We start from the raw sequence: 72,089 nt of genomic DNA, 5'->3' as shown, positions 1-72,089 counted from the left end.
AAGTTATTTAGTAGTTAACAGAACCCAAATAAACTCAGTTTTATTAAGTTCATTCTTAGCAAAAATAAGCTTTTAGCGCTGCTGCTGCATGCTGCTGCGAATTGCTATAAGCCACATGGAAACAGGCTGTCATCTAAAGAGCTGAGTGCAAAACGCAGGGCTAAAACAGAGGAACTGACACACCACAACATGTCATGTACTGTAAACCAGTAAATTCCGTTGCACAAGCCACATTCTGTATCACTTGTGAATTCATATTCAAATACGCAGTCAGATAGCTTACCCAAATGTTAGTTTCAAGTTTTTCATGTAACGATCTGTTGAGGGCTTAAATGACAGTGAAACTGACACTCATACAGTACGCACACTGTGCTATGCATCTCACATACCGTTTACCGATAGCTCAGGTTGCCTTCTAGTCCATTTTCACAGACGAACATATTCAATATTAGTTGTGGCTGCGTTACAGCGTGTGAAGAAATACTTTGTTGCAACGTTATGAAATACCCCGAAATGTATCACCTATTGACATCAAACCAGTATGGATTTGGAGAGCACCACTCCTGTCAGACACAGTTGGCCCTTTCCTCGCACGATGTAGGGGCTCTCAAATTGATTGTCTGTTTATAGAGTTTTAAAAAGTCTTTTGATATCCTACCTCACAATCGGCTTCCAACCATATTTATGTCCTAAGGGAAATCGTGGAGCAACGCTGTCAACATGGTAATAAGGAGGGCTACTTCCGTCTTTTTCCGCCAGAAAGTGAACCAGGTACAGCCAGATTGTTCTTGAGGTAAATTTAAAGACTAATTTATCATGTGTACACGTTTAATTTCAATCATAACATTCATTAACCAAAACGAAGTAATAGTATAATTGAAACATTATTGCTAAATAAGAATCCAGAATGAAGAAAGAATTGTAGAAGTTAATCTGTTAACGTAAATCCTCCCAATAATTATTCTTGGTGGGTGAGACTCGATATAGCAATCATTAAGACTATCACCAGGTTAAACGCAATGCTGAAATAAAGGTACAATATGTAGTACGGTGACTACGTCCTCGGACACCTCTGATGTCAACACAAATTTTCCGTAATACACGATAATTATTACTATGAAACTGCTTGCTGCATAAATATGTAACATTTTGGTTTTGCATGTTGGTATCCTGATTTCTAGGGTTTATTTATCGATTTTCAATTTCTATTAGTATGTAACTGTTGTTACTTGAGTTCATATTTCTTCATCTTGACGTTCTGAGATAATGGGTGGAGCTATGAACGCTAGAAGATGCAGTGTCATGTGGAGAAATCAGAAGGTTTCCGACATATTGTTCTGCCGGCATTCAGGAGGGGGGCTGCAGCGGCGGAGGATGCGAAAATCATTTCGCCGTGTATGGGCATAATACCGTTAAACAGAGCCCAGTAAAAAACGGTTTTCTCGTTTTAAGGAGGACCGCTTCGACATTAGTGGCTCTCTGCGTTCAGAGTTTGATGATATCGTCTGAATGCATTAACCTGTTATGATCCGCGTCATTGTACTCGATAACTGCCAAATGTGATGAGCTGCAGTCATTCCACCATCGTGCGACATTTGCATGCAATAGAGAAAGTTCAAAACATCGGGTGTATGGGTACCGCAAGCTCTAAGCAAAACTCACGAAAATCAGCGGAAGACCATACGTGCATGTCAGCTTGCTCGTCTTCTTTTTGCTCGCGAATAACACCGACTAATCCTCTCCTGTATCGTTATTTGTGTCGAGAACTGGTGTTTTTATATTAACATGAGGAAAATAATGGAATGGTTGAACTCACACGAAACAGTAAGTCCCCCTAGAAAGACATGTGGGCATCCACCAAAGATAATCTCATTCATCTGGTGGAACAGTGACGATGTGCTATACTACGAATTGTTTTCCCAAGGTGTAATAACCACTGCTGACATTCATTGTCAACAACTGAGTCTTCTTACAGGCGCAATCCAGGAGCAACGACAAGAAACACTGAGTGAAGTCATTATACTCCAACATAACGCCCGCCCAGTTCTACTACATACTGTACAGGAGCTGGGTTGGGATCTCATTCAGCACTCATCTTATTCACCTGATCTTGCATCCTCAGATTTCCATCTTTTCCGCTCTCTATCAAACAGCCATTAAGGGAATTCCTTTCCGGATGAAAATCTGCTCCGTAAATGTCTTGACGAGTTCTTCGCCTTAAAAACTCGTGATTTCTAAAATCCCGGAATCGAAAAGTCACCTTAGCGTTGGCAGCCTGCTGTAAATATCAGAAGGAGAATATATTACTGATGACTTAAGTCTGTGCTATGTGTATTTGTTCTCAAGTTGTGAAAAAACGCTACAAACTTTCGCACAATCTAATATATTAACATCTGGCTTTGTTCTTAGACTTACTGGAGGTACCGTGAGAAAAGGATGCGTTCAAAATAGTTTTGTGATGGTCAGACTAACACGAGATTTCCACTACATTTGGCATTACTACTGATAATCCTTGCTTGGAGTTCACGTCATCACAGCGTGCCAAGCAGGTGCAAACACCGTGCTAAGGGGATACCAGCAGAACGTTAGGAAGGTAGTGGCGTTCGCAGAGGGACTAAAGAGATATATAGGCTGGAGAGGCAACGGTGTATGTTTTGCACTCATAGTCGGGATGTGTGCATAACTGGCGAAAATTAATAATTTTATGAAGACTGTTGAGAGTGCCAGACAGTCGCAGATATGAAGAGTGAACAATAGCCCAATTCCAGAATGAGATTTTCACTCTGCAGCGGAGTGTGCGCTGATATGAAACTTCCTGGCAGATTAAAACTGTATGCCGGACCGCGCCTCGAACTCGGGACATTTGCCTTTCGTGGGCAAGTGCTCTACCAACTGAGCTACCCAAGCACGACTCACGCCCCATCCTCACAGCTTTACTTCCGCCAGTACCTCGCCTCCTACCTTCCAAACTTTACAGAAGCTCTCCTGCGAATCATGCAGAGCACTTGCCCGCGAAAGGCCATGGTCCTGAATTCGAGTCTCGGTCCGGCACACATTTTTAATCTGCCAGGAAGTTTCAACAGACAAATTACTGTGTACGTTTTGATGTTCACCGAAGTGTCCAGCATTACTGATATAGATGGTGTACTCGGTACTAGCTGCGGTACCTAGAATCTAAGTGAATGATACTAATTCTAACTTAAAAACGAATACAGTTCTTGGCTCCTTGTTTAGCATAATAACCTACACACGAATATATCGGCAGAAATTTTTATTCTGAATAATGAGTGTGACCCAGTCAACCAGGGTTCACCGGCGAGATACGTATATCGTTAAACGTGCTTCACGGCGGCAAACCCAGGTTGACATTATTGATGTGCTCCTGGAACCATCACTCGAGGTGCAGATGGCATGCCAATAGCTCTTTAACTGTATGAGAGATGGGATTCCTGATTCAAGAATCAAAGCTCCATGTCTCAAAATCTTGTATTACTGTTAAGCAGTCAGACTGTAAGAAAATATCGCAGTCGGACTATGAATGGTTAAATGACAATGAAGTTACTGTAAACTATAAAAATACAGTGCAGACTAAAATCAAGTAATATTACAGTTAGTTTAAGCTTTGTTTTCGACACCAGATTGAAATAAATAAATTTATTACTATTACACGTGGTTTGGAATGCCAGCTTCACATTCCGTAACTGCAATCGAACTATAGGCTTCGATTAATGTTAGTTTTCGGTTATGGTACCTATGGAAAATTAACATGTAACTTGATGAGAATGTTATAAGAAATTTTATTTTTCACTTCCACCATGTAATGTAGGATACATCAACGAATAACGTACAAACATATAGTTTGTATTACATTTGCAGATAATTCTCACGGAAAACATACGACAAAGTTTATGGCTTTCTTATGTGACATTCATACGATTTATTGACATTGTAGCGGTTTCCGCATACAGGAGCACTCATGAATACCACCAAGATAATCTTGGCATTTCACCGATTCTCACTGAAGGAAGATTGGTTTATCCGTTTCGTGGGGCGTAATTTTCAAGACAATTTTGAATGCCTAAATTTAGGAAAACACTGAGAACATCTTCGATATTTAAATCTTTAACAACGAGTAAATACACTCCTGGAAATTGAAATAAGAACACCCTGAATTCATTGTCCCAGGAAGCGGAAACTTTATTGACACATTCCTGGGGTCAGATACATCACATGATCACACTGACAGAACCACAGGCACATAGACACAGGCAACAGAGCATGCACAATGTCGGCACTAGTACAGTGTATATCCACCTTTCGCAGCAATGCAGGCTGCTATTCTCCCATGGAGACGATCGTAGAGATGCTGGATGTAGTCCTGTGGAACGGCTTGCCATGCCATTTCCACCTGGCGCCTCAGTTAGACCAGGGTTCGTGCTGGACGTGCAGACCGCGTGAGACGACGCTTCATCCAGTCCAGAACATGCTCAATGGGGGACAGATCCGGAGATCTTGCTGGCCAGGGTAGTTGCCTTACACCTTCTAGAGCACGTTGGGAGGCACGGGATACATGCGGACGTGCATTGTCCTGTTGGAACAGCAAGTTCCCTTGCCGGTCTAGGAATGGTAGAACGAGGGATTCGATGACGGTTTGGATGTACCGTGCACTATTCAGTGTCCCCTCGACGATCACCAGTGGTGTACGGCCAGTGTAGGAGATCGCTCCCCACACCATGATGCCGGGTGTTGGCCCTGTGTGCCTCGGTCGTATGAAGTCCTGATTGTGGCGCTCACCTGCACGGCGCCAAACACGCATACGACCATCTTTGGCACCAAGGCAGAAGCGACTCTCATCGCTGAAGACGACATGTCTCCATTCGTCCCTCCATTCACGCCTGTCGCGACACCACTGGAGGCGGGCTGCACGATGTTGGGGCGTGAGCGGAAGACGGCCTAACGGTGTGCGGAACCGTAGCCCAGCTTCATAGAGACGGTTGCGAAAGGTCCACGCCGATACCCCAAGAGCAACAGTGTCCCTACTTTGCTGGGAAGTGGCGGTGCGGTCCCCTACGGCACTGCGTAGGATCCTACGGTCTTGGCGTGCATCCGTGCGTCGCTGCGGTCCGGTCCCTGGTCGACGGGCACGTGCACCTTCCGCCGACCACTGGCGACAACATCGATGTACTGTGGAGACCTCACGCCCCACGTGTTGAGCAATTCGGCGGTACGTCCACCCGGCCTCCCGCATGCCCACTATACGCCCTCGCTCAAAGTCCGTCAACTGCACATACGGTTCACGTCCACGCTGTCGCGGCATGCTACCAGTGTTAAAGACTGCGATGGAGCTCCGTATGCCACGGCAAACTGGCTGACACTGACGGCGGCGGTGCACAAATGCTGCGCAGCTAGCGCCATTCGACGGCCAACACCGCGGTTCCTGGTGTGTCCGCTGTGCCGTGCGTGTGATCATTGCTTGTACAGCCCTCTCGCAGTGTCCGGAGCAAGTATGGTGGGTCTGACACACCGGTGTCAATGTGTTCTTTTTTCCATTTCCAGGAGTGTATAAAGAGAACGATTCATATGTTTGGGTGAAGCTTCTTCTGCAAATACCGTAATACATCTGCATCGACATACATACTCCTCAAGCCCCTATACGGTGCATGGCAGGAGCTGTCTTCTACTACTGCTAGTGGTTCCTCTTCCTACAACAATTGTAAGTGGAGTGATGGAAACGTAACTGTGTGTAAGATATCGCGTGAGCCCTGACTTCTCTTATATTGTCTTCTTGGTCCTTACGGGAGATGCATCTTAATGGAAATAGAATCTGTTATCAGTCTGATACAGGTACCGGTTATCTTATGTTTCTTAATAGTATATCGCTAAAGTAATGTCTCCATCTCACGAGGGATTCCCATTTCGGTTACTCTAGAGTGTATCGAAACTACCTGCAACAAATCTCAGAAGCAACCTTTCAAGCCGTGCGGGGTAGCCGGGCTGTCTTAGGCGTCTTGCCTCGGTTCGTACGGCTCTGCCCGTCAGAGGTTCCAGTCGTCCCTCGGCCATGGGTGTGTATGTTGTCCTTAGCGTAAGTTAGTTGAAGTCAGATTAAGTAGTGTGTAGCCATAGGGAACGATGTCCTAAGCAATTTGGTCCCTTATGTAACACTTCTGACAGTAAATGTAACGGCGTTTTCTCTTTTTATGCTGATCAATAGTCAGGATGAGCATTACTGCGAAGGGCATTTGATTCTAAAGCATTATGTCAGGGTGAAAACACTAAATAAATAACTTTTTCTCTCTTAACAAAATGTGGGCAGGGAGGGTACTTCCTCGGGTATGAGGTAGAATGAAACAGCATTTTTACATAAGATAACTTTTATTGAAAGTTTTGTTCAACTGTTTCCTTACTGGATGTTCTGGCTCGGAGATCGGCAGCTGTGTCGTTGGCGAAGCCTTCTTCTGCGAAGGCGGCGGCGTCTGATTACGGGTGGCGGTGTGTATCTCGTGTCGCCGTCTCGCCCAGTTGACTGGAGATGCGCATCGCGAGAGTGCCCGTTTAATTATTGAGAACGAAGTCGTCAATCGGATGGTGATATCTTGGATGTGGCGTCCCAGTGTTTCTCTTCTCTAAGCGGCCGCATGTGTTGTGCGTCGACCAGCGGAGCGGCGCGGCGGGGGAAGGCCAGTGTCCTGGACTCGAACAACGGACTCCAGCTTGCCAGTCTTCGGCTGTCAGATCTTCATCCCAGCTCACAGGTGACTGCTGATGTGTGGCCGTCTCCTTCCAGTGCTCACGAGTCACCCGGGTACGTAAAAATCAGACTTCAAATACCTTTTAACTTCTGTCTTCTGGCGCCGAGGCTGCTGCTTGCTATTCCATTACAGCGGCGGACTTGGTGCGTCTGCGCATGATGTAGTCTCTTCTTGCATGACGGTCTTCAGCACCGAAACTGAACTGAAATCTGCTCTTGCCGGGCCCACTGCGTCTCGCGTATTGATTCACTTCAGTTTACTGGAGGTAAACGACTTCACGGTCATTGCCTCTTCTGTCACGTTGAAAAGCTTCTCGAAGAATCTTCTTAACGTCGATCGTTGGCTCTGGGAATGTACGCGAGGGCCTGTGATCACATGTGACAATTGAGAAACACGTGAGCCGGTCGGGCGATGCCCTGACGGCTGAATCGCCAGGGTCCGCTTATGTGGGACGGGCGATGGCTTCTCCTGACGTGCTGACGTCATGCTCATTGGTTCTTCTGTCACTGCTGCTCTGCCCGCTGTTTGCCAGTGTGTAACTCTTCTAAACTAAACTAAGTATTTCATTAATTTTCTAATTTCTACTTCACTTCACATTGATTTCTCTAATTTATTTACCTATCTTAAGTACCACTTAACACTTAGGAACTTTCCACCATAAAACCTATGAATCACATTGAGGTCTTCCTCAATCTGGCCTAGCGGGTATCCGAAACAATCGAATAGTACTCAAGAATGACCAGCGAAAGTGCCCAGTTCGCATTCTGCACTTTGCTAGAATTCCTCCAATAAACCGAAGTCAACATCTTGTCTTCTCAACAACTGACGTTAAGTGCTAGTTACATATCAGACCGCTTTCCTATGTTGCTGTGTCAAGCAGCATGTTATTAACACTGTATTCTGATATTACAAGATTGCTTTTCCTGCTGGTCTCCATTAAGTTGTATTTTGCCACATTTAAAGAAAGCTACCAGTCATCACACCAAATACAAAGTCTATCGAAATCATGGAAGATCCTCCTACAGACAATTAAAGGAGAGAATTTTCCGTACGCTGCAACATAATCAGAAAACATTCGTATGTTTCTTCTCACTCTCTCCTTCAAATAAAGAGAGCGAGAGAGAGAGAGAGAGGAAGAGAGAGAGAGAGAGAAAGGGAGAGAGAGAGAGAGAGAGAGAGAGAGAGAGAGAGATGATGAACAGTCCTATAACACTTATCTGAGCATTGATCACCAAATGCCGGCCGGAGTGGCCGTGCGGTTCTAGGCGCTACAGACTGGAGCCGAGCGACCGGTACGGTCGCAGGTTCGAATCCTGCCTCGGGCATGGATGTGTGTGATGTCCTTAGGTTAGTTAGATTTCATTAGTTCTAAGTTCTATGCGAATGATGACCTCAGAAGTTAAGTCGCATAGTGCTCAGAGCCATTTGAACCATTGATCACCAAATCTTTGTCGCCGGCAAGTATTCCAACAAAACCAATGACGATTTGTGCATATAAATTTTTCTCTCTCATGAAAATGTATTATATTCGACCTTACAATATGCTCAACAGATCTGCAGTAAACCGCTGTTGAGTATATTGGTCTAAATTTTGCGCGTCTGTTGTTTTACTCTTCTTAGATTCATGAATCACCTTAACTTTTTCCTGTTGCTTGGGACTTTCGGCTGGGCTATAAATTCGCTATAGATGTCGAAGAGTAATCACTATAGTACTTAGCATGTGCGTCTTTTTGTTTTAAGCTCTTTCGGTTGCTTTTCAGTGATAGATGCCCGTTTCTGCTTTCTTCTTACGGGACTATATATGGCTGGACTGTACGACCATCCAGCTGTAGTGATGTTTCACACGTAACAGACAATGGACGAGGAGCCATCTACGATCACACGGTCACTTATCGTAAAGGCACATGCCGCTCTTTGCAAACAGCGTTCTCAACACAGGTCCTTCCGTCACTACACCAGTGTCTGTTATTTAGCGACAAAATTACAATTACAATGTTTACTCGTGGCTAGCTTCATACTAAAGCATCATAGCGTCAACTCAACTAGAAACTTTTTTCCTTCGTAGCTCATAAAATAAAAAGGGCACTGTTGTTTCAGTGCGTCCTTTACATTTATCTGTCGTGACAAGGTTAGTCTAATTCATGGAATTTACGAAATGTTGACGTAATCCACATCGCATTACCCGTTTTTGTGATATAATGCGCTGCTAAATTGCGGCAAAATGCGATTAAATTCGTGTGAATACGCGTTAGGTTCGTTAGCTCGGGTACCGGCTTACTCGCTGTGTAAGCCTCTCATTCAGTTTTTGTGGCGAAGGGAGACTACTCTTGACTGGAAAAGTCTACGAGACTACCACACTCTCAATCACGTCAGAATTACGGTAATATTTCTTGATATTTGTAAATATTTCTCTCGAAATTACGAGTTTATTGCCTGTCACTTTCTTCATTTCGTTGCATAAAACCACGAGGAATTCGTGAGGTGTAGCACCGGTGCCGAGAATATATCTGAGAATAATAATATCGGTAGATTTGATAACTGCTGTAGAGGGTACTGAATGGAAGCAGCGATACATGATATTTGTGGCACAATTTAACAGAAAGCAGGAGCTGGCAGCAACACACAATCTGAGGCACCAATGATGGTGAATGGGTAGGTGTGGTTTTAAATACAACCAACAAATTGAAATGGATGTAAGTTGCCCTACTTAGGGATAGAGAGAGAGCCTCGTACAGGTTAGACTAAAGAGAAGAGTCTCATCAAACTCGACTTCAGACGAAAGACTACAGCAGTAACAATGTCGTCTCTTTGCTTTCACTGTGATTTACACAGACGGTTGATGAGTTTATTCAATTGTCCATTCGTTTGACTGGTCGTTCGCTGTCGTACTGATAAAGCATAAGACTATTTATAAACTGCATTTTCGGGTAATCGCACAACTAACTCCCTACATAAATGTATCACATCTTACATAACACTATGCCTACGTGACATGTGTCCCCTCAAATTGCTACTGGCACTCTTTAATACAAGTAACTCAAGAAATATACCATGAAGAAAAGGGACCTTCAAATTAAACATTTCATAACAGGTTTGTTTGCGTGACCATCATCCGCAACTAGTACAGAAATAATGATTTTGTAAATAATTGCAGCAAGGAAACGTGGTTTTTATTTACAAAGCAAAGAAACATTTTATGCGTAACACGGGATTTATGACGCATTGAGTTCATGAAAATGTTCCTACGTCGATCTTAAGTCGGCTCGGAGTATGTAACAAAAAAAAATTGCTCTGAGCACTATGGGACTTAACATCTATGGTCATCAGTCCCCTAGAACTTAGAACTACTTAAACCTAACTAATCTAAGGACATCACACAACACCCAGCCATCACGAGGCAGAGAAAATCCCCGACCCCGCCGGGAATCGAACCCGGGAACCCGGGCGTGGGAAGCGAGAACGCTACCGCACGACCACGAGATGCCGGCAGTATATAACACTCGCTTGCTGGGACACAAACTAGTATAACACTCTGGGAGGATTTTGAGTTTTGACCGTGCCTGTGTGTAATGGATCAGGGTATCGGACATTAATTTTGAACATCTTGTAATTGATAGAAAAACTTTACAGGCTTTTACTTTGGGGATAGTGAAAGTAGTAAAGTTCACATACTAATGAAAAATCGAACGGTCGCCAGCCCAATTAGACACATTAATTTGAAATATTATGTTCAAGAAAAATGAATATTAGTTGTTGTAGTGACTTCCATTAAGGTTCCATTCGTATAGCGCACTGGATACACACGAATGCAGGACAATCTAAGTTGTTGGTAGCAGTAGTTATCATTAATGCGCAAACAAGTAATCACAGAAAGCAAAATTGTACCTCACTCATAATAATAACAGTTACAATCTCGATCGTTACCTGACTCAGTATGGAGACGTTAGTGTAGGAAGCACTGAATTAAAGTTGGACATGGAAATGTTTCTGACTAAGCTGACATAAAATTACCACAAATAAAATTAAAATAATATCATAATTATACTGTTTATATTCCCATTTATAGAACTCTATCAGATTTCTTTAGTAGCAATAATATTCTAATTATCTTTCTAATACGAGAAAATTTTGGTGCGGACCCATAAACGGATTCTGAATCACTAGTCAAACTCTATGATTATTTCAGTAGTAAGATTCTATCCAACTAAATTTAATTCTTAGCTCCACTTGGAATAGTTTATGTTTCCATCCTCAAAAAAATCGTTCACGATAGTAATAAAGGCTAAATTAAGTTTGAAATAAGTTTAACTTGTGGGCCTTTTTTATCACTTGCGATGCAGGTATTTTAGACAGTAACATTTACACAGTCTGGCACTGAGTTTTAGCACATTTAATTCACAGAAATAAATCACTAATTCGTTAGAAACAGGATACTCGGTTTTCTGAACACTTAAGAGGGGATCGTGCGTAGGTTCATGATCAGGATAAAAGTTATGGTTCTAAACACAAGTTTATAGCGCTTGGATTATTATTGAGAACACACACAAATTAACTGGTCTATGCTCTGATACATATCTGTATGCATTGAAGTTGGTGGAGCAGTGGCGAAGTAGTGGTGGCGAGCGACGTCTCAGATAACTGTGCTCACGGCTCTTAATGTTTGAATGCTCTTTACAATATCTTCTTGGCGACGGATTTTTTGCGTGTTACAGCCATTCCTTGTTCCCGAGAGTACCATGCAACAGCCAAATCCACATCCGAGGCAAAATTCCTTGCAAAACGGCTTCCAAATGCCTCCCTTGGCACCCTCGATGTGTACCGTGAAACGGCTAGCCACTGACTACATACCGTTCCAAAGGAGCCGCACAGTCCGACCGCCAACACCACATTTTACATCGCGCAGAGCCACTTCCGTTGTGAAGGGACTTTCCTGTACCTTTATGTTATACAACATAATCGTCCTAGGCATGAACCAACTTCCAATACACAATGTTTATTTATAGACATACATATATTGTAAAATTTTATTATTTTAAGCATCATTTAGCTTTTTCCATACATATATTGCATACTTTAAATATCCCGCCACAAATCAATGACTTTTACTAACAAAGACTAAACACTTCACAATCACAGACACACAGTTACATAATATAAACCTACTTCTAATCGATATAGGTGCTACATGTATATACACACACATACACACACACAAATAACATTTCTCACTCGAGTAAGTTGTTGTCGATTTAGATTCCATTCGGTCACCGGAAAGCATGTATGCTCTTCCAAATTTACGCGATAAAAATCATTTAATATATATTTCGCGCCCCTGCGGTTGCTATATTCGGAGGCGCGCGGTGTAGCCGTTCTTTCTAAGACGCCTTGTCACGGTTCGCGTCGGCTCCCCCCGTCGGAGGTTCGAGTCCTCCCTCGGGCAAGGGTGTGTGACGTCCTTAGCGTAAGTTAGGTTAAGTACTGTGTTGGCCTAGGGACCGATAATTTCAGCAGTTTGGTCCCTAATCTTACCACGCATTTCCAAAAATTCTTTCTGCTAATCGGAAAGTAAGTTGCGACCGGTCACGAAATGGATACCACTGTGAAAATCGATGAAGCCTTGCACACATGTGTTGGGAAGTTTCTCTAGTACGCCTGTCGATCGCGTCAGGTCGCTCTTTACAGTCACGAACGCACATTGAGCAAGTAAACATCTGCAGAAAATAATGTCTCCCGCGTAGAACGAGGGCCTGGCGAGAATTTTCGCCTGAAGCTATGCAGCCGACATAAACTAACTGTCATGCGTTTCCTTCTTCAAGACAATTCTCAGCCACATTCTGCAGAGCAATGGACAGGGTGACAATTATAGAACAATATGAAAAAACGCTGTTACAAACTACGGCGTGCACACACTTTATTCAACATGTAAACGTTACTACAGATATTCGGATTTAGGTTGTGACATGTTCGATAAATCTGGTATCGTTTGTGATGATGTGGCGCAGACGAATAGCGAAATTCTGCATGAGACGCTGAAGTGTGGGAATATCGATGTTGCCGATGACATTCTGAACTGTTTCAGTTCAGCACTAGTTTTTGGGTTACTGTTGCACATCTTGTTTTTAATATAGTCCCACAAAAAGGAATCAATGTGTTCAGATCCGCAGAATATGGCGGCCAACCGAGGACCCTGTCAGAGGCCTCTGTGTACCCCAGAGCCAGAATGCGGTCCCCAAAGTGCTTGTCCAGGGCATCACTCTGCTGCTTCGATGGGTTCAAGCTCTCTTTTGCATAAACCACATCTAAGAAAAGTCTGGGTAAATTTTGATAAACTTCACGTACCGTTTGGTAGCCACTGTGTCATCACGGAATATCACACCGATTATTCCATGAGTGTACATTGCACACCACACACTCACCTGTTGAGGGTGGAGAGACTTCTCAATCATGAAACGCGGATTTTCAGCCCTCCACATGCACCAGTTTTGCTTATTGACGAACGCTTCCAAATGAAAGTGGGCTTCGTCGCTAAACCGAACCGTATATGCACATATTCATTATCATGAAGCTCCTGCAGCGTTTACGCTGAAAGTGTTTAATCAACCACAATACAGCCTGTGATTGGCTCCCTCTGAGTTTCATCTCTGTTCACATGAACTGTTGGCTATGAAGACCAGATTTTGGCATAGAAAACCAGTGTAGGGAATTGGCGGAAAGCAGTGGTGGCTGTCTTCGGTGACGAGGGTATTGGAAAGTTGGTACAATACTACGACAAAGTCGGAGAGGAGAATATGTAGATAAGTAGCAGGAAGTTACAGCTAAAGCAGTTCTGATTTTCACAGTGGTTTCCATTTCGCTTTCCGAACACCCATTGTATATGAGCGAACGGGGCCGCGCCCAGACTTGTATTCGTTCACTCTGTGGGTCGACCTTCTCTAGTGACCTCAATGTCGACAGACGTTAAATCCTTGTCTGCGCGGCGATCTGGCAGTTTATCAGTCTACGAACTTTTTCGGCAAACATTGGAAGCTCTCTAGCCGAAGGGTCATTTATGCGCCACCTGTGATCTTTGTTCCAACAAATGGTTCAGATGGCTCTGAGCACTATGGCACTTAACTTCTGAGGTCATCAGTCCCCTAGACCTTAGAACTACTTAAGCCTAACTAACCTACGGATATCACACACATCCATGCCCGAGGCAGGATTCGAACCTGCGACTCTAGCAGTCACGCGGTTCCAGACTGTAGCTCATAGAGCCGCTCGGCCACCGCTGCCGGCTTTTTTCCAACAGGTGAGTAAGAGTATGGATACGTTTAAGATTCGATACATCGCAGTGGCATCGATATCTGTATCCTAACAACTTTCGTGTACCAGTTCCGTTATTTATGTCTTTGCTATCTTTTATGACCTGCCTTACATTTTCTCCCCTCTAGCCTCCACAGACATTCTCATCTCCTGCTAAAGTTTACTAGTACCACCCTTCGTATAGCCTGTTTTTGTGTATGAGGAGACGAGCAATTCGTGGCTTGGGCAGAGCAAAAGGAGCAGGTGATCATTTGGCGAGAGAGGTACTGACCAGCAGATGCAAAGTAGCCGACTTGTTCGCTCATCACACAAATAGTCGTGCTCATATAAAGAAACAAAGTGGACTGCGTTCCACAGTGCGTGATATTTCGGGAAAGCGCCGTTTGGTCAGATGAATCACACTTCTTGTTACGCCAGGTCGAATGTCGTATAAGCATACCCCGTCATCCAGCCAAATGGTGTGGCCAATGAAAAAGATGGACGGTGGAGAGTACGTCACAGCACGTGACAGTGCACGTTTTCCGAGTGTCAGCAGCCATCACCAGAAAGGAGTGGTCAAGTATGTTAGACGAGTTTAATAATTCGTGACTGCGCATTTAGATGCATTGAAGGTCACGATAGCATACGACAAAATTAACCTCTTTGGTTGGTACATTTCAATTAAATATTGATTTCCCATGGGCCCTGCACGGAGCCGAGCGTTCCCGAAATGTGGTGGACCTGCCTTCAAGTGTGACGTCACAAGCGTGTTGCAGGTCCCGTATATCTCGTTGGCCCCGGCCGAATGGCTGTTCGAAATGTGCACTGCCCAACGGACGCAACCCGATGGGGCAGTATTATGTTCTGGGGTCATTCACGTGGACTGCCCATGATATCTGCCTTTGTAATGCAAGGCATCAAGACAGTAGTGGCCTATGTGAAAATTATTCCGAACTACCTACCTCCCTCCATACTGGACGTTTTACGGACTGCGGTGTGACCATCAAGCCGGATAGGTGTCCACGTCACAAAACCAAGTTTACTCTGTAGTGGTTTGAGTCCCGTGATAATAAGGTTGGTGTAAAACGGGTAGGAGGGGGAGGGCGGGGGGGGGGGGGGGAAGGGACCAAACTGCAAGGTCATCGGTCTGTGATAACAAATTCACATTCATTTCTTGACCATAAAAGTAGCTGCTCCCAACCCGATGAAATACACATAAGTACGGTATCAAGCGATAATTCAGCGTCATCAAAGTAACGGCCACTAACTTACCGGAATTATGTAGACTTCAGGTGCCATAAACCGCTATAAATTTATCAAGTAGTTGCTGAATTTATATCTTGCAGAATCTCTTCTGTAGTGCGTTTCAAAAGCAGACCAATGCAATGTTAGGCAGTTGGTGCTAATCTTTTGATTCATCAATATATAAGCGTGGGAAACTAAGCACTCTATTGATAGTATGTGATAGCGTCAGGTATAGTTCTACTTTGTATTATTTTTATGTCCCCTTTAGTTTCGTAAAATACACATACATAAAATTTAATGTGAATGGTTGTGGAACACTTAGTGCTATGAAGAGAAGAACTATTTGATTTATTATATTTATAGCCATATAAACCTGTATTCTCACGCCATGTCCCAATTAATAATTGATACGCTCAGTACAGCTATTCTCTATCAGTTATACCATGAAGTGTACCTTGGCAAATTGCATATAAATGGTAACTGTTCCTTCGAATAAATGGAGAAATGACATACGAATTCTGGAAGAAAGTTAATATAACATTGAGTAAATGTTATATGAAGTTCTTTCAAATAAGCATAACATAAACATTGCATTAATAGTGATGAAGAAATATAGCTACTAAGCTGAAGATGATATTTAGTTACAAATTGCGTATCGCGTGGAATATGCCGGTGCTAAAAGTTAGAGAGAACTTTGTTCCACTTTATATAGTTAAATACAGAAAACCCACAGCACAGAAAACATACTGGAAGTGCTCAATGTGTGATTACATTAAAAATTATAAAAACAATGAAGAGAATTTATTTATCATAATAATACAGTGTAACGGTATGTTGGCCGTGGTAACCGAAATAACGTTTATGGAACATCACTTTTGTAGACCTTGTCTCGCACCTTGCGCCATGTTTGATCTCTAACGTTCTCACAAAATAATAACAGAACATTGAATATATCTGTTTGGAATCTGTATGTGTTTTCCTACAGAGATTTAGTATGGTTGTCAAAACGTTGTGATTGATACATGGCGATATTCATGTCGCCGGCCGCGGTGGTCTCGTGGTTAAGGCGCTCAGTCCGGAACCGCGCGACTGCTACGGTCGCAGGTTCGAATCCTGCCTCGGGCATGGATGTGTGTGATGTCCTTAGGTTAGTTAGGTTTAAGTAGTTCTAAGTTCTAGGGGCTGATGACCACAGATGTTAAGTCCCATAGTGCTCATAGCCATTTGAACCATTTCGATATTCATGTCGTGATGAAGCGGAAGAAGCTGGTGTGTAGTGCTGCGGCTCAGAAGTTGTAAATCTGCTTGTCCTAGACAACTGCCAGTGTGCCCCACGATAATTATTATGCTTGCATTGATACATCAGATGATAGTGAACCCATCAAGAACTACATTGCGGTGCATATTATTTGCAGATAAAACGTCATTGCTGAAATTAGTGTGATAACATAGATATAACATACTGATCCAAAATTATTCATCATCACCATCATCATCATTTAAGACTGATTATGCCTTTCACCGTTCAGTCTGGAGCATAGCCCCCCTTATACAGTTCCTCCATGATCCCCTATTCAGTGCTAACATTGGTGCCTCTTCTGATGTTAAACCTATTACTTCAAAATCATTCTTAGCCGAATCCAGGTACCTTCTCCTCGGTCTGCCCCGATTCCTCTTACCCTATACTGCTGAATCCATGAGTCTCTTGGGTAACCTTGCTTCTCCCATGCGTGTAACATGACCCCACCATCTAAGCCTGTTCGCCCTGACTGCTACATCTATAGAGTTCATTCCCAGTTTTTCTTTGATTTCCTCATTGTGGACACCCTCCTGCCATTGTTCCCATCTACTAGTACCTGCAATCATCCTAGCTACTTTCATATCCGTAACCTCAACCTTGTTGATAAGGTAACCTGAATCCACCCAGCTTTCGCTCCCATACAACAAAGTTGGTCGAAAGATTGAACGGTGCACAGATAACGTAGTCTTGGTACTGACTTCCTTCTTGCAGAAGAGAGTAGATCGTAGCTGAGCGCTCACTGCATTAGCTTTGCTACACCTCGCTTCCAGTTCCTTCACTATGTTGCCGTCCTGTGAGAATATGCATCCTAAGTACTTGAAACCGTCCACCTGTTCTAACTTTGTTCCTCCTATTTGGCACTCAATCAGTTTATATTTCTTTCCCACTAACATTACTTTCGTTTTGGAGATGCTAATCTTCATACCATAGTCCTTACATTTCTGATCTAGCTCTGAAATATTACTTTGCAAACTTTCAATCTAATCTGCCATCACAACTAAGTCATCCGCATATGCAAGACTGCTTATTTTGAGTTCACATATCTTAATCTCACCCAGCCAGTCTATTGTTTTCAAGATATGATCCATAAATAATATGAACAACAGTGGAGACAGGTTGCAGCCTTGTCTTACCCCTGAAACTATTCTGAACCATGAACTCAATTTACCGTCAACTCTAACTGCTGCCTGACTATCCATGTAAAGACCTTTAATTGCTTGCAAAAGTTTGCCTCCTATTCCATAATCTTGTAGAACAGACAATAACTTCCTCCTAGGAACCCGGTCATATGCCTTTTCTAGATCTATAAAGCATAGATACAATTCCCTGTTCCACTCATAACACTTCTCCATTATTTGCCATAAGCTAAAGATCTGGTCCTTACAGCCTCTAAGAGGCCTAAACCCACACTGATTTTCATCCAATTGGTCCTCAACTAATACTCGCACTTTCCTTTCAACAATACCTGAGAAGATTTTACCCACAACGCTGATTAAAGAGATACCTCTGTAGTTGTTACAATCTTTTCTGTTTCCATGTTTAAAGATTGGTGTGATTACTGCTTTTGTCCAGTCTGATGGAACCTGTCCCGACTCCCAGGCCATTTCAATTATCCTGTGTAGCCATTTAAGACCTGACATTCCACTGTATTTGATGAGTTCCGACTTAATTTCATCCACCCCAGCGGCTTTATTGCACTGCAATCTATTGATCATTTTTTCCACTTCCTCAAATGTGATATGTGATCCCATTTCCATCATCATTCCTATCCCATTCTACCTCGAAATCTGAAACATTACTGATCGCATTTTCACTTACATTGAGCAACTTTTCAAAATATTCCCTCCATCTGCCCAAGGCATACACAGGATTCACCAGCAGTTTTCCTGACCTGTCCAAAATACTTATCATTTCCTTCTTACCTCCCTTTCGAAGACTGCTAATTACACTCCAGAATGGTTTTCCAGCAGCTTGACCCATAGTCTCCAACCTGTTTCCAAAGTCTTCCCACGATTTCTTCTTGGATGCTGCAATTATCTGTTTGGCTTTGTTTCTTTCTTCAACATAACTTTCTCTGTCTACCTGGGTTCTGGTATGTTGCCATTTTTGATACGCCTTCTTTTTCCTTTTACAGGCTGCCTTGAGTGTATCATTCCACCAAGCTGTTTGCTTCATCCTACTTTTACACACTACTGTTCCAAGATATTCTTTAGCCAGTTCTAGTACTGTGTCCCTGTACCTTGTCTATTCCTTTTCCAATGACTGTCACTGACTACACTCAACTAACTGGTACCTTTCTGAGATCGCTGTTATGTACTTATGCCTGATTTCCTTATCCTGAAGTTTCTCCACTCTTATCCTCCTACATATGGACCTGACCTCCTGCACTTTCGGCCTCACAATCCCAATTTCACTGCAGATTAAATAATGATCAGTGTCATCAAAGAATCCCCTGAATACACGTGTGTCCCTCACAGCCTTCCTGAGTTCCTGATCTGTTATTATATATCAATGACAGATCTGGTTCCCCTGCCTTCCCAAGTATACCGGTGAATGTTCTTATGTTTAAAAAAAAGGAGTTTGTGATTACTAAGCCCATACTGGCACAGAAATCCAAGAGTTGTTTCTCGTTCCTGTTGGCCTCCATATCCTCTCCAAATTTACCCATAACCTTTTCATACCCTTCTGTTCGATTTCCAATCCTGGCGTTAAAATCACCCATGAGCAGACCACTGTCCTTGTCCTTTACTCTAACAACCACATCACTGAGTGCTTCATCCAAACTATCCATCTTATCTTGATCTGTCCCTTCACAATGCGAATATACTGACACAATCCTCATTTTCTTGCTAGACACTATCCACATCAGTCGTTCGTTTACATACCTTATTGCAACTACGCTGGGTTCCATTTCTTTCCTGATGTAAAGCCCTACACCCCATTGTCATATTCCTGCTTTGACTCCTGACAGGTAGACCTAGTACTCTCCCACTTTCTCTTCTTTCTCACGCCTTACCCGGATGCCACTAACAGCTAAAACGTAGAGCCCCATCTTACTTGCAGCCTCTGCCAGCTCTACCTTCTTCCCAGAGTAGCCCCCATTGATATTAATAGCTCCCCATCTCATTACCATTTGTTTGCCAAGTCGTATCTTAGGAGTCCCTGGTTTGTCAGTTAGAGGTGGGACTCCGTCGCCTCCAAAGGTCCGAGGTATTTTGCTCTGATTGTTGCCAGCATCATATTTAAAGTACCAGGGAAGCAGGTTGCTAGCCTTACTTGCCCCGAATCCCATTGGGTTTTACCCCTAACGGCTGAGGGACTAACCGGTGGATTTGGTAGTCTTTGCCGTATGAGCACAAAGGTGACCACGACTCAGAATATGTCCGAGATGTCCAGCCTTATTCCAAAGTAACTGGTATCCCGATTGTCGGGACCACTTACTTGGCCACTCATATGTTGCCCGTGGTTCATGAACTAGGACATGACTACAGGAACCCACACCATGAACTAAAATTATTGTTGATGAATTATCAGCATTATTCGAATGATAGAATGAAGCCAAATTTGCATAAGTACAGAGAAATTGTCCACTAACGGTGCACGAATTACATACTGATAAATAACATTTAATAGATTCAGCTGCGCAGGAATCACAATATCTTAACACTGTTGGGACAAACCTAAATGAATTCGAGGCTGTCATCTATTTAAACACTTTGTTCAAATTACTTTCTGGCATACAGGCCAAGCTGTACACTCACGCATTTCTCACTACTTTGCCAGTCAACGACATTGTACACTGTAGAAAGAGACTAAAGGTCGATTATTAAAGGATTTGACTTAAAATTAAGCCTCTACCTATCTAAAGGCTTTGGTTAGCCGCAGCTTTCACTACTTCAATCCTTAGCTCACCGAAAATCACCAAGTTGCAATAATTTTGGGACGTAGGTATTTACTGTATCAATTAATGAGCAGTGGCATTGGTAATACCTGCTATGAAGGAGGGTAATCTTCTTGCGGCAGTGAATGTAACAGTTCGACATACCACATGGCTGTAACGTGATGGGTACTCACATTACTCTACAACGTGAAACTGGGGCGCACGTTGGCTTAGATGTGCCATTCTGTTAGGGGAGAGTGTAGTACCATGGAACACTTTCCTGACTTTCGCCTTTAGCCAGCCCTGTGGTTAGTTAGTTAGTTACTTTCATGTTGGATGGATCATTTTGCACGATTAATTACTATGATGTGGAACGAGTCAGTTTAAATTCACATAGCAAATTAATTTGTGCATCTAAATATACTCTAAACATCACCATATATTATTTTTCCCCGAAATGAAAACAAGATATACAGATTGAGTTAGCAATTTCCATCCGCCACCTTTTACACATCACGAGCGTAGAAATTCTCCTACCGAATAGACGGAGTTGTCAAGGAGAAACTTTTTTAAATTTATTTTAAAAATTTACCTTGCTGTCTGTTACACATTTTATGTCACTGGGTGACTGGTCAAAAACGTTTTTTGCAGTTTTGAGCACCGCTTTCTGTACTGATGACAACCTTAATGTTGAGTAATGAATGTCATGTAATTGAAGTTAAACTTTTTTCTTGTCATGTTGATTGATTAGGTTCCTGCCGGTTATTCGCGTCTTTGCTGCACGATATTTCAACTGCGTGACTCGCAGTCTTCTTCAGCTGCTGTCTCATACTGATTCCATTGTGGAACGTGTCCAGTATTTATGCCTACGTTATGGTTGGTGGTACTCGCCGCGTCTGGCGCTCTGTCCGTGGTGTGCGCCGACCAATAGCAAACGGCTGTAGCGTTTTCTTCTAGCCGCGGCTGTTCTGAACGCTGTGCGCGTACTTTGCGGTTATTATCCGTTGTCAGTGTAGCTGAATTCAGTTCTGAATGGCGTCCAAGCTGTGCTAGACGTTTTATCTTTCGATTGTCGTGATTTGAGTCCTTCCGTGTATTAGGACTTTCTGTTACCGTACTGTGTCGTGTTAGGCGTTCGCGGCTAGAAGAAAATGCTACAGCCGTTGCTATTGGTCGGCGCACACCACCAGGGCAAAGACGCGAATAACAGCCAGAAACCCTAATAAACAACATGACAACGCCTCGCTGGGAAAGCTTGAAGAATTTCATATTTTCTTGTTCGATTTTCAAATGACAACACTCATTTTTCGTGCGTTTCAGTATTTTTCTGCAACTACAAGAATCACTCCGGAAAAACAAAGTTTTTCCAAATCTGACGAACTGATGCAAGGTAAAATATGGTCACGTAGACTACTAACTATTCAATTCAAATTTAAACATTTTGAAATCGGGAAAATCTCTTAAGTACTGTGTTTAGAAGTCTACATATTACATTATTACTCTACTACACACCAATCTTCAATAAATGAAAAAATGTAATATGAAGTTTTATCGAAAACAGTGACAAGCTAAAATATTTTGAAGTGGAGCCTATTATGTGGTAACACAAGTTTCCATTTTAGATACAGGGTAGACTGCTAAGACATTAAAGAAACTCATTTCATATACAAATATCACGCATTACGTGATAAAGAGACCTTCAGTTTCAAGGTGCAAAATTGTGCCTAAGGGAAAACTATTGATTAACCGTCTACACGTTATGTAACTAATTTTAAAAATATCGGCACGCATGCGACAGCATTCGCTAGCAGTAAGTTCCCAAAAGCTACGCTTATTAACTGAATTTTTCCAGGACTACTACATCGAGTTCTATTGGTGACAAAAGGGTAGGGTCAAATGCTTTCGATAGCCCCTGGGCTAGGGGCCATTTGTAGATCCCACAGCAGGATCATCTTTCTGTAACTATCCTACAGTTCAAGCTCAAACTTTGAATATTACCCACTTCCTCCAGTTTGTAAAATAAAGCAAATAGGTTCGTTGGTTGCTTTGCATCAGATGTAGTCTGCGGTGCGCCTTAAGGGACTTACGGAGGCACCATTCAATTCATAGGTGGTCCCAGAGAAAAGCCTTTTACACCATATCTTTCGCCGTCAGCAACGAACGTCTATATATCTAACAGTAGCAAATTACACACATTTAAACGTTATTCTCTCTAGATATTTGTGTAGAAGAGCCCTCATCCAGTTTTCAAATACATTTAGTTTTCAAATACATTTATCCGCTACAAACACCCGAAAACCATAGTTTTGTCTACAAAAACCGAGTTGCGGATTCCAACACAGCTACAGGTATGCAGGGCGAATGACTGACAGTCTTACGATATATTCCTAAACTCCCGATCTCGAACACTCTCGAAAACTTTCTTGATATCTTTATCCTTTTTCGAGATACAGAGGTTGAAAAATACCCTCCCCGTAGAAGTAAAAAGCGCACGTAAAATCCAGAAGTAGGAGAAAACATCATTTGTAAAGTGACGTGGCAATGGAGGTATGCTACATAATGGATCCGTTATAATCCGAAGGGTTCTAGGAAACCCGAGTTATAGTACTGAAGCATATGATAAATCTTTGTGCCTGTAAAATCCAGTATTAGGTGAAAAATTAGTATCAGATGAGCTAACTATGAAAATGTTACTGACCCATAAATTTCTTTTCGTATGAGTGATGTGCCCTTCTGTAGCAGGGAAAAATACGGATATAGAGAAAAATGCTCCTATAGTGGCACAAAAAAGGGGGACATACTGTTGCGTAAAAGATTCTGATTGTGAACGGGAATACTGGTTAGCTCATTCTACCTCCCTCAGCAGCTTTAAAAATTTTCCTACAAATTTTAACGCGCAGGAGAGAGAAGGCGACAGTGGAAGTGGGAAAGAGACGGAAAGTTAATAAATACCGTAAGATAGTAGACAGTGGTGGCAGTATAGAAAGAGCGAAGGAGGCACTGGCGGTGTGAGAGAAAGACAGAGACACAGGGGCAGTGGAACATAGCTGACAGCGACAGAATAGCGCATGGAAAAGAGTGAAGTAGACAGTGCCAGTGGGAAATGAGTAAAGAGAAGGACATAATGGAAACACTGAATTGATAGTGACAGACGGAGTCTATAACAACGATAACGAGGAAGAAAGAGTTGGTAACACTGAGAAGAAACAGCAACAGTGGGTAGAAATGGATGAGACAGGAGCTGTAAGAGAGAGTAAAAGGAACACAGGGACAGTAAGAGGGCACAGTGGTAGTAGGATAGAACGAAGGAGAAAAAGTGACATTTAGAGATACACAAGGAGATAATGACAGTGGGTAGGCTGAGTGAGGGAGTGAGAAGGGAGAAGTTAGAGTGGATGGGTATGAGAGTTTTACAGCGATTGACTAGTGAGTATGAGGGAGTTACAGTTAGGCGAGCTTTCGGGTGTGAGGAGTGAGCTGCATAATAAAAAGGGCGCGAGAGTGTTCGCATTCCACAAACTTTGGAAAAATTTTAAAGGTGATGATGATGGAGACTTAGATAGCTGGCACCTAACTTTTCAGTCATTAGTCAGAGTCTTTAAAACAGGAGCATATTCGCCTTTTTTGTGATCCGATTGGAGCGTTTCTCCACTGGTAGAGAATTTTACTCACCATAAAATGATGTAACTGAACAATTAACAGTTTCCTCAAAATAGGTTTAACATATTATACTGCAATTGACTGTAGAACTCTTAATGTTTACAAACGCTGCACAAAACACAATCTCGTATCCCATAGCATCAAAGCAGCAGATGTCAGGAACTGCTTATGACGATCTCTACTGTACGTTCCCTCCGGTGATGCTAAAATAGCTTACTAGAGTTGAACACCGGCCACGGAATATCGTGTGTTCCAAGGTAAGCATTCCTCCATGTACAATACACTGCCCTCAACATACTGCCCTACATTCGATCAAGGTCGTGCATGCTCTTGTTATCACCTTCCAGAATATCAATGGAGTGCTGCGAGGACCTCGATTTGGAGAGATCTGCATCTGCCAGATTCAGTATTCGTAGGCAAAAACAAGGTATGTACAGAGGCCGCCATCGTCAGCTGTAAATTGCGATAGTGGATTTATGAACCAATGTGCAGCCATTTAGTCATTCTTCCCATGTTAGGTAACAACAGCAAAAACCACAGGAACAACAACAACCGCCTCTTCGTTTCGGCATACGGAAGCTAAAACCATTTGTGTGTATCTCTTCTCATTGTTCGTGACAGAGTAAAGAGATCTGCGCTGGCGTGCGAACACCGCCAATGGATGTAGGTAACTGAACTAATGAGTTGCTCTAAAGACTGCTGCACTCTTATTGCGGGGTACGGGTTTGTCGATAATCCCCTGAATAAATGAATCATGCTTGCCAGAGGGTCCTGTTAAGAGCAGTGGTGCCACTATTATATGTTGCGACATGGTTACGTGTACGTGTGTTGAAATCAGTTCTTTGATATTTCTGACTTACAGACTAAAACTGGGAAACGATGAAGTATTTCAATACCCCATATTTAACCGTTTGTTGACTTTCCTAAATCCCATTATGCACACTGGGTCGTCATTGAGCGAGGTTAATTCGCGATGCATTCGGCTCCAGCCATCCGTGCGAGTAGTAGGTGAAGTCTGAGCACACTGGGATTGGGGTGGTCTCCTCCCTTTCAGATTCACGTGAAATCCATGCTATGGTGCGTCACTGCCGCCATCAAGTTGACGTTAGGTTCCGTTCAAAAGAAGGGTCATATGTGTTACATGGTCGTGTGTGGGGTACTTTCAGCAACGTTACACATAATGTAGCGCCACCACCATTTAGGATAGGGAAAGGTTATTTTTGTGCAACAATCTGAGCACAAGATACAGCGAGGTGCGAGATAGATTGCAGTGAGTTACGCATAACAACACTTGCGAAGTAGAATAGAGGCCACGGCGCCGTCAAATGGCTGAAATACTATACGTAGCGGTTTTGCATGTCAGAAATTACAGGCAAAAGGGGCCTATAGGCCAACCTAGCGTGTTATGAGTACGTGACACAAAGTGGTGCGTATGACAAAGCAAAGGCGTACAGCCGCGTATAAATAGGTGCAGGTTTCTAGCGAGATTCATTCAAGTGTTGCAGCTCTCCTGGATGGCGAGGCGTGTCGTGCCACTAGGTACATGTAGCAGCAGATGGGGTGCCAGCCAGTCCACTGTGGGTCGCTGGTTCGACCTTCTGAGGCTGACACGGGGTCCATAGCCAGCCAGCGGCAGGTCACTCCACGACCTGCTACCGCGGGCAGGCATCCTGGCTTCTAAGACACGCCAGAGAGATCCCGAGTCGAGGGCCGCAGATTCGGACACTGGATCGAGGGCACTTGTCGCCGCGATCTCAACCCCGCTGGCGAGAAGCACACAGCCTGCCGCCTGCGGCTCACACCGATTGGCGCTGAGTCGGCATGGACGTAGACCACTGAGTCGACTGCCGGAATCCTGACAACGCCGCAGCTTCGCTGGCATACAAGGCCGACACACGCCAGGCCGTTTCGCAGCCAGTGAGATTAGGTCCTCAGCATTGTGGGACCCAGTGATGCAAATCTAGAAGAACGGGGCCACTGTAGTTGGAAACAATAAATCAGTTGAAAAGCTCAGACGAGTCTTAATATGGTGCCTTCAACCTCTTCCTGCTACATTTGGTGGCAGAAGTTGCCAGTACAACACATACACTGACGAGCCAAAACTTTATAATCACTTCCCACATGGAGATTCAGTTTGAGACTGGGCACATGACACGGCAAGGAAGGTACATAAGCAGAGCACATACGAATGAGGTATCATAATAGCGATGACACGAGCCAACAATGTGAAATTTCCCTGAAACAAGCGACTTTGACAAAAGGCAGGTTGTAATAGCCTGAAGTCTGTGAACGAGAATCTTGGAAACGCCGATGCTGGTCGGTGGTTTGCCAGTTACTATCGTGAGCATGCAGAGAAACTGGGGGAAAGAATGTGAAAACACGAGTAGGTGACAAGCTGCTGGACGCCCATGCCTCACGACAGTGCGTTTAGATCGAGGGCCTGCACGTACTGCAAAAGAGGATAGGTGGCAGATCTGATGACAAAAGACTATACTGCAGCAAGTACAAGTGTTTAGGAGCAAGTTGCTCAACATGGGCTCCGTAACAGGTGGCTCCTACGTGTTGCCATGTTGAGCTCTGCTTATTATTTATTTTACTTGGCATTAATTCGAGTCCACACTAATTCGTGGATTTCCAAATACGCATCTCCCGTCGAAATATACTGTAGTCACATGTTGCACCAGGTTGCAGGTCCACAGCTTCATATGCATATTCTGTTTTATATATTAAGTATATAAATAACAAACAAACCCTTCGAATAATCTTCGTTTGTTATCATTCTGTTCAGAAGTAAGTAACGAGGGAAGTAAAGGGTATGCCATAAAGAAGTTAATTTTTAAACTGAGCGCCTCTTTCAGTTTGTTAGGTTGCCGGACCTGAAATTTAAGCGACTGCCATGTGTTGATACTGCGATTACGAACTGACATTGCCAACTGGTAGTTCTGTGATTTATTAGCACCTAAACTGTAGTGATACACGATAGATCAACGCATCCAGAGTATGAAAGAGAATTTAATGTATGGTGAATACTATACAGAGACCATTCGAAGACTTTGTGAAATTTTTGGTAGGCAAAATGTGCCTGACATGTTAAAAGTGGACAGAGTGTGGTAAAGAAATTTGAATATCTAGGATCGACAGTGAACATCAAATCTCCTGGACATCTTCGTTCTCGTCCATTGATAGACGACGTCGCTCTCGTTAGTGAGTCCAGTGAACCGATTTAAACCCGTTCTCAATGGTCAGCCATTCGGAGAATCAGTTTGCATCGAACTTTCAACAAAAGGTCTGCATTTTCATCTTTTTATGATCCAACTAAGACAAGAGCTGAAGACCTGAAGAATCTAACAATCGCCAATTGGGTGTTAGCGAAACATCCTTCAACTTAGGCAGACATTAGAAGTGTCATGGGCCAAATTCAAGCGATACACGATGGATCAACGCGTTCAAATTTTGAATGTGTATATCAAGTGCGGTGAATTCTATGCAGAGACCGTTCGAAGACATAGTGTAATTTTTGGTAGGCGAAATGTTCCTAATGTGTCAACAATGCAGAGGCTCTAGAGTCGTTGAAAATTTTGTCCACAGAGTGGATGCGTGCAGACAAAGTAGTGGAGGACATTTGTTTAATATTTTGTTTCACGTTTAATAGCAGTCTTCGTGTTTCATGTCGACATAATAACACTAGCTGTTTCAAATAAATTAAAATTGCGTTCTTTGTGGGACACACTACTGTTGCTGCCTCAGTGAATCAGTGTTACCACGTCCACCCCAGGCAAAAGCAGTGCAGCGCCACTTCGGAAACTTTGTCTACTGAAGTGTCAGCCAAGACTCTCACCACATTAACCGCCATACAAAGTGCCACTGCTGTGAAGTTTCTCTCTCTAGCTGAGGCTACCAATTGCATTCTAGTGGTTAGCGACGTCATTCTTATGGCATAGACAAATTCTATTTAAGAGTTCCGATGTGTCTTACGTTTCAGATTAAGTAAGGCGTAAACTTCAGATGTGTTGATGGCTAACAATAGGCGACAAATATTTCAGCGCCAGTTCCCGCCACGAGCAAATTGTGTTTATAATATTTTATTCAAATGTGGTTCAAAGCGGTGGAAAGGGCTAGAACTATACAAAACAAAAATTTCTAGAAGAAAGTAAAATTTAAATAAAAATTTTATTATAATTAGTACTAAACGGTTGTGTTTGCTCACAGGTTTACAAAACTGTATAAGGATCTGGTCTAGCCAAAGAATTATTGCAGCTACTGCATGCATGATTTAGTTAATTGGTTTGTGAAACCCCATAATGTTTGTAGCATGTAGTGTATCTAAGTAGGGTTGCCTAATGTTACCTCTATAATGGAATTCTCAGGCGTACAAAAGAGTAAAGCGACCCCGTCATTTATAAACCACACCCAGGGATTTCTACAAAACGAAGTACCGTGTTGTGGTTTTACTTAAATACTGTTTAGCACATCAAACCCATCATTCCTATCAGAATATTACTTGAATCAATCATAACTTGGATACCGTAAATGATTCATTCTGAAAAAGAGAAATGTAGAGTGCAAAAGAATTGTATAAAAATGAACTACACAATCTCGGTTCCCACTATAAATGCCCACATCTCGTGGTCGTGCGGTAGCGTTCTCGCTTCCCACGCCCGGGTTCCCGGGTTCGATTCCCGGCAGGGTCAGGGATTTTCTCTGCCTCGTGATGGCTGGGTGTTGTGTGCTGTCCTTAGGTTAGTTAGGTTTAAGTAGTTCGAAGTTCTAGGGGACTGATGACCATAGATGTTAAGTCCCATAGTGCTCAGAGCCATTTGAACCATCCACTATAAATGTTATTTCGAGAGTGATACAATAAAGAACATACGTTTTCTCTTTCTGTAAACAATTCCACCCTTTATTGACGGACTCACAGTTGGATGATACTGATTAGATGTGGGAAAAAGGAAACCTACAAACCGACTGGCACTTTCGGAAAGAGTTCAGTGAGCAATGAAATGGAGCTCACCGTATTTACTGTGCAAGTTTCCCCATCCACCGAACCGGAAAGCACATACCGCATATTGAAGTACGGAGAATGGTTTCACTGCACCAATGATCTGCTCGTTGGGGCAAAGGCTGATGTATACACGATGTACGTGGTGTACCTACAATTCTCTGATTTGAGAGTGGATGCAAACTTCTAGTGATGAAATTACCATAGTATAAGACAGAACATGAGTCACGGTGCTCACTAGCCAGGAACAGAATTTGACACAAATAATCTTCCTTAAGAAAGCACTTCAGTATGTGACACACCACAAATAGGTACACAGTCGTCACCAGAGTAAACACAATAGCAATTCTGTTTACAAAGGAAAGATTACATGTCCTCCTTGTGTTTCAAAATCTAACTACCGATTCCCCGCTGTGGGTGTCGCCATCCAAGTCTCTAGGTCAAACCCCGAAGTACAATGTTTTTAGTCGATCTCCGCAGGGAAGAGAATCTCCATGCCATATGCCCGCTCCCTCCTGGACACGCAGCATCTACGTTTGTGCTCAGGCGTCGAATCCCAGCATCTATTACAAAAACGTTACCTCCTGCTACATGCGTAATGGATCTGCCAGCCCACTATTTGAGACTTATAATCCTTTCAGAAGATTTTCTGGAATTTTCCATTTCCCCACTCACATCCTTGGCACCCTGGCAATTAAATACGTATCTCTGCTTTTCACAGGGAATTGTACGCCACCACTTCAAATGAGAAGGCTCCTCTGAGGTCAGCTTACAACCAACGTTCGTGGTACCATGCATTCCTTCGCACTAAAACGATGCCTTTTCCCCTCGTTACAACACTGACGCTCTTTCACTGGCTATGCTATCTGGAAATTTATTAAATGTATGGAGGTAATTTCTTGCTACCTTGCAAAGTGTAATGAAATCATTGTCTTTTGAATGAAACTGGTTGCCAGAAACCGGTCACAAAAACTGACAATGGCTGGCAGAGCGGTGTGCTGACCACATGCCGCTCCGTATCCGCATCCGGTGAGTCCTAATGAGGGTGACACGGCAGCCGGTTTGTACCCCTGGGACTTCAATGCCTGTTCTGACGATGTTTTTGTTGTTGCTTTTTTTGCTTTTTTGGTTGTGAGAGTATTTTGACCTCATGTTTCTAGCGAAGGACATCAGAGGCTTCTCTGACGAAGTCAAAATTAAGATGGACAGTGTTCCAGAGTTACTTGGTGGTAGCTACCCCATAACAATCCTACATTGTCGTTACAAACAGGAAGTGGTTTCGACTTCCAACACATGTCAGTAAATCCGAGGATAATTTGTAAAAGCCAAACAAAAGAAAAACACTTAAGACCTACAACAGATGCTGATAAAGTAAATAAAAGTAAAAAGATCAATGCTGAAAGGGGGGGGGGATGAACTCAAGCAACTTTCGGCAGTGGCCGAAAGTGTCTATAATGTGCATCAGAGCCAGCTATCGCTTGACAGACCTGGAGCAGTCGATGTGATATGGATTGATATATTGGTCACTGTAGTTACGAGATTAATGGAACCAATGGGTAGTTGAATAGAATTATATCACGATGTTGACTGAACGACATCGTCAGTTACTGTTGCAGCGGGTACGGGATCAACGTTATAGGACTGTGGATCAGCGGAAACCTCTCACTTGCTAGAATTAACTGCGTTTCTTCTTACCCCAGATCAATGATCGAATCTGGATAAGGTGATAACCTCGCCATTGAGCGCCCATAAGCATCAACCCCAACCAACGAATCCGGACAAACTGTCATCCAGGCGAATGGCTTGCTGCTCGAGACTTGCACTGCGCCTTGAGCGCAAACCAGTGATAGCAGTAATATGCTGTGATGAATGTTCCTCTGGCTTCTGTGGGATCTGTGGCAGTAACCCAAGGCAACACCTGTGGACCACGTATATGTTATTGTCGAACACCCCATCGTCCTTGAGGTCTTCTCCGACGGTGATGGCATATTCCAGTAGGATGGTGGTACAGCGGGTTGAGGTGCATGATGGTGAACTCAAGCTTTAATCTTGGCCTCGAGATACCCCTGACATGGTGAGACGCATCTGATACACGATTCAGGGGCCAGCACCACAGCAACAAACCACATGCTCGTAATTTAAGGGAACAGCATGCACTGCGAGTATGTATCTGGTGAGACCTATGTCCAGATACTTGCCAAGCACTCATGAAATCCATGAATGAAAAAGTAGCTACTACTTTCCGCTGCAAACTACACCACACTCTGTTAAACATTTCGTGATAATGTTTGGCTCACCCTTGTAGGTCATGTGTACACTTTCACTCTGCTAAAGTTTGGCGAAAGCAGCTGTGGTATTCTTAGATTCTGAGTAGTGCGTTACTATAGCTTTCAACCATGGTGCAAATGGAAAAGCACTCCGACAAAAATCTCACTATAGTGCAACACAGAGAAAATGTGTAACTGTTGTACGAGGGTGGCCCAGAAAGTAATACACCGCATTTTTTTCTGAGTCGAGAACAATGCTATGAATGCGAAACGCTACATATGTATTATTTGAATCTCCTGAGTGAGCCTGTGGAAAGTCTATGGGACATCTGCTGTCGACAGAAGTCAAGTAAGTCACTGGGCACGGAGGGTGACGTCATCAGAAGGCGGTTCGGAGGAGCTCCACAACTTGCAGTGGTCGGGGAGACCATCCACGGCTGTCACACCTGAGACGCTGCAGCGATATGATGTTGTTATTCGCCATTAAAGGATGCCATTTGTGGAAGGTATTTTGAGGACGATGAGGAGGTGATTCACACACAAGGATTGGTACCGAGAGGGCGAACACGCCCTTTTTCCGCGCTGGAGGAAGGCCATAGAACGGGATGGAGATTACGTGCAAAATTAGGGTGTGCAGATAAAAGAAAATTCTTTTGTGTGCGTAATGCACATTATGTTCAATAAAGAATTGTTGCGGATAAAAAATGCGGTGCATCACTTTCTGGGCAACCATCGTAGAACGCACTACTTCGTAAAAACGTGAATTACGAAGAGGAGGTTGAGAAATGGAAATTTACGAATGGAGTCAGTATGCACATTTTTTCCGGGGTTACATAATGGGGACATATTTATAAAAGCTTGGCAGTATGAGCGAAATTATCACTATGAAAATGCGTTCCTATAGTCTGGATTCGTTTACGATGGGAGTCATGTAGCTGATGTATCCGCCTGTGCGGTGATCTGGCCCAAAAATCTACAGCTGGTCCTTGAAAACCTGGATACTGGCACAGGGACAGAATTGACGTCCCATATGGTCCACACAGATTCCATTGGGGGCACATCTGGCAATCTTTCTGGCCACAAGAGCATATGAATATCATGCAGACAGTTCACTGAGGTACGTGCGACATGTGGACAAGCAGTGACTTGTTCAAAATAACAGCACTGTACGATCGCATGAGAGATAACACGCCAGGACACAGAATGTCCGTAATGTACTCTGGTACCTTCAAAGGGACCTCAGTCAGTACCTACGGTTACCTTGGAACGTGGCAGTGTGATGAGGACGAATGTCCACGTTCCAGCTTCCAGCGATTTTTAATGTGTTATGTCGGCGAATAAGAGTAATCGATTATGGTAGACAGAAATGAGCTTGCTGTACGAGCAATGAAACAAAAGTATTAGCGAGATCAGTTAAGAGTAGTAAATTACAATTCGGATCGAAATCGGGCGCGAGGTAAGCCGTCCTGGATGAGGGATTAGCATTGCCGAAGATTTCCAGAATGAGCCAGTTGGTGGAGAAACACAGCCACGATGGAGGTGAACAAGGAACAAGAACTAAAATGCAGTATCCATAGGCTGACACACCTCCACATTTGGAAAAAAAGTCTAGTCCTACCAGCGCCTTCTAGCACAGAGAAAAATAGACCTTTCAATATACAATTCAGGTAATAAAGGAGCAGCTACAAATGTTAGAATATATTATAACCCCGTAATTCGACTACTGGAGTCAGTATGGCGAAGCTAAACGTAAGAAGGTTTAGGTTTAAGAAAAATGTGGTCACTGACTACACAGCGGCGCAAAAGGAGTGAAGGATGGCAGAAATGCCATTGTTAGGGACTCTTGAGTTCCGTTGGAGGACGAGGCGGGTGGACGGCGGTGTAGATAGCTCAAATCTCGCAAATGAGCTTTGTATTTTGCTCAGACAGAGACAGAGTGTGTACTTGTGCAGAGATTGTACAGTTTCATATTGGTGAACTTTGGATAGTGACGATGAGACGGGCGTAGAAACGTTGTTCACTTAGCGAAACTTATTGTTGTTGTTGTTGTGGTCTTCAGTCCTGAGACTGGTTTGATGCAGCTCTCCATGCTACTCTATCCTGTGCAAGCTTTTTCATCTCCCAGTACCTACTGCAACCTACATCCTTCTGAATCTGCTTAGCGTATTCATCTCTTGGTCTCCCTCTACGATTTTTACCCTCCACGCTGCCCTCCAATACTAAATTGGTGATCCCTTGATGCCTCAGAACATGTCCTACGAACCGATCCCTTCTTCTGGTCAAGTTGCGCCACAAACTTCTCTTCTCCCCAATCCTATTCAATACTTCCTCATCTAATCTTCAGCATTCTTCTGTAGCACCACATTTCGAAAGCTTCTATTCTCTTCTTGTCCAAACTATTTATCGTCCATGTTTCACTTCCATACATGGCTACACTCCAAACAAATACTTTCAGAAAAGACTTCCTGACACTTAAATCAATACTGGATGTTAACAAATTTGTCTTCTTCAGAAACGATTTCCTTGCCATTGCCAGCCTACATTTTATATCCTCTCTACTTCGACCATCATCAGTTATTTTGCTCCCCAAATAGCAAAACTCCTTTATCACTTTAAGTGCCTCATTTCCTAATCTAATTCCCTCAGCATCACCCGACTTAATTAGACTACATTCCATTATCTTTGTTTTGGTTTTGTTGATGTTCATCTTATATCCTCCTTTCAAGACACTGTCCATTCCATTCAACTGCTCTTCCAAGTCCTTTGCTGTCTCTGACAGAATTACAATGTCATCTGCGAACCTCAAAGTTTTTATTTCTTCTCCATGAATTTTAATACCTACACCGAATTTTTCTTTTGTTTCCTTTACTGCTTGCTCAATATACAGATTGAACAACATCGGGGAGAGGCTACAACCCTGTCTTACTCCCTTCCCAACCACTGCTTCCCTTTCATGTCCCTCGACTCTTATAACTGCCACCTGGTTTCTTTACAAATTGTAAATAGCCTTTCGCTCCCTGTATTTTACCCCTGCCACCTTTAGAATTTGAAAGAGAGTATTCCAGTCAACATTGTCAAAAGCTTTCTCTAAGTCTACAAATGCTAGAAACGTAGGTTTGCCTGTCCTTAATCTTTCTTCTAAGATAAGTCGTAAGGTCAGTATTGCCTCACGTGTTCCAGTGTTTCTACGGAACCCAAACTGATCTTCCCCGAGGTTGGCTTCTACTAGTTTTTCCATTCGTCTGTAAAGAATTCGTGTTAGTATTTTGCAGCTGTGACTTATTAAGCTGATAGTTCGGTAGCGAAGCTTATTGTGTGTAAATACACGGATGCTTCTGAACGTAGTATGCCTGCTGCTCCTCTCGCCCCTACTGCTGCACTACTCATTTGTGGTCCAGTAACGATCGACGGTAGCGCTTTAGTTACGATGGCTGCTAATTTGATTCGTGGGACGTTAGTGGGGCATTACAGGTTAATTTTGCACCGTTCCCTTGGAAATGATCCTGGCAGTATTCAGGAAAGACCTGCATGGCAGAAACAGCATTATAATATTGAAAGCGCATTTGGGACAGCCTAGTTTTTACAAGCCTTATGACAACTTTGAACAGGACCGAAGAGTGCAGCAGTGTCGCAAGCGCTACACACAGGGGCATGACCGCACTGCCGTCATCATAATGGATTCTGAGTCGCACTGTATGGATATACTAAGATTTCGGACATGTCCGAAAGAACAGGTACCATATTAGTATATATATAGTTAAGGCTCACCGGCCACTTGACCATCTTCTTCTTCTGTGCAAATGCACAAACAGTGCCCGAACTCTTACGGTAATCGGCAACGCGCCGCGACTAATGAGTATAATGGTCGAGGGCACTACGAATGTAGTGCGGGACAATGCGTTGAGAATGTGGGTTTCGCGGGAGGCATGACAGAGATAAATCCCTGCAGTCGCGCTATCCTCTGTGTCCTCGGTGGCTCAGATAGATAGAGCGTCTGCCATGTAAGCAGGAAATCCCGGGTTCGAGTCCCGGTCGCGGAACGCATTGTCCCCGTTGACGTGTGTCAATGCGTGTAGGCAGCTAAGGGTGTTCATTTCATTGTAATTTCACTGTATGGAACTGGAAGGGTTTGTAAGTAGGTTTCATATAGGCCAACGCACCTCAAGACTATGCGTATATGTTATTACAATATTGTTACTTTCTGTATTGGTGGCAAACATTCACTATCGCGCATTAGCATTGTGAAACAGAACACACAGAATGGCAAACAACGCACGAATGGCTGCACTGCAGGTAATGTCAGGTATTTTACAAGTCGATAGGGTACGGAGGCTGACGACACTGCTAATGTGCAGGTAAGACATAAATAGCACCATCCACACACCCCTGTAATGTTATCACTTACTGAACCAGTCATACCATTCTGGTGCAGATGTGTTGCTCGATAGGGATTGTCATTCACTGTTTCTAATTTTGCGACGCCAGTATTAGGTTTTATTTTGCTTTTAGCCAACCAGGAGGTGTAGTGTTTTATTCTTCAGAGAGCAGTCCTGGATGCAATGTCACAACCGGAAGTCATACATACACCATTATATCAGGGGCAGCACCATTGTACCTCTACTAAACATTAGAGTAATGCCTTCTCCACAGGTCGCCGGATTTTCGCTGACGATAATCAGATACAGCACTGCAAAACCAAGATTCATCGGCAGCCCACACTTTTTTTTCGTGTCACCGTTCCAAACGTAACAGTTTGTGTTGTGATGTTAACTACAGCCTAACCATGGGACTGTAGGTTCATAATCCGGCTGCTACTAGTCTCCAACCAAAGGTGCAGGATGACACAGAATCTTGTGACTAATTCTTTACTTGATCTAGGATGGCAGGCGCTGACGTGAAGGGTCAACTATGTGCTTGGTACGCTGTGTGGCGTTCAGACATGGTTGATCTGAACCTTGAAAAGAAATATACCTCTCAGCACGTTTCCATACAGTCCGACACCAGGCTACTGTTACATCCGAATGCCACAAAGTTCTGGAGTATGCACGATTCGACAGTCTCTCCGAATGGAGACCTACAATGATGCCCTTTCAATCACTGTTAGGTGCTGATGACGATGCCTCACACGAGTGTACGAGGCATCTCAGTGCACCCTCCAGAGATCACTCAATATCTGGCGCTTTTCCCGCCTCTTATATAGTCCACATGGCCAAGTCACAACATTAAACATGTATATAAATAGTATATTCTAGTGGCCGTTTTACCAGTCACAGATAATTTCAAGTACAATCATTTACACACACGCCAATGTTGCGTACGTGTACGACTGTACATTGACCTCTGAACATGTCTTCTGGGTGCTTCACTATTTTCTGTCAGTCAGTGTAGTTGCCGATTGATGAAGCGAACTCACAGTCAGAGACCAACTATTATAAATGAGTTTCACATTAGGTCCTTTTTAGTGGGATTCTGTAAAAGAAACTACTCGCCAAATACTCCATAACTGAATACAGAGCACGCCACAGGGAATTTTCATAAGGCAGAAAGTTCACAGGCGACTAACTTTCCAACAAAACACTCTCGAAACTCCAAAGTTTCATCAAACTGTTCCTAACTACATCAGCGTTAGTCATGACACGTATTAAGCGTGACGAACTCAATATTCCTTCGTTTTACACATAATGAGAATCATCACATTTAACATGTCCTTTCGAGTCCGAAGGTGGCGAGCGACTCTCCCGATGTTGCCTCACTCACAGCCTGCCTAACTATCTGTGTGTGCGGGAACTACTTAATTCTGATTGGCTGATCAGTCTGACGGACCAATCAGAATGATCCTTCGAGATCATTGTCATTGTAAAACTCGCCTAAGCCAATCACTGTTCAGAACGTAATTCACGTCATCCCAAAATGCAAGTACTAACACAACATTGAATAAAACAAAACGAAATAAAATTAATATTGACAATAATTTAGAAAACGATTGCACTTTAAACTTATATTCTGGCTGTCTTCTTACAAAAGCAATCACCCTTAGACATACGTCATCAGCAGTGTGGGTAAATTACTTATTTCCCACATTCCAAATACATAATGTTGAATTTTTTCCTATTTTCTACATACACACTCTCACTCATTCTCATTTATTCACACAACATCATAGTAAACAGATTCTAATTTTTTCTGAATTTTCATACTGCGTAATGAAGAACAATTAAAGTTTCGAGAATAAAAATCCAAACTAATTGATTTGATATATTGGGAACTCTGTGAATGATTTCAAATGGTAACAAAAGACAAACTGTAATCGTTCCTAATTGAATTTTTCACCCTGAGTGTAGCTTTGTAGGGTTTTAGGTAATTTTCTGAATCTCTAAAACTATTACATGCACAACTTTAACGAAAAATAGTATACCAAGTTTGAAAATAATCGGTTGACATTTAATATATGTGATTTAGATTGGTAGGGTGGATGAATATATAGTCGTTCTAAGTCACATAGAAGCCCGTTTTCATGCTGGTTAGTAGCGACAGATGTGCAATGAGTCATGGCTAAGACACAAGTTTGCAGCCTCCTGTACGTTCAGAGTGCTCCACGTCTAGGTATCTTACTGCAATAAATGTTATCCCGTTATAGCTTGCGATGTCACAAACTCCCTCAAGAACATGGTCACTTTATTGGCAAATAAGATAACAGATATTTCATCATAGTAGGAGTATATGACAACAATTAGACCAAATGAAACAAACGGTCGCAAAATACACAAGGTGCTGTCCGACGGCGATGCAGGCGCGTATTGTTGCACACAAAGGATCATAAAAGTGCCACCCTGCGATATTTTTCCCCAATCACCATAAGGCTTTGGTGGCAAGTCAGCGATGATACTCCCACGCTCTGGAGAACAGATTAAGTACCCACTTGATGATGTCCCATAAAAGTTAACTTGGCGAGACATTTGATGATCTTGCTGGACACAGCAGCTGTTGCAGAGGACGGAGAGCACGTTACGTCACAGAAGCCGTTTGTGGACGTGCATTGTTCTGCTGAAGATGGACATCACCTTCCTGTCCAAGAATGGCGGTAGCATTGGGATAACAGTCTGTACATTGTAGCGAAGAGTGGTTGCTTTACCCCGCAGAAATTCCAAATTTAATCACGATTTGTAAATGAAGTTTCCCCACCCACACCACCGCCCCCTGCACAAAGCCTGGGATGCAACACATGTCTCGTGGGCGAATGGATTCTGGAATAAGTAATTCACCGGGTCTATGCCGTAGATGTGTACATCCAGCACTCGCATGGTAGCTACTATCATCACTGAGGACAACAGCGCACCATTCTTCACTTTAGTCAATATATTAACCAGAGTATAATTGACGGTTTCATCATGTCAATCGAAAATAGTTCAAATGGCTCTAAGCACTATGGAACTTACGTCTGAGGTGATCAGTCCCTTAGACTTAGAACTATTTTAACCTAACTAACCTGAGGACATCACACACACCAAACCCGACGCAGGATTCGAACCTGTGACCGTAGCAGCAGCGCGGCTCTGGGCTGAGGCGCCTAGAACCGCTCGCCCAAAGTGGCCGGCTCATGTCAAACGTAGAATGTTAAGATTTACATGTGTTGTTAGTCCTCCTGCAGGCAGGATGCTTCCCATGGTCCCTGACGACACAGTGGGTGCATCATGTCAACAGATTTCGTCCCAGGATGATTTTCGATTGGCCACCGCTACTAGCACAGGTCGTCGATCTCCACCTGCGTCTGTCTACAGGTGTGGGAATGTTCAGAGACCAGTTGAATGCAGCGACACACCACCGATGCACCGTGCCGAAAGTGTGCAGCTTGCACAGCACACAATGCAGCCCGTATCAGATGAATTTAGCAAACACTGACACCTCTACACTCAGACGCTTATTGCCTGAAGATCCAAAACAGAGCGTGCACAGACAGTTCCTCTTGGCTCCATCTGCTCGCCTATGACAATGGAAAATGCATCACTAGCCCTACAGCTCTTCAGTATACACATATTATAGCATTGTGGCGCCGAACACAGTCCTCGAGGGTGATGAATTGTTTTTCTGGCAGTGTGTAGGTGCAATAGCATTCTTAAAACAACGTTCTCACAAATTCCCTTATCGGAGAGGAATGGTCGTGTCTCGTATTGCGACAAATACAATTGTGTTCTTCAGCAAGTTTATCGTCACCACAAACAGCACGTACAGACGCATTGAGAGACTCTTCTTCTGTGTGTGTGTGCGTGTGTGTGTGTGTGTGTGTGTGTGTGTGTGTGTGTGTGTTGTACAGAGAGGGATGGAGGGGGAGAGAGACAGAGAGTGAGTGAGAGAGAATTATCCTCAGCGTGGTGTTAGTGCACTCGTCTAGTGTGTCCTGCGGCTTTGTCCGTCGACCGCAGGCAAGCTATTTGACTTTCTGAATACCCGAACGGCTGCTGCGCTATGCGAACGCCGAATTCGAAGTAACAACGTTTCTGCTTCCAGCAGACTTTTGGTTCATCATCCACGTTACCTAAGTCATAATTCAGTCTGCATCAGAAATGAAAGGCTCCCTTTCGCGCCAGGCCATTTACAAAACAGCGGCGTTCGGTCTTTCATACATGTTCATAGAACTAGTTTATTAATTCAAGTGGAAGGTAAAGGCTGTCAGGGTGTCAGATGACACTGAAACACATCTTAGGAAAAAAAGGTACTTATTTTCTATACAGTTACGTTTTAGATTATTAAGTTTAAAGTTTTATCTGCTAGTAGGTTCCACAATAGCTATTCTAATCACAACAGTGGAAGAAATTGTCAGTTACAGTTGTCAAATCCACGTCACAGATGTTGTTACTTGTTGTTGCCACAAATTCATATTACTGTGGGAAAATTATAACCTCAGTGGTTGATTTACTTGTTTGTAACAGAATTTTGTTTCATTGTAGTGTAAGAAACAGTCATGTGGTTTTATTAAAAATGAAGGTTACTGTTTATGCTTGTAGTAAATATCTCGTATGAAGATTGTATGTCAGTGAATAATATTCGACGCGCAAGTCGCCGAAGTGGTGACAAATCGAAAGACTTGCACCCGGAGAACTGTCTACCCGACGGGAGGTCCTAGTCACACGACATTGTGAATAATATGTACATGTATATTATTATGACCGGTTTCCATTCTCATTCAAAAACCATGATAACCATCTAATGAAACGGTAAAAATATAATGTTGCACTAAAGAACGATAATTACAGGGAAGTACCTATAACACGGGAGACGGCACGGGGCACCAATTGAGATCAGCATGAGAACACAGGAAGAATGTATAACGAGCAGTCAAACAGTGGGAACGCGAAAATAAAGGCCTATGGTGCCATGTTTCATATGTAGAGGAGAGTGTTGTACGTCGAGGACAATGTACCTAGGAACAAACAATGTTATTTGGTCGGTCCCATATTACAGTGTAGTGTCTGATTTTAGAATCCGAATTTAGGATCACAATAGAGACCGGCATAAGCAGTTTTCGACATTATCTGAGGTTTTCGTAATTGTTGGACATGAGACTGTGGTTTGAATGGCATATGTAAATATTTATAGTTACATGTGTATATTTTGTATGTACATTAAAGCTATATGAATTATAGTCTTAATTCTTCAATTAAAGAATTTCATGATAAATAAAATCCTACAGATTTTTACAAAAATTTCTATGTCGTGAGGCCGCTGAAGCTTTATTTTCTCGGACGCGCACAACCTTGTGCCTTGATACAGAAGCTCTTGTACCAAGAAAAATGCGATATTTGTAAATTAACTGATTTGCGGTAGTGTCTTAAAAATCTTATTTGTCACCAAAAAGGAAATTAGTGTTAGTTTCGGTGACTTCACTTTCAAACTGTATATACGAGGGCTATTCGGAAAGTAAGGAACGACAGGTCGCGAAATAGAAACCACAGTGAAAATCAAAATTGTTTTGTTTGCAACAGTTAGCTACAAATTCCAGCTACTCCGACTTAGAGGTTTGTCGTAACGTTGTACCAACTTTTCAATACCCTCGTTATAGAATACAGACGCCAGTGTTTTCCGACAATTCTCTGTGCTGGCCTACAGCTCTTTGTTTTTGTCAAAATGTTGTCTTTATAGCCAGCGGTTCGTGTGAGCAGAGACGAAACTCAGAGGGAGACAATTACGGGCTGTATTGTGGGTAATCAAACATTTCCAATTGAAAACATTGCAGGAGCATCTACACTGCCCCTGCAGAATGCGGCTGAGAATTGTTTTGAAGAAGAAAACGCACGGCAGTAATGTAATGTTTGCTGCATAGCTTAAGGCGAAGTTTCTCACCAGTCCCTCGTACTTGGCGGCAGACACTATTGCTTTAGTATATGTAGGTGCTCCATGTGTACTCAGAACTAAAACGAACGACGTAACGCGATCTACGGGCATTCTAAGGACACTACCCAAACACCTGCGCAAAACTTCATCGTATTTTTACTTTGGTTTCCATTTCGTGACCGATCATTCTTTACTTTCCGAATAACCCTCGTAAACGATTGGTTTCTGATCGTACTTCTGCTTAATTTCATTTCACGCACGGCTTGTTGGTATGTATTAGAGTAATAGTGCAACAGACAGACGAATAAATACAGTATTAATATGATTTTGTTGATGAAAATTCTTTTAAATTTCGATATAATATTTGTTCGTAGGTACATCACTGTGTTGTAACTTGGAACATGTTTTCACATATTGATAAACTTTAATTTTCCGCGGTCTTTTTCGTAAATTAAAAAAAAAGATTGCACCACATAAAAAGTTATTGTTATCATTTGAAAATGCTAGAGGCAAATATATGAAAAATGTGCCAATATACAACACTCTCTTCGACTAAAGCTCTGTAGTTTTTCTGGAACCATCTAAACATACGTAGTTAAGTCAGTAGGAGAGATAGACAAGATCGCTGGAAGAGTGGCATGTTTCCTTCCTGGAGCGTTTAGTTGGCACGAGAGCATTACTGAAGTACTCAATGAACTCAAGTGACAGCCGCCACGAAGCAGGCGTTGTGCTTCATGAAGAGGATTGCTATCGATATCCTGAGAGAGGACACCATATTACTTGTTTTATGTCTGTAGGTTGGACGGTAGTCTCTGATACAAGCAGATGATTGATGTTTGCACAGTCAGTGCCACTATGTACAGTCGTGCTCAAAAGTATCCGAACACCCTGAACAGATAGTTGAGAAAATGTATGAACCTCAAAAGACACGACTAACCGTCTCGTACTGCATATGGATTCAAACGCAGGTCATGCAGACTAATCAAAGATTTCGTGACTGACGGAAACTAACAGTCATTCCTGACTAGGCACACAGCGAGTATATACCTCGATTTTAGACAGTATCAGTTAGCAAATATCACCTTTAAATTACATAACGTAAATATTTTTAACGGATGCGAATCCTACCCAGCATCTATTGTCATTGTTAACGAACTATAATGGCATTGTGTTCAGAAATTCTCGTCAAACATGATACACCTTCTGTACCAAGTAGGCGTTAGGTTGAACCACAATAAAGTCAGGAGTCGCGACACGTAGAAACTCTATCAGCACTAACCTTTCTTACACTAGTTATTTATTTCTAGTGACGAAACAAACGCTATGTTGGGTCACAGGACACTTATTCCATCTTTTTCTTTGAGCTTCTGTATGTCGATGAAATTGGTTCTGAACTGGCAATGCAACTCAGACCACCCTTAACGCGGAATTTGGTCCCTTCGTGACAATACAGCTCGACTACAATTTGTTGTTTGTTCAAAACTGCAGATTCCTGAACATCTCCATGTACTGTGCGTGAATGGGTTCGAAACCTGGCCCGACACTAAAGTTTTCATTATGTATTATCAAGCTCTACCATGAGAACACCTAACTGCTGGTGGATAATAATTTTGGTTTTTAATGTATTTTCATTCGTTGTCAACACTAACGATATCTGACGTTTTTGACGCCTAGTGATACACAGAACTATTTACGAGATCACTTTAAGTTCAAGGATTTCATTCCGAGCTTCCGTTGGAGAAGAATTCGGTAGCTGTCTCTTTGTGTGCAGTCAACAACGATATGTGTGGGGTTCAATTCCCAGTCAGCACTGAACTCTTCGTCATATTATTTCTAGTTCAAACATGTTCACATGTTGCTGCTGGTGTAACAAACCCATATTTAACGTTCGTTTTCTCTAGAATATAACAGCGATAGGTGGCAGGTTGGAGTCCTGGGAAGGAAAAAATTAATGTTGAGTCTCGTCATTTCAGTTAAAACATCTAGCTACTGCCGAGAAAATCCGATTCGTCACAGTTGATTGTGCTTCGATAATAATCCGATTAGGTTCTGGGTTCGAATCCCTGCCCAACACAAAGCTTTACCTCCCGGCATTTCAAGTAAGTAACTTGTGAAGAAGCAATATTTAACATCTCTCGTAGTTTGTTAACAACGAAAATACATGCTGGGTAGGAATTCACGTTCGTTAAAAATGTTTACGTTATGTAATTTAAAGTTGATATTTGCTAACTGATACTGTCTAAAATCGTCTAAAATCGAGGTATATCACTCTCTGTATGGCTAGTCAGGAATGAATGTTAGTTTCTGTCAGTCACGAAATCTAGTCTGCATGACCTGGGTTTGAATCCATATGCAGTACGAGACGGTTCGTCGTGTCATTTGAAGTTCATACATATTCTCAACTAGCTGCTCGGGAATAACTTAAATTTCTAATGTCATTTTGTGTTAAATAATAAGCACGGTATGTTATTTGAAAAGGAAATTATGAGTACGACGAACTCACTAATTGTATTGCCTATCTGATGTAATAATGTGTTTGGTAACATTTCAGGTATGTCATTTATTTTAATAAATGTGAGCTTACAAGCCTTAAGGACAGTCTTATCTGTGATGAGGTGTTCCCTGATATTTGTAGTACCTTGGTATTACTTTACATCTTGAGTTACTGCGATACAGAGCAATATTTTCTAGTGGTAACTTGTTGGAGCCAATTCCAATACCCAAACGACTGTACTGAGGAGCGATTAGAGGACCTGCTAGACAGCTGCGTTATGTGGGTTGCATGCGAATCAGGCGAAATGCAATTCAGATCGTTCGGATACTTTTGAGCACGACAGTACATATACTGCAACCTCAGAACAAAACAGTACAGTACCACACAAACAATAGTAACACAAATGATCGCGCATGTTCAAGCATGAATGTAGTAAAAATAAAAATCGGTTGTGACCTTGGTGGTGATGATGTCGTGATGTCACGACGTTGTTCGTTCCGTAGTCCTGACGCACTCACTGCTACACAACTACACCCTAGCACTGGGCCACAGGGAAAGTGCTGGTGGCTTCTGGGCGGAGTAGCAGAGCCGTGCGGGGTGGTATAGAGTCGGCTGAAGCTCCAACAGATGGGAGGCGGTAGGTGACAGGTGCAAACAGCTTGGAGTGGAGCAGCCACTGCAACTGCATCTGGAGGCGAGGCCACAGCCTAAGTACACGGTGGCTGAGATGTGCCCTCGGGCGCTTCAAAACCACAATAACCGCGGCTGCAAGAAAGCCGCATATAGCAGCGCCGCCGTTGTTGGTTGGTTAGTTTGAGGGAGGGGACCAAACGGCGAGGTCATCGGTCCCATCGGATTGGGGAAGGACGGGGAAGGAAGACGGCCGTGGCCTTTCAGAGGAACAATTCCGGCATTTGCCCGAAGCACTTTGGGGAAATCTCGGGAAACCTAAATCAGAATGGCCCGACGCAGGTTTAAACCATCGTCCTCCCGAATGTGAGTACAGTGTGCTTAACCACTGCCATACGTTGCTGGGTCGCTGTTGTTGATGGGTGCTATAACGAATCATGTCCTATCGGAACTTTTGCGCAGTTAAAGATTTGTACAATACCACCTTTTTACACGTAAACGTGTATTTCACACCTACGGATATTCATAGAGGCTTCTAATTGTTGGGTGCAATTTCTGAGCAAACGTAATTTTCCTTTTATGTATTTATATATTCTGAACTCGGTCCTACACTATGAAAAAATATTGGTAAATTAGTAACAGCCTCCTACTACTACTACTACTACTACTACTACTACTAGGTGATCAGGCCCAGTAGACCGCACGCATCTACAAGTTTCCTCCTCCACTGTATTCTGTCCACTGCTGCTATCCGCCATCCGTTCACATCTATTGACACTTGGTTTAAATCTTCATGGAGTCCATCCCTCCAACGCTTCTTGGGTCTCCCTGGCGGTCTCTTTCCTGTAGGTGTGAAATCCAGGAGCCTCCGGGGCCATCTGTGATCCTCCATCCGGACCACATGGCCGGCCCACTGCATTCGTTTGGCTTTGACAGTTCCTGCTATGTTGGGCTGCTGGTATAGCTCCTCAAGCTCTTGGTTGTATCTGATCCTCCATTACCCTGTATCTGCATCCAGAACTGGACCGAAGGTCTTCCGAAGCACTTTTCTCTCAAAAACAAGGAGCTTATTGAAGTCCTTTTTTCGGATACTCCATGTCTCACAGCCATATAGATCAACAGGCTGTATCAGGGTTTTGTACAGTCGAATCTTGAACTATCTAGAGAGATATCTGGACCGAAGCAGTTGTGCTAGGCTGTGGTAAGATCGATTTCGTGTTTGCATTCTGCCACTGATCTCAGCTTACAAGGGAACCTCCCCATCGCACCCCCCTCAGATTTAGTTATAAGTTGGCACAGTGGATAGGCATTGAAAAACTGAACATAGATCAATCGAGAAAACAGGAAAAAGTTGTGTGGAACTATGAAAAAAATAAGAAAAAATATACAAACTGAGTAGTCCATCCGCAAGATAAGCAACTTCAAGGATAATGTGAGCACAGGAGCGTCGTGGTCCCGTGGTTAGCGTGAGCAGCTGCGGAGCCAAAGGTTCTTGGTTCACGTTTTCCCTTGAGTGAATAATTTACTTCTTTTTTTTCGCAAAGTTATGATCTGTCCGTTCGTTCATTGACGTCTCTGTTCACTGTAATAAGTTTAGTGTCTGTGTTTTGCGACCGCACCGCAAAACCGTGCGATTAGTAGACGAAAGGACGTGCCTCTCCAATGGGAACCGATAACATTAGATCGCAAGGTCATATGTCAACCGATTGCTCCACAGAAAAAGACTTCTGATATATTCTATACGACACTGGTGACGGCATGTGCGTCACATGATTGTCTAAAAATAAAAAATTAAAATATTCACGCAAAGGAAGACTTCAACCAAGGACCTTTTGTTCCGCAGTTGCTCACGCTAACCACGAGACCACAGCGCTACTGACCCGAGGTTGTCCTTGACGTTGTCTATCTTGCGCATGGACTACTCAGTTCGTATATTTTGCCTTTTTTTTCAAAGTTCCACACAACTTCTTCCTGTTTTCTCGATTGATCTGTGTTCAGTTTTTCAAGGCCTATCCACTGTGCCAACTTATAACTAAATCTGAGGGGGGTGCGATGGGGGGGTTCCCTTGTTAGTAACAGCCAGTGCCCTAAAAAGGAATCTACAATAATTTTGCTATTTTTACCAATCAGCTTTAAACGTAGACAACATATATATATATATCTTGCTTTATTTTCATTACTATCGATATGTAATCGACGTCACAGCATAAAAAGAAGTTTCTAAATCTTTACAGTTGTAGATTTCGGAGAATTTCTTTAAATTCGGGATGCGATCTGAGTTTTATGCTTTGATGTTCGCTTGTGACATTTTGAAAGTGTGTCTGATATGTTATGTGGAAAGATAAATTTTCAACGATTTATCACTGAAGGACGTAGTCCACCCTGTGTGTTTTAAGAAACCTGGACTGTTTACTGGCTTGTAAACAACTGAGACTGAGGTTATATCAGAGTTAACTAAATTAATTTACTTGTTTATTACAAGCATTGTCTGTTGTCATATAAATGCTCTGCTGCGGGGTAGTTTTGACTTACAATCAATGTTTACCAGACTTTTGTTTTGGAGGCTGAGGAAAGAATACTGCGTCATAGCCGCCTGCCTACTGACGACTCTAGCGATCCCCTGTGGTGCCTGGTAGCACTGAGCCAGTAAAAACAATGTTTACTTTCAGCAACGGATCTAATCACGGGATGTACCAGCGAAATGGAAAACTATCTGCAAGTGAGGAGTGCCTGCGTGAGAAGGAGTGGCAACCCGCAGATCCCAGATGTCGTACCGGAAACAGATGTGCTCAAGGGATCAGGCGCACAGCCTTGCGTACACTCCACTCGTGCTTCGTAATTGGTGCAGCCCTCGTAAGAGACAGCCCACCAGGAAGGAGGCAAACAGCGTTAAGGCTATTGCAATGGAAGAGAGTTGCCGAGCTATTGTTTATGGAGGGGGAGCCGGGCCGTCGAACGTGGCACGAGAGGCAGGGGTGAGGCTTGTGACGTAAGCTCAACGACAGCAATACTGGAAGCACGGAAGACAGCGCTGGTGGCCGTTTACGGGCAGCCGTGAATGGGGGCCAGACCATAGCAGTGCTTGGTGAGGACCTACGGAAGACGAAGTTCAAATGGCTCTGATCACTATGGGACTTAACTTCTGAGGTCATCAGTGCCCTAGAACTTACGAGGTGTGGCTAGAAAAAAACCGGACTAGTACTGGTGAAACAATAAAACGAATGCAATAAGGCTGACAGTCGCGTGGCCTGTCACGTGACTCTCGCTCCGCCTACTGCTCGGGTTTCATCTGCCTCTTGCACTCAGTCTGCCCGTGGCGTCTGTTTTAAGTAGTTGACGTTTTGTCTGTGCGTCGGAAAATGTTCAGTGTACAGAAAGAACAGCGTGTTAACATCAAATTTTGTTTCAAACTAGGAAAATCTGCAAGTGAAACGTTTGTAATGTTACAACGAGTGTACGGCGATGATTGTTTATCGCGAACACAAGTGTTTGAGTGGTTTAAACAATTTAAAGATGGCCGCGAAGACACCAGTGATGACACTCGCACTGGCAGACCATTGTCAGCAAAAACTGATGCAAACATTGAAAAAATCGGTAAACTTGTTCGACAAGTTCGCCGTTTAACAATCAGAGCAGTGTCTGAGTTAACAGGAGTTGACAAGGAAAGTGTTAGGCAGTTTCTTCATGAAAGTTTCAACATGAACAAAGTGTGTTCAAAAATGGTTCCAAAGTGTCTCACAATTGAACAGAAGTAACGCCGAAGAATGATTTGTTCTGACATCCAGGAAAACATTGAAAGTGGTCCCACCTTCTTACAAAACGTTATTACTTGCGATGAATCGTGGTTTTTTACTTACGATCCCGAAACTAAACGCCAATCGATGCATTGAAAAACTCCTGGTTCTCCACGACAAAAAAAAGCACGAATATCAAAATCGAAATTCAAGGCAATGATAATTGTTTTTTTTGACATCAAACGGATTGTGCACGTTGATTGAGTACCAGAGGGACAAACAGTGAATCAGTATTACTACATTAGCGTCCTGGCTACCCTACGTGAGCGAGTACGGAGAAAACGGAACGATTTGTGGAGAAAAAAGTCATGGATCCTTCACCAAGACAATGCCCCAGCTCACAGTGCGTTGTCAGTGAAGATGTTTTTGGCAAAACACAACATTCCCATCTTAGATCATCCACCCTACTCACCTGATTTGGCCCCCTGTGAGTTTTTTCTTTTCCCTAAAGTCAAGTCAGCTTTGAAAGGAACTAGATTTGAGACTGTTGAAGCAGTAAAAGGAAAAGCGACGGAAGTAATGTATGGACTTACCGAAAATGATCTGCAGCATTGCTATGAACACTGGAAAATTGGTATGGAGCGGTGTAGAGACCGAGGAGGAGAGTACATTGAAGGAGATAACATGAAATTGTAAATAATTTTAAACAAATGTTTTTTCCAGCATCAGTCCGGTTTTTTTCTAGCCGCACCTCGTATAGTTAATTAAACCTAATTAACCTAAGGACATCACACATATCCATGCTCGAGGCAGAATTCGCAACCTGCATCCGTGGCGGTCGCGCGGTTCCAGACTGTAGCGCCTAGAATCGCTCGGGCACCCCGGCCGGTTGAAGACTCAGTGTATGCCAGAGGCTTCCCTGCCTAAAGAGAAAAGTAGAACATGAGACTTGAGCTGAAGGCGAAGCAAGGAGATGTAACTACGTGCGACACGGTAACCACGGAACACATGGCGGTATGTGTGAGTGGGACAGAATGAGGGAACTCATGGTGGTGCAGGAGCGCTCAGGGACAACCTGGACAGGTACGAATACCGGCTGCAGGGCCAATCGGACTAGCGGGGAAGACTGCTGCGACCGGAATGGCATTGGCAGTGACAGGGGCTACTGCGGCTGGGCGGCACCGAGAGATACTGCGCAGTTGGACACAGGGCTGGTGTCAGTAGCATCAGCATTGTCTGGACTAGGGACAGGAGGTACTGCCGCGACAGAGATCGAATCAGGAGATCAGTTACTGGATGGAAACGTGGGTTCAGCTGATGAAATGAGCGAGAAAGCATGAAGGAGGAAGGATAAGCTGACTAAATTGCGGTCAGGGGCAGTAAGAAGGACATCACAGCAATGAGGGCAAGGAGCTCGACAACGAGGCAGCATATAAGCTATAATCGAGAAGTGTGGGGAATGTAGAGTATGAGGATCAGGTAGAGGAAACAACCGCTGGCGGGTTTAGTCACTGTGCGCCACGGCAATGAGTCGAGGTGTGCGTAAGGTGCTTTGAATCCGGAAGTGTTTGGGAAGTTCAGTCAGGACATGCATCGACCAAGCAGCAATCGGTATTGTAATTGTAAACTGTCGAAGCTGCATTGGTAAAGTACCGGAACTTCAAGCGCTGATAGAAAGCACCGAAGCGGAAATCGTTACAGGTACGGAAAGCTGGCTGAAGACAGAAATAAATTCTGCTGAAATATTTACAAAGGCACAGATTGTGTTTAGAAAGGATAGATTCCATGCAACCGGTGGTGGCGTATTTGTCGCTGTTAGTAGTAGTTTATCCTGTAGTGAAGTAGAAGTTGATAGTTCCCGTGAATTATTATGGGTGGAGGTTACACTCAACAACCGAGCTAGGTTAATAATTGGCTCCTTTAACCGACCTCCCGACTCAGCAGCATTAGTGGCAGAACAACTGAGAGAAATTCTGAAATACATTTCACATAAATTTTCTCAGCACGTTATATTCTTAGGTGGAGATTTCAATTTACCAGATATAGACTGGGACACTCAGATATTTTGGACGGGTGGTAGGGACAGAGCATCGAGTGACGTTATACTGAGTTCACTATCCGAAAATTACCTCGAGCAATTAATCAGAGAACTGACTCGTGGAGATAACACCTAGGACCTATTGATAACAAACAGACCCGAACTTTTCGACTCTGTAAGCACAAAACAGGGAATCAGTGATCATAAGGCCGTTCCAGCATCCCTGAATATGGAAGTAAATAGGAGTATAAAAAAGGGAGGAAGGTTTATCTGTTTAGCAAGAGTAATAGAAGGCAGATTTCAGACTACCTTACAGATCAAAACAAGAATTTCTGTTCCGACACTAACAATGTTGAGTGTTTATGGATAAAGTTCAAGGCAATCGTAAAATGCGTTTTAGACAGGTACGTGCCCAGTAAAACTGTGAGGGACGGTAAAAACCACCGTGGTTCAACATCAAAATTAGGAAACTACTGTGAAAGCAAAGAGAGCTTCACTGCAAGTATAAACGCAGTCAAAACCTCTCAGACAAACAGAAGCTAAACGATGTCAAAGTTAGCGTAAGGAGGGTTATGCGTGAAGCTATCTAACAAGACTCGTAATGTACCGTACTGACCATTAAAATTGCTACACCACGAAGATGACGTGCTACAGACGCTGAATTTAACTGACAGTAAGACGATGCTGTGATATGCAATTGATTATCTTCTCAGAGCATTCAGACAAGGTTACCGTCAGTGGCGACACCTATAACGTGCTGACATGGGGAAAGTTCCAACCGATTTCTCATACACAGACAGCGTTTGACCGGCGTTGCGTGGTGAAACGTTGTTGTGATGCCTCGTGGAAGGAGCAGAAAATCGCTCCATCACGTTTCCGACTTTGATAAAGGTCGGTTTGTAACCTATCGCGATTGCGGTATATCGTATCGCGACATTGCTGCTCGCGTTGGTCGAGATCCAATCACTGTTAGCAGAATATGGAATCGGTGGGTTCAGGAGGGAAATACGGAACGCCGTGCTGGATCCCAACGGCCTCGTATCAGTAGCAGTCGAGATGACAGGCATCTTATCCACACGGCTGTAACGGATCGTGGAGCCACGTCTCGATCCATGAGTCAACAGATGGGGACGTTCGCAAGACAACAACCATCTGCACGAACAGTTCGACGACGTTTGCAGCAGCATGGACTATCGCCTCGGAGACCATGGCTGCGGTTACCCTTGACGCTGCATCACAGATGCGATGCTTTACTCAACGACGAACCTGGGTGCACGAATGGCGAAACGTCATTTTTTCGGATGCATCCAGGTTCTGTTTACAGCATCATGATGGTCGCATCCGTGTTTGGCGACATCGCGGTGAACGCATATTGTAAGCGTGTATTCGTCATCGCCATACTGGCGTATCACCCGACGTAATGGTATGGGGTGCCATTGGTTACATGTCTCGGTCACCTCTTGTTCGCATTGACGGCACTTTGAACAGTGGACGTTTATATTTCAGATGTGTTACGACCCGTGACTCTACCCTTCATCGATCCCTGTGAAACCCTAACTTTCAGCAGGATAATGCACGACCTCATGCTGCAGGTCCTGTACGGGCCTTTTTGGATACAGAAAATGTTCGAGTGCTGTCCTGGCCAGAACATTCTCAAGATCTCTCACCAACTGAAAACGTCTGGTCAATGATGGCCGAGCAACTGGCTCGTCACAATACGCCAGTCACTACTCTTGATGAACTGTGGTATCGTGTTGAAGCTGCATGGACAGCTGTACCTGTACACACCATCCAAGCTCTGTTTGACTCAATGCCCAGGCGTATCAAGGCCGTTATTACGGCCAGAGGTGGTTGTTCTGGGTACTGATTTCTCAGTATCTATGCACCCTAACAGCATGAAAATGTAATCACAAGTCAGTTCTAGTGTAATATGTTTGTCCAATGAATACCCGTTCATCATCTGCATTTATTCTAGGTGTAGCAATTTTAATGGCTAGTAGTGAATATGCCAAAATGAGTTAACATTATAATGTATAGTACAAATAAATTACGAATTTGCCGCTCGTAAGAGGATACCACAGCACAAAACTTATAACACTGCACAACAAGTCTAACTTAGTAAGAATATCTGTTTAGAGCCATCTGAAGATGGACTGGTAACAAATCATAAACTGGTAACTTTTTTATAAAATATATTTTTGAAATAAAACAAATGTTTACCACATCCTATAACTTTATCCTTCTTCTATAAAAGTTTGAAGTCCTGAGCAACTTAAAGGGCTCCGAATGTGTAACATGACGATTTGTAAGACAACTATGGCAGTTCATGAGAAACCTCGAAGAGTCGGTCTAGACATGGAGCTCCCTGGCCTACATCATAAGAATGCTAGACCACACATCAGTGCTGCAGCATGTGCAGCTATTTGACTCCTTGGGTCACGTCATGAAACATCTTCGATTCACTCTAGATCTGAGCCCATTCGATTTTCATCTGTTCTCAAAACTTAATGAACACCCTCGACGTCTTTACATTGATACTGATGAAGCGGTGCCAGGAGAGATGAGGTTGTGCCTCCGTCGACAACGTCAATCAGTCTACAGTGAAGGTATCAACAATCTCTTCTCTCATTGGAAGATGTGTGTTCGTCGCCAGGGCGACTAGGCTGAAAAATAAATGCGTAGGCATGAAGAATAAATATGTCGGTTGTTAGTAACGTTTGTTCTTTTTAAAAAGCTATTGCAGTTTTCATGAGAAAAGTTCGAAAGCTTTACTTCTCAACAGCCTCTTGTATAATTAAATTAACCTTTAGACAAACTATCACCGTTTTGTGACCATTCAATTTGTTCTATGTACAAGCGAAGTTTCATAACGTTCTACAGGCATAGCTCCTGGCGGTACGAATAGTGGTAGTTTATCTCAGCTCCTTTAAAGCTACAGTGACCAGTAATGAGGAAAGTTTAACAATTTTAACATAGGAAGTGTCTAGTTTTGAACACAGTACTTGGAGTAAAATAGATTTTATGCCCTTAACTAACTGCTTTGAAATGCGTGAATCAAAGAGGACAGGAACCGTTTTACTTCAAGAAATCTAAAGTCACACTATTCAGTGTCGCCCTTTATAACTGTTTCACACGTAATACTATTGGAAAATGTTACATATTGTTTCTTGGAAGATCATACTGCCGCCCACACGCTTTATCTGAGTAGAGAGCTGTGCTGAGGCTATGATATCTAAATTTGTGGTTTGAAGTTAAACAAAAATTGATTAAAAGTTACGTGAAGTAGCACCGTAACCTGTCCCATTTCTATGAATTCCTTTTCCCAAAGGAATGTTTTCAGCTTATTAATGTGTGCCATAGACTTGCTAAAGCCTATAAAAATGTAGAAAAGAAAATCGCTTAAATTACTATAAACAGAAAGGCTCTGCTATATTTATTCGCGTAATTTCATTCACTAGTGCTCCATCACCAGTATCACAGATAAAAAAAAAATTGTTGTAGAAAACCTTAATATTGTGAGTCTGAGACAACACGTACTCGCATGAGTTCACCGTTATGGTACATGACACGTCCCGTTCTTAAAATGTATGCATATGAACAGTTTTATAGAAAAAAGATCGCGGAGTGTATTTACATTATTCAGAAATTTCCATATGTATGAATTCAGAAAAACACGTTTGGCCAGCGCGGACTTCATTGAATCACAGTATAAATATTCATGTGCTTTGTTGACACATCAGTATTGTTTGTGACGTAGTACTGCAAAGGAAATGCCATTATGACCCTACGTTGGGAGCAGACGAATTTGTACAAAAAACTGCAAATGAATCGCTGGCCGTATTCAGAGAGTACACGAGTACTCTCGTGCATCGTCATTCTCCGAAACGAGCGTGGAACTTTCGTTGTAGTGTCGGCGAAACAATTCTCCAATGATCAGAATCGTTTTCTTATTTGTCTAGCGAATTTGTAATACTTATATCGAACGGAATTGTTTTCTGATTCGTCTACTTACTTTATAATATTTGTTGAGTGTCTTTAGTCAGGTAAATCTTTGCCGTGGGCCTAAGAAATCAATTTACATGACTTACTCCTCTTGGTACATCTACATCTACATGATTACTCTGCAATTCACATTTAAGTGCTTCGCAGAGGGTTCATCGAACCACAATCATACTATCTCTCTACCATTCCATTCCCGAACAGCGCGCGAGGAAAACGAACACTTAAACCTTTCTGTTCGAGCTCTGATTTCTCTTATTTTATTTTGATGATCATTCCTACCTATGTAGGTTGGGCTCAACAAAATATTTTCGCATTCGGAAGAGAAAGTTGGTGACTGAAATTTCGTAAATAGATCTCGCCGCGACGAAAAACGTCTTTGCTTTAATGACTTCCATCCCAACTCGCGTATCATATCTGCCACACTCTCTCCCCTATTACGTGATAATACAAAACGAGCTGCCCTTTTTGCACCCTTTCGATTTCCTCCGTCAACCCCACCTGGTAAGGATCCCACACCGCGCAACAATATTCTTACAGAGGACGAACGAGTGTAGTGTAAGCTGTCTTTTTAGTGGACTTGATGCCTCTTCTAAGTGTCCTGCCAATGAAAAGCAACCTTTGGCTCGCCTTCCCCACAATATTATCTATGTGGCCTTTCCAACTGAAGTTTTCGTAATTTTAACACTCAGGTACTTAGTTGAATTGACAGCCTTGAGAAATGTACTATTTATCGAGTAATCGAATTCCAACGGATTTCTTTTGGAACTCATGTGGATCACCTAACACTTTTCGTTATTTAGCGTCAACTGCCACCTGCCACACCATACAGCAATCTTCTCTAAATCGCTTTTCCACTGATACTGGTCTTCGGATGACCTTACTAGACGGTAAATTACAGCATCATATGCGAATAACCTAAAAGAACTGCTCATATTGTCACCCAGGTCATTTATATACATCAGGAACAGCAGAGGTCCCAGGACGCTTCCCTGGCGAATACTTAATATCACTTCAGTTTTACTCGATGATTTGCCATCTATTACTACGAACTGCGACATTGATGACAGGAAATCACGAATTTACCTTGTGTGAGGCTGTTCAGTTTTAAATAGAATGCTCACTGCTTATCCCGAAATCTTGATGATAAACGTGCTGTTACATTCTCGGAAATACGTCTGTGACAGATTGTACAAGAGTATGTTAGTCGACGGTACAAGATGTAATTGTAACACATAAGTTATTATTACATCAGCATTGGCAACACTGGGTTTGTTAATCAACTTTGTGAAATGCACGGGGGATGTACATCGTGTAGATGTACTCGGATTGTGTTTCGACTGTTAATTTGACATAATTAAATTTTGCCTTCCAAACTAATCTATAGGGAGGTCGTTAACTACGAAATTAACATCAATCACGTGTAATCCATTTTATTACATTGAATGTGTATGATAGAACATCTTACAAAGATTGACAAATCAGAAGTAATACCTTAGCGACCATGTTAACGCACTTGGGCTCTGATTTTATTATGCTTTTATAAGTACAAAACAATTGTATTCATGAAGTCGTAGCGAGATTGCCGAAATGTTAGTATTAAAAGGCAGATACCGCTGCTGAACGGTATGCGTTAGCATTTGTGGACGGAGGTGAAAGCATAATGGTCGTAAAATCTATAAGTAAGTTTTCTGTATTACTTATCTAAACTGAGTAAAAATGTATGGTTGTCGCTATGGCCTATTTCGCCGTTGCGGCTGCATCTCCCTGTGATAATCTCCAAGGGGGTAGATGCTGAAGTATCAGCGAAATCAGTCACTGGTCAGTCTGCGACTAATTTCCACCCAGCCTTTAAAATTTTGTACGTCCTCAGTTGATCTACTTGGAGAGGCAACTGACTGCTTTGTGGACAAGACGTGTGGCGGACAGGACTCCGTCGGAAGTGAGCCCTGGTGGTGAAGGGTACTGTAGCCTTAAGTGAGCAGGTGGTGAAGTGTCTTTTCACTGACTGATTCCGAAAAGGAACACAGTATTTTGGCGTTTTATTTCGTCAAGTCACTTAAGTGGGCTAAAGATGGACATTCCGAGCGCTGACCAGTGAAAAGACGCCTTAAATGTACCTTGCCCCATTCCGTGGCTATTGTTTCAGGTGGTTAACCAGTAGTACACACCCTCACACGTGGTGGTGAAAATCTGTGTCGTGTTCCCTGTCTGTGTTTGTGGGCGATGAGGTGGGACCTCAACAGCAAAGATGTATTCCTCTCTGCAACTTGTAAATTATTTATGTGATCCGCTCTTGGCTGTTCTCACATTGGCTTAAACTTTTGGTTTCTACAGTGTCGTAGTTCAGCGACATCTGACGCTGGTGACGGTGACATAGCTCTCCCACTCGCCCTACAGTTTCTGATCTTGTCTACAGCTGGGAGTGTATTTCGAACAAAACCCTGTTTATTTAGGCTTTCCGTTCACAAAAGTGTCATCCCATATCTCGCCAAAAATTGTGTTTTTCTCCTTCCACATTCAAGTTGTAGTACGGACTCTGCTGGTGGGACTATGCTATAGCAGGTCGAATCGGCACTGTGACTTCAGTAACCGGCACCCAGTGACGCCTCCATATTACAAGCCTTTTGACGGAGTGACTCTGCCCTAGGTAGCTCTCGGCTAGTGCATTCTGAGAATTCTTCAGGCTTTGGGTTCCTTTGTTCGGCTAACGTGCCGTGCTGTGTGCCTATGCTGTTGCAGTTCAACTTAATGTGCTTCCTGAGCAGACTCCAAGCTGAACCATCGCTTAGTACAAATATGTAAACTACGTTAATTAAGTAATGGCGATCACTGGTACTGATACACATCTCACTGATCAATGGGGATTAATTATTCCAATTTGATTGTTCTTTTTAACTCCGGTTTGTATTAGTTACGGGGCTATTTCGAAAAAAAAAACGGTCTTGAGATGGTAATCACTTAAGTGACAACAACGGATTTAGAAAAGGAATTAGATTGAATAATTGGAAACCTGAGGCTGAGATAGTTCAACTAACTCGCACTCCGATTCCTCCGTCAAGTAGAAACCTAATATTAAGTTTATGTTCCATACAGCTTTGGAAACATCCACTTTATTGCCACTTGTAGCTATGATTCAAATGTTTACCTGATAATTTGATTAACCATGGGAATGGGAATGAACTGGAAGAGAAGTACCAGCAATAGCAACGGAAGGATTCCATAGTTGACAATATGTCGAAATTTACTTTGATACATAGACGTTTCTTTTACGTAAGCAAACAGGTATTTCCCAGCACAATTTAAGGAAAATAGTGTACTGGTATTTATCATTACGTGTGTAAGGCGTACTATTATCTCAGATGTTCCGTTGAAGTAATGTTCTTCTTCTTATTTATCGCTGGCTTCTGGAATTTTCGAAGTTGAGCGTGCTTTTCCTCTGGCTGGGGCATTGTATTGATTTTAACGTTCAACAATGACCGATCGCTACTTGTTACGCGTCGAATTGGAGTGCAAAAGAGGGTCGCTGTGCGGGTTGCGTACCGAGCTGCTCAATGTAAATGATTCTGATTGTATTTGCATCAAGTTTATGTACCGTATTTCCGGTTTGGAGGGCGAGTGTTATCATTGGGGTGAGAGCTCCAGTCTAAGGAAACTGGGGTCTTCCTTTTCTGCATGCTTCAGTTATTCTAAAATTTTTCGTTAAGGGATTACATTGATACTTGCCCTTGCACCGTGCATAAAGAGTGGGAAGAATTAGTTAAAGTGTGTTATTAAGACTTGAAAGTATAGCAGCGCATCGTAGAATGAAAGTGGTTTATGATTCGATTTATTACTTGCAAGGGTACGTGAAATTATTAAATGAAAGCTGTGGACGAAACGGAACTATGTTTGCTGATTAGTACCTTCGTCATCATAATATATTGCATTTCCAACAGATACATAAAGGTTTCCGTTATCAGTGATTTACGTGTTTCACAAACGTGGAAACGCAGCGAAGATATGGTTATTTCAGAATGAATGTGAAACGCCGTTCACTTCTAACACAAGAGTGGTTGAGCTTAGGCATTGTTAGAGAACCGTGTTACATGATAAAGGGTAAATAAAACGATGTAATATTAATGTGTACTGCTATCCTTTCAAAGTGAGAATTTCCTTTCTTAATTAAGAATCTATCATTTGCAATGTGTAAGCGACACATGCTCCGTTTAGGCACATGGTCATGTTATACAGTAACAAAGCCAGATAATTTAAGTAAAGTTACCAAACCCGAGTCCGATAGTCGCAAAAAATGTTTACACACGACCGTGACAAAGGACAGACATAGAGCGTTACGTATGTAACAGCTTAACTAAGATAATGGTAACTTCTCTCTTATTTTTACCACGCCTAGTGGCATAGAGCACTGTGTTTTGCAACTAAGCGTATCACACTATCTGCACACATGCTCATAAATTAAGGATAATGCTGATACATGGTGAAACAACGCTCTGGTGGGCGGTTTGCGAGTTTAAATCACCTCGGGGTATGACCATGCGGTGCATCTGACCTGTGGTCGTCGCACGGTGGCGCTGGCAGCAGTCCACATACGCAGAGGTATGTTGGTGCAGGTCAGAGTGTGGGGCAGCGAGAAGGTGGACATACGTTTTCAGACGTGCTAATGGTGACTGTGTGCTGAAAATGGCTCAATGAACATATATTGATGACGTTATGAGGGGTAGAATACTGGGGCGACTGGATGTTGGTCATACACAGCACGTCGTAGCACGGGCTCTCCGTGTGCCACAAAGTGCGATCTCAAGGACATGGCAACGATTCCAGCAGAAATGTGTCCAGGCGGTACAGTACGGGACGTCCACAGTGTCCAACACTACAAGCAGACCAATATCTCACCATAAGTGCCCGTAGTCGGCCAGGGAATACTGCAGGTAGCCTTTCTCGGGACCTTACGCGGCCGCTAGAACAGTTGTCTTCAGACACACAGTCTACAGACAACTGAACAGACATGGTTTACTCGCCCGGAGAACTTCAAGGTGCATTCCACTGACCTCTGGTCACACTAGAGCCCGTAAAGCCTGGTGTCAAGAGCACAGTACACTGTCATTGGAACAGTGGTCCCAGGTTATGTTCATAGACGAGACGAGGTATAGTCTGAACAGTGATTCTCGCCGGGTTTTGATCTGGCGTGAACAAGGAACCAGATGCCAACCCCTTAATATCCTTGAAAGAGATCTGTGTGAAGGTCGTGGTTTGATGGTGTGGAGTGGGATTATGATTGGTGCACGTACACCCCTCCATGTCCTTGACAGAGGAGCTGTAACAGGTCAAGTGTATCGGAACGTCATTTTGAACCAGTATGTCTGTGTTTTCAGGGGTTTAGTGGGTCGCACCTTCCTCCTGATGGATGATAACGCACGACCCCACTGAGCTGCCATCGTGAAGGAGTACCTTGAAACTGAAGATATCAGGCGAATTGAGTTGCCTGCCTGTTCTCCATACCTAAACCCCATCGAGTACGTCTGGGATGCTCTCGGTCGACGTATCGCTGCACGTCTTCAAACTCCTACGACACTTCAAGAGCTCCGATATGCAATGGTGCAACAATAGGAGGCTATACCCCAGCAGCTGCTCGAACACCTGATCCAGCGTATGCCAACCCGTTGTGCGGCGTGTGTACGTGTGCACGGTGACCATATCCCATACTGCTGTCGGGGTACATGCATATGAAACAGTGGTGTTTTGTAGCACATGTGTTTCTGGTCGGTTTTCGCAACTCATCACCAATACCGTGGACTTACAGATCTGTGTCGTGTGAGTTCCCTACGTGCCTATGCTATTAGCGCCAGTTTTGTGTAGTGCCACGTTGTGTGGTACTACATTCTGCAATTATCCTTAATTATGAGCATGAGTGTAGTATAGCCTGCTCCATATCGGGACTCTATAACTGCTTTCGGTGAGTTGACCTGGTAAAGCCGTTCCTTTGTTGAGGGCTACGGATGTCCGTTTCCGAGATTCTATAGCGAGTGGATGTACACTCCTGGAAATGGAAAAAAGAACACATTGACACCGGTGTGTCAGACCCACCATACTTGCTCCGGACACTGCGAGAGGGCTGTACAAGCAATGATCACACGCACGGCACAGCGGACACAGCAGGAACCGCGGTGTTGGCCGTCGAATGGCGCTACCTGCGCAGCATTTGTGCACCGCCGCCGTCAGTGTCAGCCAGTTTGCCGTGGCATACGGAGCTCCATCGCAGTCTTTAACACTGGTAGCATGCCGCGACAGCGTGGACGTGAACCGTATGTGCAGTTGACGGACTTTGAGCGAGGGCGTATAGTGGGCATGCGGGAGGCCGGGTGGACGTACCGCCGAATTGCTCAACACGTGGGGCGTGAGGTCTCCACAGTACATCGATGTTGTCGCCAGTGGTCGGCGGAAGGTGCACGTGCCCGTCGACCTGGGACCGGACTGCAGCGACGCACGGATGCACGCCAAGACCGTAGGATCCTACGCAGTGCCGTAGGGGACCGCACCGCCACTTCCCAGCAAATTAGGGACGCTGTTGCTCCTGGGGTATCAGCGAGGACCATTCGCAACCGTCTCCATGAAGCTGGGCTACGGTCCCGCACACCGTTAGGCCGTCTTCCGCTCACGCCCCAACATCGTGCAGCCCGCCTCCAGTGGTGTCGCGACAGGCGTGAATGGAGGGACGAATGGAGACGTGTCATCTTCAGCGATGAGAGTCGCTTCTGCCTTGGTGCCAATGATGGTCGTATGCGTGTTTGGCGCCGTGCAGGTGAGCGCCACAATCAGGACTGCATACGACCGAGGCACACAGGGCCAACACCGGGCATCATGGTGTGGGGAGCGATCTCCTACACTGGCCGTACACCACTGGTGATCGTCGAGGGGACACTGAATAGTGCACGGTACATCCAAACCGGCATCGAACCCATCGTTCTACCATTCCTAGACCGGCAAGGGAACTTGCTGTTCCAACAGGACAATGCACGTCCGCATGTATCCCGTGCCACCCAACGTGCTCTAGAAGGTGTAAGTCAACTACCCTGGCCAGCAAGATCTCCGGATCTGTCCCCCATTGAGCATGTTTGGGACTGGATGAAGCGTCGTCTCACGCGGTCTGCACGTCCAGCACGAACGCTGGTCCAACTGAGGCGCCAGGTGGAAATGGCATGGCAAGCCGTTCCACAGGACTACATCCAGCATCTCTACGATCGTCTCCATGGGAGAATAGCAGCCTGCATTGCTGCGAAAGGTGGATATACACTGTACTAGTGCCGACATTGTGCATGCTCTGTTGCCTGTGTCTATGTGCCTGTGGTTCTGTCAGTGTGATCATGTGATGTATCTGACCCCAGGAATGTGTCAATAAAGCTTCCCTTTCTTGGGACAATGAATTCACGGTGTTCTTATTTCAATTTCCAGGAGTGTATATTTCAGTCAGGGAAACTCCGCGGTGAGCGGAACGCATTTTTCTTGTAATTACGTATAATAAAGGTGTTTTCTGTGTCAAATATATCGTATTCAGGTGTCTTATTAGAGTGGAAATAGGTAGAGGGCTGTGAGTCCTCTCGCACACCCACTCATACCTGCTAGAGCTGTGGAGCCAAGAAAGCACCAAGTGAACCACTAGGGACAAATACTAATCTAGAAATGGTTGTAAAAGGAGTATCTTCAGCATTTAGAAGGCACTACTGGAATGTGACAAGCGGTAGACAGAATTTCCAGCAATCTGAACCGGCATTGGAACATGATAACGGTAGAATTTCAAAGTGTTGCTGCGGACCGATGGTTTATTTTGCTTAGGTAACTTACATCTCGGGTTCAGTGAATGTCCCATTGCTTTTATATTCTCGTGTACATATCAGAGACTGTGTGGTCCCTGAGTACTCAGCATGGTCCTTAACTTGGGATCCATTGTAACGAAGACTGGCTACCCGAAGCAGACGTTACGTATTGGCTGCATCAAGAAACTGACAGAAGTGAGTCTACGTACGAGTATGAGAGCCCTGTTCGGACATATTAACTCGCACCGACAGTGATATCGACGCACTGTCATAGCGCTATTGTCTACACAGTAATTCAGTTTCACAAGAGGAAGTATTATCTTGACGTATTTCCCCTGCTTGTGATCGCTAATTTCTCACATGCAGATATTTCACTGTGATGGTGGCATTAGTCATCACACAAACCAACACTACACTGACCGTCAGCCTAGCAAGAATTAGTAATTGTAAGTAGATGAATATTACCGCAGGCTTGTAACTGTAAACAGAAACATTGGTTCAAATGGTTCAAATGGCTCTGAGCACTATAGGACTTAACATCCATGGTCATTAGTCCCCTAGAACTTAGAACTACTTAAACCTATCTAACCTAAGGACATCACACAACACCCAGTCATCACGAGTCAGAGAAAATCCCTGACCCCGCCGGGAATCGAACCCGGGAACCCGGGCGCGGGAAGCGAGTACGCTACCGCACGACCACGAGCTGCGGACTAAACAGAAACATTCGTAGATAGCAAGAATATCTTTCTATCACCACTGAAGCAGATAAATCACTGCGCTATCGTCAGAATATGTTAGTTAATGATATATTCGCTAAGCTAAATGAGAAACACCAATTTATTTAACTGTTAATAATCTTCATTATACAATTCCTTTTGGTTTCACTATACACTGTGACTATTTTTTTAAACTAAAGTGCTCATGTAGGAGTCTTTGAAGCGTTTTAGATTCAGCGCTAGCAAGAAATGAAAGTTTAAACATTATCAAAATAAAAGGAAATAACTTTACTATAAGTTAAAGCATAACATTATCCAAACTGAAGGTAATATGTTGGAAAATACACATAATCACACATCTGTGATTTCAAAATCTGCTTCTGAGTAACATTCATATGGCATTGCTCCACCTCGTGCGTTGTAGCATCTTTGTATCCTTCATGGCATGACGTCGATAAGATGCTCAACATGTTGAAATTTAACGCTACTCACATATTTCAACAGCGGCCCTCCACAGGTTATTCAGTGGGTAACAAAAGTTATTGCGATGATTCACTGTAAGATTCTGCTGGCTCCATTCACCCTGAGTCAAGAACATGTCAGTACTAAACATGTCCACCAATAATACAGTTGGCTTGTTTCACGTCATACTAATTTCCATGAACCTAGTAGAAAAATACTGAGCATGGAACTAATAAATAACAGAAACAATTGCACATAATAGCTGAGTAGTAACGTCATCATTCAATGTTCTAACTATAATTTAGTTGCACTTGCCGGTAGATGCAAGTCATGAGTACTTCTTCTAATAATCATTACTAATGGAAAAAGTTTCCACTTTCTAACTAAACAGCCTCTTCTTGCCTGGACTGGCCACATACTGTCTGTGGACAATAGGAAGCCTTTTCGGAAGTTACGCTAAGGTTAAAGTTTTCGCATAATCATTTCACCCCTGCATGCCCCGTGGCCATAGAATATTGCTGGAGCTGTCTAGCTAACCAGCTCCAAAGAAGTTACATGCCAGGCTGGGACACTCCTGCTCCTCTTGTGTGACACTGAACTTGTCAGGCATGGTGCTACACACCGACGCCAAAACAGGTAGTTCCTGGCCAGTTTCTCTTGTTTACAACCGAGAGTGGTGGCGCAGTATTTAGCACACTGGACTCCCATTCGGGAGGACGACAGTTCAATCCCGCGTCCGGCCATCCTCATTTAGGTTTTCCGTGATTTCCCTAAATCGCTCCAGACAAATGGCGTGATGGTTCCTTTGAAAAGGCACAGCCGACTTCCACCCTGTCCATTCCTAATCCGATGAGACCGATGACTTCGCTGTTTGGTCTCTTCGCCCAACCAACCATAACTGCCAACACCCTCCCCCTCCCCCTCTCTCTTGTTTACAGAGCCCCTGCTGCGGTCACGATTTAAGTAGTCGAGTCGTAGGAGGAAAGCCTATCTCATTCTGGAAACGCCTTTCTTGCTGATGAAAGCTTCTCAACAGACTATTCTGTAAAGGCCGTGTGATGATACGGTGATTACTACCCCGTAGCATCGAGCAGTCTCTACCAAGCCACACATGGGTTGTAGTAGTCACAAGATTTATAATGGGGTCGCAAATAAAAGATCTTATATATTGTGCTTCGAAAATGAACTTTGTTCAGTTGTATGTTTCATAGTTCGAACGTGGGGAGAGGCAGTAGCAGAAGGACCAGTCTTCCCGTAGTTAAGCTGCCCTCTTTGCTGGTAGACTTTAGCGTTAAAACGTCCGCCGGTTCCCAAAGAAGACCTCCCGGAGAAGCGAAGCATTTGAGATGTTGTGCTACAGACGAATGTTGAAAATTAGATGGACTGATAATGTAAGGAACATGGAGGTTCTACGCAGAATCGGAGAGGAAAGAAGTATGTGGAAAACACTGACAAGGAAAAGGGGCGGGGTGATAGGACATTTGTTAAGAGATGAGGGAATGACTTCCATGGTACTACAGGGAGCCAAAGAGGTCAAAAACTGTCACGGAAGACAGAGATAGGAATACATCCAGCAAATAATTGAGGATGTAGGTTGCAAGTGCTACTCTGAGAAGAAGAGGTTAGCACAGGAGAGGAATTCGTGGCGGGCCACATCAAACCAGCCAGAAGAATGATGACCAAAGAGAAAAATTGTGTGCTAGTAAAATGAAATTTCTAAGAGTTGAAGTTTCATTTATTATGGACTTCAAACTTAGATACAGGATGTCTGATTTAGTCAAATTGAGCGTTTGAGATCTGTGGACAATATCTGTGAAGTTTCATTTATTGTGGACTTCAAACTTAGATACAGGATGTCTGATTTAGTCAAACTGAGTGTTTGAGATCTGTGGACAATATCTCACGACAATTTAAACAGAAGCGAGCTGTGTAAGATCTTTGTAAGCCTAAACGAGCTTTATGTCCCTTCTAAAGTCAATAATTATAATGTAAATTTGAAAATAAAATTTCGAAAGACATATCTTAAACATATAAATAAGAGACAATCTTTGCAACGAACGCGAAGCTTATACCAGTGACAATAACAGAATGTTTGAATGCTATAAGTTACGCTGTTTATTGGACAGAATATCGTATTCATAAAAGAACTCTAATTAACAACAGCCGGCCGCTGTGACCGAGCGGTTCTAGGCGTTTCAGCCAGGAACCGCGGGATCGCCACGGTCGTAGGTTCGAATCCTGCCTCGGACATGGCTGTGTGTCTTTAGGTTAATTAGGTTTAAGTAGTTCTAAGTTCTAGGGGACTTATGACCTCAGCAGTTGAGTCCCATAGTGCTCAGAGCCATTTGAACCAATTTTTGTTTATTTTGTCTCTGCTCTCAAGGTCCCTTGTATGCTAAACAACCCTTTGGGTTAGAGTTGGCAACGATCCAGGCCACGCATCTAACTACTTTTCCCATTTCAGCCATTTTTGATTAATAATATTTAGAGGGTAAGGCTTTCACTAAGTCAGATAGTGCAGATTAATTGAACAGATTATTCGTGGATTAATATATATATACCAATAGACCAGGGATAATTTATAGTGTATTCTTCGCAAGGAGTGGGCATCTGTGGGTTAGTATACAGACAGTAAATCAACAAGATCGTTGTAAGCCGATTTCATTATTACAACTATTTCAGTAGCTATTAATAACAACAAGCATAAAGCATACGCACTCGACGATCGACCGCCAAAATTGAATCTTTGAATTGATTTTAAAAAATCTATCTTTTCATCTATGCGGTTTAGTGCACCTGGGGTACTAATTCCACTTTACTGCAAAAGCACAACGTAGCTGAGAGGTGGAATATTTCGTCGACTAGTAAGGTAAGTGGTTGAACCACTGACTCTGGCACCTCACTCGCTCTGCTTTCTCGTGGGTAGAAATTTGAACTGTGATAGTTTCAAAATTCTGCTAGGAGAGCGCTGCGAGAAGCCGACCCTGCCTCATTATTTTACCATATGGATGAGGTAACTAACGACACACAGATTTAATTGGAAACAAGTTCTCCCAATGTTTTGTAACCTCCAACTGGTCACTTCTAAAACTTCACGAAGAGGGGATTCGAGCAGTCGAGTTTTTATTGACTGATTGGCGAATAAATAGTTAGAATAAGTTGACTGGCTAAAACAAGTTTAGACGGCTGTTTTCTGACCGAGGTACTAAGTAAGAAGCTGAGAGGCGTAGTAGGGTGACAGATTCTGCGAGGAGAAGACTTCCAGACTCTAACGTCGGACTCGGCGGAGAACACTGGTAGTTGACGGCTGACCGGGATCCAGACGCTTTTTCACTGTCAGCAGACACATAGTGTCCAGACTACGGGGCTCTGAGAGGAGATTGTGACCTGGGGGAGGGGGGGGGGGGGGTGAGAGGTGCCTTCAACCCGTCATGAGGACAGTTCATTTTGGTAAGAGTTGCAGCATCATCCGACGATAGGGAGTTAGCTGCATGCAGAATTTGTTAATCCTTACGTATTATCTGGCGGCATATGTTTTCTTTATTTCCAGCCCAATAACTCGGCTATATGCTTTCCGTTGACTCATGAGCGGGTAGCAGATTAGCTAGATAACTCCATATTGCTCAACCTACATTGAGCAGGTGTGTTATATTATTGCATTCTTTATTAACCACCCTTTTGTGCAGTATGATCAGTGCAAATGTTAAGTACCGTCCAACCACGTAAGTTTTAAGCCTGCCTCATTACGGCCCATGTCCGTCTTCTCACCATGCCAACCTTATAGATCCCATTCTATAGATAGAAAATTCCTACCCGGAAACATTTAATGATTTTTGAAAGACCGGTACCCAAGTACCAGCTACGAGGTCCTCTTCGCGTTCTCCACTGCATTCAGTTTTCCATTTCCTACCCGATAACATGGGGATCATCTAGATTCTCGGAAAGTCCAGATGCCATCAGGAAGTTAGACGACTGTTAAAGTCGAAGATCAATACTAGCGCCTTGTATTAAGCAACGACCTGCCCACGATTCATTTTTCTGTGACTTTCTGATTCGTTGACTCAACTTGTAAAGTGTAGTCGCAATATTTTTCTATCCGAAATCTTTTGATGACAGATCACACCTACGTTGTATGGCCTTACGGTTTACTTACACAGTTAGCTTCAGAAAGTGTTCTGAGAGAACAGATAGCCAGAAATTCTATTTCAGATTTCTAGCGCATATAATTAATGGTATTTTTCTCTTTATACGTGTTTTTGATGTTCTCTTGTACGTGTGCGTTTTAGTTGAAGGAAGTGTTAATCCTCTGTGCCAATATGTTTCTGATCTTCTCCTTGCTTACCCATTCAGCTTAATTATGGTTCCTAGATGGGAGAATCATTTCACCTCTTGCACAGACGACAAGTTCCCAGTTTCGACGTTCATCAAGTATTCAAACTCAATGTTACGACTCTTGAACTCTGTTCTCCCTGTAGTGTTTGTCCTTTCATCGAATCCATTGACTAATATGGTGTCAGTTCTAGCAACAGATCTCATAAATATTCCTGATATTTATGAAAATAGTTCTAAGCGCAATGAATTCATGACCATAACTTGGAGAGTTTCAAGTAGCTGATTCTGACTATAGTGGTATCATGTTTGTTTACCATATTTCCGATTGGATGACAAGTGTCTTCTTTAGGATGAGTGCTCCTGCCTAACGAAACTGAAGTCTTCTTTTTTTACACATTTCAATTATTCTAACAACTTTCGATATGAGATTACAATGAAACTAGTTCCGCGAGCACCTCCCTTCCACACTTATGATCGTAATGGAAGACACTTACTTGTTTGGCCCAGTATTGTGCTCATCGATTTCCCTTGTCGAGAAGAATCTGGATACCTACAATCAGTGGACTGCAATTTCACATCCAACCGGATGTCTGTATTCCAGATTTCAACGACAGCGGTATTAGAAAAAATAGCTCTCCGCCTTTAATGTAAAATCTGTGTTGAGCTGATCTACGAATACACGTGTAACGTTACGATGTGTGTTGGAGGGTACTTCGAGTGCTAAAATCGTCTCTCTATTTTCCTGTAGCGTCCTGGAATGGTCGAAAGTGAATCATCCACGTAAGCTGATTTCTTCAATTTTCCAGTCACGGTCACTTGAATAGACTTGGATAGGAGAGGGGTTGAAGTAATATATTTGCTGACTCCCTTTGAAATATGCACTTCTGCACTGCAACAGTAAAAATCTCTCTGTTGCACAACACGTCTCGTGTAGTGCCAGAGCTGCAATCTGATACATACGATACATACGATGAGTTATCGTATGGTAAAAAATGCACGTATTCATGCAGTATCATATCACTGAACCTGCACAATGAGGCAGCAAAGATATTATAGAAATATGATACATAAATACGGTTCCATATTTATTTCCATTTGCATCTCAGTCAGTAAACAAAAGCAATATCTCCCAATTTTCAACAGTTTTACTCATTCCATTGTAGGACAATACCATTTTCTACACAGAAAATTGTACATTAAAACTGCAGAAACTGCAAAAAGGTGAAAATTTAAGGTGATGGGATCTGGATAAACTGACTAAACCAGAGTTAGTACAGAGTTTCAGGGATAACATAAGGGAACAATTCACAGGAATGGGGGAAAGAAATACAGTAGAAGAAGAATGGATAGCTTTGAGGGATGAAGTAGTGAAGGTAGCAGAGGATCAAGTAGCTAAAAAGACGAGTGCTAGTAGAAATCTCTGGGTAACAGAAGACATATTGAATTTAATTGATGAAAGGAGAAAATATAAAAATGCAGTAAATCAATCATGCAAAAAGGAGTACAAACGTCTCAAAAATAAGATAGACAGGAAGTGCAAAATGGCTAAGCAGGGATGGCAAGAGGACAACTTTAAGGATGTAGAGGCTTATCTCACTAGGGGTAAGATAGATACTGCCTACAGGAAAATTAAAGAGACCTTTGGAGAAAAGAGAACCACTTGTATGAATATCAAGAGCTCAGACGGAAACCCAGTTCTAAGCAAAGAAGGAAAAGCAGAAAGGTAGAAGGAGTATATAGAGGGTCTATACAAGGGCGATGTACTTGAGGACGATATTATGGAAACGGAAGAGGATGTAGATGAAGATGAAATTGGAGATATGGTACTGCGTGAAGAGTTTGGCAGAGCACTGTAAGGCCTGAGTCGAAACAAGGCCCTGGGAGCAGACAACATTCCATTAGAACTAATGAGACCCTTGGGAGAGCCAGTCCTGACAGAACTCTACCATACGGTGAGCAATATGTATGAGACAGGCGAAATATCCTCAGACTTCAAGAGGAATATAATAATTCCAATCCCAAAGAAAGCAGGTGTTGACAGATGTGAAAATTACGGAACTATCAATTTAATAAGTCACAGCTGCAAAATACTAACGCAAATTCTTTACAGTCGAATGGAAAAACTGGTAGAAGCCGACGTCGGTGAAAGGGCATGAAAGGAAAGCAGTGGTAGGGAAAGGAGTGAGACTGGGTTGTAGCCTATCCCCGACGTTATTAAATCTGTATATTGAGCAAGCAGTAAGGAAGTAGGAATTAAAATCCATGGAGAAGAAATAAAAACTTTGAGGTTCGCCGATGACATTGTAATTCTGTCAGAGACAGCAAAGGACTTGGAAGAGCAGTTGAATGGAATGGACAGTGTCGTGAAATGAGGATATAAGATGAACATCAACAAAAACAAAACGAGGATAATGGAATGTAGTCGAATTAAGTCGGATGATGCTGAGGGAATTAGATTAGGAAATGAGACACTTAAAGTAGTAAAGGAATTTTGCTATTTGGGGAGCAAAATAACTGATTATGGTCGAAGTAGAGAGGATATAAAATGTAGACTGGCAATGGCAAGGGAAGCGTTTCTGAAGAAGAGAAATTTGTTAACATTGTGTATAGATTTAAGTGTCAGGAAATCGTTTCTGACAGTATTTGTATGGAGTGTAGCCATGTATGGAAGCGAAACGTGGACGATAAATAGTTTGGACAGGAAGAGAATAGAAGCTTTCGAAATGTGGTGCTACAGAAGAATGGTGAGGATTAGATGGATAGATAACATAACTAATGAGGAGATATTGAATAGAATTGGAGAGAATTGTGGCACAACTTGATTAGAAGAAGTGATCGTTGGGTAGGACATGTTCTAAGGCATCAAGGGATGACCAATTTAGTATTGGAGGGCAGCGTAGAGGGTAAAAACCGTAGAGGGAGACCAATAGATGAATACACTAAACAGACACAGAAGGATGTAGGTTGCAGTAGGTGCTGCGAGATGAAGAAGCTTACACAGGATAGAGTGGCGTGGAGATCTGCATCAAATCAGTCTCAGGACTGAAGACCAAAACAACAACAACACATAGAAAATGACAAGAAGTGATAGGTGGATATATCATTGAAGAAATTTCGAGCAACGTCATGAGCCCTATCAGAAATTCGTAACTCGACACAACTGTGACAGGCACCAGCGTTCATTACAAAATTCATTCACTTTCCATTGTTAGCGACGAAGAAAAGATCTTCAGTGTCTACCAACTTTGTAATACAAATGCGGGAAGGAAATGATTTAGTGACGTGTTATTCGCATATTTTCCATACAGTTACCTGAAGGAACGTTTTGCTTAAATCTGTTTAAACGTTTTCACTACTAAAGCAATCGTGTCGTGTGACTAGGGTCTCCCGTCTGGTAGACCGTTCGTCGGGTACAAGTCTTTCGATATGACGCCTCTTCGGCGACTTACGCGTTGGTGGGGATGATTAGGACAACACAACACCCAGTCACAGAGCGGAGAAAATCTCCGACCCGGCCGAGAATCGAACCCGGACCCTTAGGATTGACATTCTGTTGTGGGGACCATCTAGCTGCTGGGAGCGGACACTAAAGTAATAATATAGGTATACAGTCCCTAAATTCAATATTGAGCTCACCTCAGAGGCGACTGCGGAGAGAGGGTAAGGAGAGAGGCAGATTAGCGGTGCAGAGAAAACTATCTGCCTCGGGGTTGGTCGCATAGCTGAAGTAAAATAAATCGCACCACTCCCATATACGAGGTGCATTCAAGTTCTAAGGCCTCCGATTTTTTTTCTAATTAACTACTCACCCGAATTCGATGAAACTGGCGTTATTTCTCGACGTAATCGCCCTGCAGACGTACACATTTTTCACAACGCTGACGCCATGATTCCATGGCAGTGGCGAAGACTTCTTTAGGAGTCTGTTTTGACCACTGGAAAATCTCTGAGGCAGTAGCAGCACGGCTGGTGAATGTGCGGCCACGGAGAGTGTCTTTCATTGTTGGAAAAAGCCAAAAGTCACCAGCAGCCAGGTCAGGTGAGTAGGGAGCATGAGGATCACTGCAAAGTTGTTATCACGAAGAAATTGTTGCGTAACGTTAGTTCGATGTGCGGGTGCGTTGTCTTGGTGAAACAGCTCACGCGCAGCCCTTCCC

The sequence above is a fragment of the Schistocerca piceifrons genome, chromosome 5 (assembly GCF_021461385.2).
Source record: "Schistocerca piceifrons isolate TAMUIC-IGC-003096 chromosome 5, iqSchPice1.1, whole genome shotgun sequence".
Lineage (NCBI taxonomy): Eukaryota > Metazoa > Arthropoda > Insecta > Orthoptera > Acrididae > Schistocerca > Schistocerca piceifrons.
The sequence above is the reverse complement of the archived record's forward strand: the minus strand, read 5'-3'. Positions refer to the sequence as shown.